General features: G+C 53.9%; 4 protein-coding genes and 1 long non-coding RNA gene across 13 annotated transcripts in view; 1 reads left to right on the top strand and 4 right to left on the bottom strand.

The window, feature by feature from the left end:
• The window catches only part of RPS6KA1 (ribosomal protein S6 kinase A1), a 35,475-nt gene extending 13,343 nt beyond the window's left edge, over positions 1-22,132 (bottom strand). For 3 of the 9 annotated variants that reach the window (XM_032132244.1, XM_032132245.1, XM_032132242.1), the window contains exons 1-3: positions 21,996-22,132; positions 16,014-16,058; positions 3,547-3,600 (exon numbers count right to left, since the gene is read on the bottom strand). In XM_032132244.1, coding sequence (XP_031988135.1) covers positions 3,547-3,600; positions 16,014-16,058; positions 21,996-22,058 — 162 coding nt within the window. In that variant the 5' untranslated portion in view covers positions 22,059-22,132. Of the gene's footprint in view, positions 1-1,728; positions 3,485-3,546; positions 3,601-5,764; positions 5,856-16,013; positions 16,059-21,995 lie in introns of those variants that run through there. The other 6 variants (XM_032132243.1, XM_032132241.1, XM_032132248.1 and 3 more) reach the window with 5 other exon arrangements.
• Positions 22,133-36,101: 13,969 nt separating this feature from the next.
• Positions 36,102-39,687, bottom strand: HMGN2 (high mobility group nucleosomal binding domain 2). Its single transcript, XM_032132332.1, has 6 exons — positions 39,567-39,687; positions 38,883-38,927; positions 38,458-38,487; positions 37,800-37,850; positions 37,350-37,445; positions 36,102-36,987 (listed from the first exon to the last, which is right to left on the bottom strand). The coding sequence occupies exons 1-6, from the start codon at positions 39,579-39,581 to the stop codon at positions 36,952-36,954; spliced, it is 273 nt and encodes a 90-aa protein (XP_031988223.1). The 5' UTR covers positions 39,582-39,687; the 3' UTR covers positions 36,102-36,951.
• A 1,479-nt stretch (positions 39,688-41,166) lies between these two features.
• On the bottom strand, positions 41,167-51,341 carry DHDDS (dehydrodolichyl diphosphate synthase subunit). Its single transcript, XM_032132331.1, has 9 exons — positions 51,261-51,341; positions 50,155-50,238; positions 49,182-49,298; positions 48,508-48,650; positions 47,775-47,891; positions 47,498-47,599; positions 46,749-46,863; positions 45,518-45,625; positions 41,167-42,957 (listed from the first exon to the last, which is right to left on the bottom strand). The coding sequence occupies exons 2-9, from the start codon at positions 50,215-50,217 to the stop codon at positions 42,721-42,723; spliced, it is 1,002 nt and encodes a 333-aa protein (XP_031988222.1). The 5' UTR covers positions 50,218-50,238; positions 51,261-51,341; the 3' UTR covers positions 41,167-42,720.
• LOC116455009 lies at positions 50,465-53,064 on the top strand. Its single transcript, XR_004244282.1, has 3 exons — positions 50,465-50,870; positions 51,095-51,217; positions 52,595-53,064. It is a non-coding gene; the product is annotated as an uncharacterized LOC116455009 (long non-coding RNA).
• Positions 53,065-56,916: 3,852 nt separating this feature from the next.
• Positions 56,917-68,371, bottom strand: LIN28A (lin-28 homolog A). The gene is made up of 4 exons (XM_032132719.1): positions 68,215-68,371; positions 66,504-66,811; positions 58,200-58,384; positions 56,917-57,192 (listed from the first exon to the last, which is right to left on the bottom strand). The coding sequence occupies exons 1-4, from the start codon at positions 68,369-68,371 to the stop codon at positions 56,979-56,981; spliced, it is 864 nt and encodes a 287-aa protein (XP_031988610.1). The 3' UTR covers positions 56,917-56,978.
• Between the last annotated feature and the right edge of the window lie 238 nt (positions 68,372-68,609).

Raw genomic sequence — 68,609 nt, 5'->3', positions numbered from 1 at the left:
TTAAAAAAAAATAAAGAAGAAAAAATAGATTTAATCAGCATAAATAGAATAAACTCACCAAGGGAGCTGGGCCAGCACAGCCACAGACCCTGAGGTGATGCTGAAACACCTCCTATTCCCAGCAAAACTTGTCTGTACCTCTAGTGAGCAAAGCCCAGATTTCAGTCCAACAGAAACACCTTGTGATGCTTTCTATTGCATCCCAAAGATACAGAGACCTTTTGCACTGTTAGTCTCCATCTGTGCCTTTCCCTCTATCTCTGGTCAGACACAGCCAATGTATCTGTATTTGGGTTCCTTATGAGCTTGACCTGCTCCAGCCCCGCTCCCACAGGGCCAGCTGGGCTCAACTTCCCACTCCTTACTCCTGACTCTTACTCAGGCCATAAATCCCTTGTAGCTGGACATCTTGTAAGGGGAGGTCCAGCCTCCTCAGCACTTCACTCCCATGTTATCCAGTGCAGACATGGTCTGGTTGCTTTTTGGACCCAAAGGACAGCAATTATATTAAAAAATGGATTACACTCTGCTGTCCCTGGCCCTGTGGCCAGCAGAGGTTGCAGAAAGCTGGAACTACTGTTTATTTTTTTCCCTTGCAGAGTTGGGGGAAAAAACCTACACTTTGTTTTCTAGACCTATTCAGACACTTGGTCTGGAACCACCTCATCAAAGCAGCTTTTAAAGCCAGCCAGAGCCAGGTGCCAGCCGTGCCTGTCCTCCGCCCCAGCCCACTCCCACCCTCCAGTGCCCACGGATGTGGTTGCCCACCTGTACCGAGCCCCCTTCTCTCCCCTCCCCGCTCTCAGGCTGGGTTTTTCTCAGCTTAGGAAGTGGCTTTGTTTCCATGGTGGTAGCTCTGCTCTCTCCTGTGTTACTCAGGCACTCAGGGCAGGGGCACAGGAGCTCCCTGGCATTATCCTGCCTTTCCCTGGGCTCAGTGATCACAGGCAAGAAATATCCCATAATCCCTTAAACAACGCATTTCTGTGTTTCAGATCATCTCCCAGCTTAAACAAGCCACTTTGCACTTCTGGTTCCATCTGGAGGCTTAGTCCCTGCAGACAGCTGCTGTGAGGAACAGCTTCCCACCTCCAGCCAAGGTCAGCTCCTCCTGCCAGTTCAGGTCTCGAGGGAGAGAGCCCACAGCAGGGAGAGACCCAAAAATGGACCCATTAGGAAGAAATCCTTCCCTGTGAGGGTGGGGAGGCCCTGGCACAGGGTGCCCAGAGCAGCTGGGGCTGCCCCTGGATCCCTGGCAGTGTCCAAGGCCAGGTTGGACATTGGGGCTTGGAGCAGCCTGGGACAGTGGGAGGTGGCCGGGGCAGGGGGTGGAACTGGATGGGCTTTAAGGTCCCTTCCAGCCCAAACCATCCTGTGATCCTCCTACCACAGAAACACTGTGCGAAGCCATTTGGCATCCTGCTGACACAAGGGAGGATTTTCCCCCATGGACTCATCCACTAACTCGGAATTCAACTCTCAGGACTCCGGTGACCGGCTCCTACAGCCTGGCTGGCAGCACACACAAGTCTCCAGCACAAAAGCACCTGTGTGCCACTGAGATCAGCTTCTTCCAATGGCTCCACAACAAACTATCCCAGAAGGCAGAGAAAGAAAAGCAAACCAGAGTGCCCTGAACATCCATGGGAAGCATCAGCCAGTGGCAGGAAGGGAAGCAGAGGGAGGTGGCAGCAGGAGGTGGCAGTGGGAGGTGGCAGCGGTACTGACCGGGCTGGCGAGCGGGCTGGGGGCCGGCAGCTGCAGGCTCCAGGGCTTGGCTCGGTGCTTCCTCTGCAGCCAGAGCGTCAGGAACGCCCACACACGAGGAAGTTTAGGGTCCCTCTCCATTCTCCCATCCCGATCAACATTGTCAGGCCCCAGGAACCGCGGCCCCCCCGGTCCCGGGGCTCGGAGGGCTCCGGGCGCTGCCAGAGCAGGAGCTGCAGGTGACTGAGCTGGTGGCAGATGCGCAGTGGGGACAAGGCTCGGTCACACAGAGGGAGGTTCACGCTCCCCCTCCCCAGCAGCAGCACTTGTGGTTGGGGCTTTTTTTTTTTTTCAGGTTTGCTTTTAAAAAAAGAATAACAACCTCGCAGCTCCTCGCTGGCGTTTGGGTTCCCTGGCTCAGGCAAGACACCGACAGAAAACACACACCGTCTCCTTAAAGTGATTTCCATCTAATGCTACCTGAAGTTCACGTCAGGCTGGGAGCTTTGGGGTATTTCCACAACAGGGGAAATTGTGAGAAGCCACTTTCCTCTCTAAATCAGAAGAGAAAAACTCACGAGAACCCACCCAGAAGTGTGATGACACCTTGGAGAGCCGCATGTCTCTGCTCTCCCACTGGCAGAGGGATGAGGGGTCACCCACGATGGGATTCCTCTGGGAAAGTTAGGATTTGCATTCAGTCCTTCACTTGCCTTATGCGGCACAGGAGTCCTTGCTGTGGACTCTGGAGTTATTTATCTGAGAGCCACCCTGGAAGGTCTAGGCAAGGTGCTTTCAAGAGCATTTCTGGGTTCTGAACCCGCCATGGCTCAGATTATTGGCAGGACACAGCAGAGGTATTTAGAGGGCTTGTTTTGCCTCCTTCCCCCTCCAAGCCTGTTCCTCTTTGACGTTTCCCTCAGGACAGACATGTTTCCGGGGGTCCTGCAAGACCCCAGAGGGTGCAGGTAAGAAAGAACCCCCTTGAAATGAGTGAAGACACCCACACAAAAGGAAATTGCCCTATGTCAGCACCAATCTCTGAATTTCTCCCAAGAGTGCAGAGGAGGGAACCAGAGAGACAAATTATGACTGTCTTGTCCCCTCTGCCCCCACCACGTGCTCTTTGAGAACTGATAACGAAAGAAACAAATGACTGAACACCAGAGAGGCAGCTGGGCCCAGCTCCACCTCGGTGCCCGTGAGCTCCAGGGGCTGGGGGCAGGTGCCTGGGCCTGGAAAAGCACCTGCAGCAGAGCCTGGTTCACACTGACACCTCCTGCGCTCTGACACAGCCTAGGGAAGGAGAAACCCCGTCCACCATGTGCTGCCCAAGATAAGCACCCATCCCACAGCAGCTCCACGTTCTCAGTGTGGGGGAGCAGCGAACTCCCTGCGCGTGGGCCCGGCAGGAGCTGATAAATCTCGTCCCGACCCAGAGAATTTTTCATGTTGTGTTACCAGCGTGGGAGAGGAGCCTCAGAAAGGCAATAAAATCTCCCCTGTACGTCCACGCAACCAGAAGTGCCCGCCCTGGCTTGCTGACAAGATCAGAAAGCCACAGGAGACACAAATGACAGCACGGAAAGGGGGCTGGTGTGGGGAGGAAGGAGGAGGAGGATGAAATCAAGTCCAGGATGTCATGTGAGCAAGTGAGCAATAGCTGCTCTCAGCAGCAGCAGTTCCACAGAGCTGAGAGGGGCTGGCAGGGGTGGGAGGCGGGGAAAGGGTTTGGTTTTCAGAGAGGTCCCTGCGAGCCCTGCTCACGCCCTCGTGTGTGGGACAAAATGCAAATGAAATGGATGAGTCTCCTCGAGGTGCCCACTGCAGCTCTCCTACCTTGTCTGCCGAGTCCACGAGGTCTTTCTCTACCCAACTGATGTCGGATTTTGCCTGTGGGACAATAAACAAGCGTCAGCACAGAGGGGCTGTGATTCTCTGCTGAAGTTTTCCCAAAGAACTTGTTCAGCAAGACCAGGTGAGCTGTTCACAACCACTGGGGGTGTCCCACCAGCCATCGCTCCTCAGGATGTGATTCGCAGCCAGGCGGTGGCTCCAGGACAGCAGTTGGAGCCAGGTCCCAGCAAACAAATTTATACTGATTGGATGTGATAAACTCTGACCAGTGGTGGGGAAGGACACGGTGCCAGCACATGGTTACACGTGTTCCCCAAGAATCAGAGCACCAAGGAGAGAGAATTAATTTCTGGCAGGTCTACACCAGATTTTACTCTCAGTTACACCTGGACAAACTCCAAAAGCCTCTGTCCTGGGTCTGCAGGGAAGTTTGGCACCCCCGTGGCAAAGACTGGGCTTCTCCCACCCAGGCACTGAGCCTTTCTAAAGCAACCAGGAGGAACAAACTCAAAGAGCAAAGCTCCCCACAGACCTCGAGGGTGGGGCAGGGCCAGCCCAGCTGCTCTGACACGTCCCCAGCAGCAGCAGCAATGTCAAGTTTATGCTGCCTCTGGGGCAAGATGTGAGTCTGAACCCCAGATGCAGAAGCATTTAAGGGGAGCTCAGAAAAGAACAGTTTCCCCGCTAAGAAATGGCTCCTTCTCCCTCTGAAACTCACACATAAGTGTGAGTAAGTTTTTGCAAGGTCAGTCCCCAAGCCTGGTGTATTTTATGAACACACACAAATTTGCCACCACATCTAGGTACTCCTTCCCCTGGTTTTTGGATAACAAGACAAGTTTGAATAGAAAAATCATCCTCCAAAACACTCCAATCAGATTTGAAACATTTCCTCTGAGAGGGAGAAGTCTTTGCCTGTGGATGAGACAAAATGGGACTGAAGGGAGGGAAGGGAGACTGAGCTGTGGCTTCTCTGTGTCTGTTCAGGCAGTGTCCCAGCAGGATGGAGCCCACGGCGCTGGGTGGGCACAGGGTGACCTGGAGGTGGGACAGGAGCTACTAAGAGGGAGAAGAGAAGGAAAAGCAAGCCCTGAGGGAAGGGAGGAGCTGTGTGAGAACAGTGAGATTAGAGCTAGGAATTAACTGATTTTCAGCTCCAGAAGGACTGAATCAGATCGGAGGGGCCCCTGCAGTCACCTCTGCCCCTTCCTCCTCTGCACTGCTGTGTCCTTGCAGGGGGAGCAGCCGGGATCCCTGTGGGCTTGGGAGACGGTGACTGTCCCGCTGCCCCAGGAGCAGCAGGGTGACAGATCTGCCAAAGCCACAGCTGAACCCCTTCCCGAGCGAAAAGTGATCACTGCACCCTCAGCAGACCCCGCCCCGGGGATCCCTCCCACCCACAGGGAAAGCAGCTCCATCCTGGCTCCTCCAGACCAGGCACCAGCCCCTGCCTGGGATGGGGTGGAAGGATTGGATTCCCACAAGCACGGATCTCTGCAGGTCCAGCACTCCCTGCTCCTGGGGGTCCCAGCACCTGCCGTCACCCACAGCCTCTGAAGAGGCATATCCCACAGATTCCTGCACTGCTGGGAAATGATATTGGCTTCTCCTGGAAAATAAAAGCCCAGGAGGGCACTCCAGTCAGAGGAAGAGACGAGTCCTGAACCTCCCCGCGCCGCCTTCGCAGGGCACAGGCGGCTGAGTCACCCAGAGCAGGGGCTGGGGACACACGAGCGGGGGTTTTCCCAAATTCAAAATACAAGTCCTGTTTTCTACTTTCCCCTTTTTTTGAGGGAGGATTTTACAAGCCAGAAGCCAAGAGACAGGTTTGTTTTTGCTCGCGTTTTGTCACTTTGCCGGTTGAGACCGTCACATCTAAATGCAAGAAAAAAAAAACCACCCTGCAAAATCTCAAAACAGATTCTGCTCTTGGCATTTTGCTTCCTATTCATCAACAACTAACCAGAAGCTGTTTTAATTTCTGTTGCTTCAACACATGCTCTGGTCCCAAAACACTCCCAAAATCTGGCAGCACCTAGGAAAGACACTTCTTAGAAAGCAGTCATACCCTCCAAAATGCCTTTTCCAAAAGAGTGCTTAATTAAACCTGGGTAAGGTCTGCTCTCTAGGATCAGGAATTCCCTGATTTCTTGTGTCCTGCAGGAGAGCAGGCAGAGCAGGTATTTTATCAGACACTTGCCTCCTGGATCCTTGGCTTGCTGCGGAAGATGAGCCTCAGCATCTCCAAAGCTTTGGGCCGTTATCCTCCCATCCCTTCCCAGCTGGTTCCTGAGCTCAGAGCCCGGAGCAGCGCCCGGAGCGGCGCGAGAGCCCCGGTGCCGTGGTTGTGTCACTGGGATGTATTTTGGGAGTTTTGCTGAAAGGAAACGGCGGTTTCGTATGGGGAAATGGCTTTGTGTGGCCATGGCCGCACAATGCTGCAGCCAAACGAGAACCCTGGGCGGCTTTACGGGTGCTTAAGCACGGAAAGAGCCATCAGCAAATCTCAGCTGGCTTTTCAGGAGGATCAGTTCAGTCCCCGTGTCACACACAAGAAAACAGGCACAGAAAGAACAATTTTAGGCACTGCACGAGGCAGCAACGAGCAACTGAGAGTCTCGGTCGTTTTCTTCCTCAAAATTTCTCTGCCCCTGCTCTGAGCGGCACAAACGCTGATCCAGCAGGGATGCTCTCCCTGTAGGATCAGTGGAATTGCAGCTCTCCAGGGAAAGGGCCAGGAGGCAGCAGCAGCTTCTGGATCAGCCCAGGAGCAACACAGACCTGCTGGAGGAGGCCATGAAGATGTTCCAGGGACTGGAGCCCCTCTGTTCTGGAGCCAAGCTGGGAGAGCTGGGGGGGTTCATCCAGAGAAGAGAAGGCTCCAGGGAGACCTCAGAGCCCTTTCCAGGGCCTAAAGGGGCTGCAGGAGAGCTCGGGACAGAGTTTTTAGCAGGGCCTGCTGTGACAGGACAAGGAGTGATGGGTGTTTTATGCTAAAAGAGGGGAGATTTAGATTAGATATAGGGAAGAAGTCTTTTACAATGAGGGTGGTAAAACCCCTGGCTGAAAGCAGCTGGTCTCCTGAGGGAACTGGGAGTGCACATGTGGCTCCCCATTTTCCTTGCACCTCAGACCCCTCCTTCCCTGAGTGCCAGCCTTGGGAAGGAATGTGGGAGCTTCACACTCCTGAACTTCTGCACGAAGTTCTTTTACATGACCTACTCTGGAGCACCAACCTCCCCGTGGAGCAGCAGCTCCCGCTCTGGAGGGAGCCTGGGATCAGTGGGAAGCAGGAGGTGCTGCAGCTCTGCAGAGGAAGCGAAGCTGAAGTTTGGGAGAGCAAAGGCTGCTCTGTCTGAAACTTTTTTTTCAAGTGGTGGTTCTCAAAAAGGGGAACAAACAAAGCAAAGAAACCTCCCCAGTCAGTGCCTGCCCTCCTGCAAAGGCCTTTTTTGGGCAGGGCTGGCCCTTGGCCTCATTTGCAACGAAAGAATTGGCCGGAACCTTGCACTTTTGACTGCACTTCTGTGGTAGATCCTCTTCAGTCTCCTGGGAGCCCCCAGCCTGAGAAATCCTGTGGGACACTGAGGAGAGACACTGCCCAGGCTGGGGAAGGGAAGGGTTCAGCTTGGGGTGCCTGTACCTGAACAGAGCACGGGCTGGATCTGTTCAGGTGATGGCACAGGGAGAAGGAAGCAGGGCCTTGGGGTGAGGCATTCTGACCCGGGAGGAAGTGCAGCCCCCAGCAGGGACAGGGGGACATGGTCGGAGCAGGTTAAAACTCACTTTGTTGCCACCCCCCAACTTCCAGGAAAGTGATGCCTGATGCCAGCTGCCCCCACAGGAAAACTGCCCTTGGAGTGACACCTCTGGAGGGCTGAAGCTGCTGTGGGACCTCCTGGGAGCTGAGAGTGTCACCAGGTACCTGAGCTGCTCACACAGAGCTGTCACCACGTCAGCACTGCCACGGGGCGGGGACAGCCACAGCCAGGTCAGCTGAAAACAAGTCCAGCCAAGCAGAACATTTTGTGAGATCACACCAGTTTCATTCAATTGCCAAAAATAATTATAGAAAAAAAAAATTTGAAACCTCAAGCAGAGTAAAAATCCTCCCTGCCCAAGAGGAGGCTCCGTCCTGCTCTCCTGCACAAGTTCCAACGGGTTTGCTCCCAATCCACACACCCTGGGCCATCCAGCTGCCCTCCCTCCCAGGCATGAAACCTTGTGGGCCCTGCTTGGCCTGCTCCAGCATCATCCCAAACATCACGATCCAGGATGCCTGCAGGGCTGCCTGCTCAGAGCAGGGTCTGGCCACCAGTTTATTGCATTTTATAATTTTTGCTTGATGCACGCATGGCCACAGCTGGAAAAGGCCTGGGAGAAAAAGCATGAGACCTCTCACTTGAGCTCCTCAGCCACTTCCAGCCACACTCAGAGCAGGAAAAGCTGCAGAATTCAGTCCTGGGGGTTTTATACAAGCAGGCAGCAGACAGAGGGAAGAGGTGAGCCCTTGCCCCTGTGAGACATCAGAGAATCAGCAACAGCTTTTGCAGAAGGCAGAAACAGGACAATATAAATCCTTGGGGCCACTGACTCTCTTGAAAGAAGAGGGAGATTCTTGGAGCAATCCAAGAGGATCTGCAGGGAGAGAGAGGCTTCTTTGGCCCTTTAACTCACACTGAACAAAGGCTTTTGCTGACAGACAAAAGCCTCGGGGACACTGGGGCCCGAGGAGGAAGGGACACCGCGGGGTGGCTTTGAAGGTGGAAGTCCTGGACAAAGTCACAGCTACAAACACAGCCCGGAAACACCGGGGACCTCGGGAACTGGAACTTCCCAAGGAGTGGATAAGGACGGGGGCGGATTCCTGGCAGGAGGTTTGCAGGAAGGGATTACTGAGAGGGAACAGGGCTGCACATTTCACCCCACACCATCTCCAAGGACTGTTAGTGGTCTCCTGAAAAGCAAAACCAACCAAAAATGGGGGAGGGAGGAGAAACCCAGGGGACACAGTCAGGCCTCTGCCCAGAGAGGGGTAACGTGGTGTCCAGAAATCCTCAAATCATCAAAGCCTTGTGCCCAAACCCTTACACAGCCAAGGCAGCTGGACAAGGGAATGACCAGCTCCATCCTAGCATGGAAAACATCAGGAGCCTCCCCACACATGGCTTAAACAAAAACCTGACTCCTGGAAGCACTCTGCCATCCTCCTGGGGGCAATTCCTCCCCACTCACAGAGGCAGCCAAACTGTATAAAATTAACCTGGTGGCTCCTGGGGAGGAGTTTGCTGCTCCTCCAGTGATCCTGGCGCCCTGTAACGGGGGTTACAGGCAAATCCCTAAAAAGGGAGCACTGCCACGGGACAGGCAGCATCACCCTGGCACCCCTCGAGCACATTCCAGCAGGTGGCACTCGGAGCATCTTCAACGTCCAAAATGTGTTTCTCATCTGAAACGGGACGGGGGGAGCCCCAAGCCCATTTCATAAACACCCACGTCATAAACACCCCTCTGGGAAGATCCAGCACCCCTGAAATGGAGGGATCTTGGAAATTATTAAGGGATGAGGGGTTTTCTCAAGCAAAGCCTGAGGCTGAGGGAGGGAGAAGGCAGTTGGTGGCTCACACAGCTGAGCCCCTGTCCTTGTGCTTCACAACATCCTTTTCGATCTGCTCAGTTTTTAACCAACTCGTTTCACAGAGAAACCAAAATATCTGCTTTATATCAGAGAGCTCAGGTTGCTTTTGAGATGGAGAGAGCAGAGAGACTCCAGAACAGGCACCCCCTCTCACTCCCCAGGCTCCACCCCACTCCTGGCTCTATCCAGGGCTATGTTGGCAGCAGATCCCAAAAGTTTCTTAAAAAAATAAATTAATTAATACAATTTCTCCACCCTTTCCAGGCACCACAAGCTGCAACTGGCCAGGATCAGCTGACAGTGAGCTGTTTGGGCTAAAGATACAAGCTCAGGCAAAAGATGTTCCCAAACCCCAAACGGAGATTTCCCGATGGCTCCAGTGCTGCTGCAGTTCCAGAGCTGTGAGAGCAGCACGGGGAGCCAGCAGGACTTTGCACCCAATGAAGGGAGGCACTGGAGACGAAAACGCCTTTAACAGCCAGGAGATAAGGAATTACTCAGTTCTGCAGCTTCTGCAGAGCAAATCAGCCTCCAGTGCAACAGAGCAAAGGATGCAGCCTCCCCTTCCTGCAGCCCTACACACACCTCCCAGCAAGGAGGAAAGGTGTGCTCCCAGCAAATTCCAATCAGCTCGAGCTTTGATGGTGTAAAACCAGAAGACCCCGTCCCAGGCTGTTCCAAATGCAGAATCTCACTCTGAGGAACCAGCAGTAAAGCACCACCTTCCACCAGGGCACGGGGCACTTCTGCCACTTTCAGTAGGAAAGGTAAAAACTCTTCCTAGCCAAATTATAAAATACAACACTGATTTCACAACAAGAACCAAGACTTGTTTGCTGCCCTTGGAGTTATCGTGGGATGTAGAAACTATTCTGTATCGCAGGAATGCTGGAATTCCACACTCCTCCCACAGCACACAGGCTGCCAGTGGCTCTCCCCTTGCAAGGCACACAGAAAGCGGTCTCAGGACCTGGAAAAGCCTTTGCTTGGTACCTGCTGGGGTTGGTCCATGCAGGCTGGGAGAATCCAGCTCCCTCCCACCCTTTGGGAAGGTCACATGCGCAGGACACGCTGCAAGAAAAGGGATTGTCACATTTTGGGGGTGGCTGTGAACTGCAAAAAAAACCCCTGTCCAAAACACACCCCCCGAGCTGTGCGTTACCAACACCCTGGTGAGAGCACACAGGATGAGTGTCTGCTGGAGCAAAGCTCTATTTTATCATTTAATGTTTATAAAAACCACGGGTGCAGCCAGCAGACACCCCCTCCATGGCTCAGCTGCTCCGTGTGCCAGGACAGGACCATAACACGGAGATCACATCCATCCCCTTCCCAAACATCACACCACGGGGATTACAGCCACTCTCAGCACTGGGAATACCATGTTTTGTCCTGTTCCCCTCAGATGCTATTTTAAGGAGTTTTTTTCTCCTCACTCTGCCTCTGTGGAGACCCCAGAGGTCCCCTCCTGGACCCCCAAAGATGACCACTGATCCCACTGCTGATGTTCTCTGCCCAGTGCTGGTGCAGAGCCATCATGTCCCCCTCTGACACCAGTCACAGCACATTCCCAATCCACATCCAGGCCAGCCCGGGCTGTCCAGTAAAATCCACCTCTCTGACAGCGAGGGGATCAATTCAGCCACATCTCAGGAGCACAGAGTGTCCTCAGCCTGCTCGGTATTCCCAGAGCAGCTCTGCCCAGACCGAGGCTTCAAGTACAAATAGGGATAAATGCCCTCCTTCTCCGTGTCCAAAGGGATGACGTTTCCCAGCTGTGCTCTCCAGGACTGGCAAGGGAGAGACCTGGATTTCACGCTGCAGTTGGGAAACCCTTCCTGCCTCAGAGCCGCAATGAGAGCAGCAGGAGTTGTTGCAATGCCTCGGCTCCCACTGCTCGCAGGCTGCCCCAGGCACACAGTGAGGGGTTTTCCTAAGGGAGAAGGAAAAGGGCTCCAGGCAAGGCAGGAATTCTTAGATAGCTGTGAGTACCCTCCCTGGATGGCCCCAGCCCCATGGCAGCCCTGGCAGGCAGCACAGTGCAACCAGAGGGAAAACAGCTTTTGCAGCTTCACCTGGAGCTATGGAAGGAATTTACTGCTCATGTCCAGTCCAGGCTTCACTTCCAAATAAAGCTGAGATGGGTGAAGCTGCAGGAGCCTGTGTGTGCAGGGAGAATCCCAATCAGCATCTTGGCCAGCCAGGGGGCCAGTGACGCCCAGCAAACCCAGCCAAGGGCACTCCAAACTCCCAGTTTCTGGGGCAGATGACCCAATGACCCAAACCCACTCTGACCCCTTCAAAAATCAAATGTGAATGAGTTCTTTGGGGTCCTCTCCAGTGCCAGCCCTCACCGCTGTCTGTGGTGAGGTCCCCTGCAAGTACAACACACAGTAACAGCTTTGCAGGGCTTTTTTTTCCTTCAATAAAAGAGGGTTTCTGGAGACAGAACATGAGGCAGCTTCTACGAACTCACCAGGGGGATGGAAATGGCAGAGGAGAAACCGGAGTGGTTTGGATGGGTCAGGGACCATGTGGGAGGGCTGCTGGAGCAAACACTGCCGCATTCCTCATGTGCAAGTCCTGTAAACTGACCCCTCTTCAATTATTCATTAGAGTCTGCAGCTCATGAGAGACTCTGCTCCTCAAAGAGGCATTTATTTGTGTTTAAGAGCTCAGAAGCTGCTGTTTGCCATAGCCCAGCCCTGCCAAGGACAGAGAGCAAAGGCTCTGCCAGGAACAGACTAGGCAGCTGTCAGGCACTGCTGGAGCAACAAACCCACTCGATTCCTTCAGCTGACAAGACAGAGCAGCCAGTTTGAACTCAGAGCTTTACCAGTGACAGGCTGGAAAAGCCAAATGTTAAAAGAGTGGCCACAGCTGCTGCCCAGTCCCTGCAGCGTCAGGGACATTTCCCGGCAGCACCACACCACACTGGAGATGTTCTGCCCCCATCACATCCTGCTCAGCCACAGGGGCCTGTCTGGCCAGAGCACTCCTGGCTGGGAGCCACAGGAGTGGGGCAGTGGGCTGAGAAGGGATTTGCTGAGGTACCTGCCTCTTCCCACAGCTCCACAGCTTTCCAGTTCCTGGAGGAACCAGCAGCAGCTGTGCAAACACACACCGAGCAGAGCACTCACTTGTTTGTTTTGAAACCCTTCACGTTAAGAGGCTGTGATTAGTGGTGTCCAGCATTGACCGGGACAACTCTTGAACCACAGAGGGGACTGGCACAGGTAGATGGCCACAAACCTGCTTCCTCCAACTCATCCCAAAGAATTCCAGCTCAGAGCTATGACCGCAGCTGTAGCTGGTTGTCTGTAGAGTGTTATGGTGGGTCTTTCACCCAGAGCAACCCTCGCTGGTGTTAATGCTGGTGGTGCAGGTATTTCACTGGCCAGAGGTGTCTGTGCCCAGGATTCCTTCCTGCCCTTGCAACATACTGCAGGGAAGGACCTTTCTGCAAGCTTTACCTGGTCGGGATAAACCAAGAGGAGCCACACAGATCTGGGGAGCAGCCGCATCCCTCCCTCTCCTGCACAGCCACAGCCAGGCTCAGCCTGGGGCACCTCCTGCCTGGTGTCTGTGGCAGAGCACAGCCCTCGCTCCAGTCTCAAAGGTCCCTTTTATGGTGCAGAGCTGGAAGAGTTCAGTTCTTCCCTTCCCCAGTTCTCACTGTGCTCAGTGATTACCGCCCCAGAACAAGCTGATCAGCACCCCCAGCCCGCACCAGCGTTCCCCAGAGAGAGTGTGGGCACACTCAGCCCTGCAATTGCACTCCTCTGCTTTTCATGATGAAGTGATTTCACTAATTGGGTGTTGTACTTCCATGTATAATTCCTCATGCTTGGCACCTTCAGGGAGCACAGGCTCACCCCTCAGCCAAGCTGGCTGCAGAACAGGCTGAAAAACACCAGTTATGAGAGGTTCCATTTTTCCACTGAATTCAGTTGCTGTTCCCCAGCTGAACAAGGACCAATTTCACCCGACCTGGCAATTAAAATTTGGAGAACGCAGGAGAGAATGAGGTTCTCTGCCCAGAGCAGCTTTCAACCACCACCACCAAAGAGTATGAGAAAAAAATCCATCCTTGTACCCATCCTGCATGGGACCAGCAGCCTGGCGTCAGGGATGTTGCCATGATTAACCCCGCTTTAAGTTCAAATTCAAAACACAGCCTCATACCATCCACTGTGAAAATTAACTCTTCCCCAGCCCTAACCAGCACGAGGATCTTGCAGACATTCCCAACGTAAACACACTGGGGAACGGGGCCTGCAGGAACTTGTGTACTGCAACTGCTCTTGAAAGTGGAAAATACAAGAGGTTGTGAAATGCACCAGCTGTCCTTGGTAGGAAGCTGAGATGGAGCTACAAAAGCAGCAAGGAAGTACCAGAACAGGGCCAGGCTGGCCCAAAATACCCCCTTGCTACCTCTGCAGTGACCATTTCCTCGTGTTTCAGGTGAGATGATGACAGAGGCATCACACTCCATCAATCTCACATCACCAGCTGTGAACTTCCCAACTCTTTGAGCAACTCTTGGATTTCCTCCTTTGCAGAGAGTCTTTGGTTGTGGCCCAGGCACATGGGACTGTACTTTGGCAGCATCCTGCTGACAGGGCCGGGGAGGGACAGGGCTGCTGCGTGGGCGTTGAGCAATCGCTGCTGTCGCTGCTTCAAGTTATTTTTAGCAGAGATCACAGAATGAGCTGCAAAAGGATAACACAAACCTGGAATAAAGGTGCCTCTTCCCCTTGCAGCTCTCCACACACAGCACAGAAGGGTGTGGGAGGGAGCCTGAGCAACCTTCAACGTGAGAATAGTCACCTCAGATGGTGATGGCCACTCGCTTCTCCTGCTGGAGGTAGAGCCAGAGCCAGGAGCTGCTGCTGACGTCTAACCACAAAAAGAACTGAAACACACAGATATTCTGGGTGCTGCCTGCTCCCCCATCTGCAGCATCTCAGGGCAGAGTTTGCCCTCAAGTTGAAGGTATGTGTTTACAGGAGGGATTTCATTTGTGCTGGTAGCAAACATACCTTGTACAAACTTGGAAAACGCGACCGAGGTTATTTCAGGAGCGTGCAGCAGAGCTTTGGGTGCTCAAAAGTTACCCAACATGGGATTGTCAGACACTGCTCACAGGCATTTTGGCCACGGGGCCTCAGAACAGTGGAAAGCAGGACACCTGCAGCAGCACAGGGCTCTTGTGGCTTCCCTGCTGTGGGATGTTGGAGAACTTGCCCACTGCTCTGCTCCAGCTTGGACTGCACGTCCACGTCCCACAGAGCAGCAAAGGGAACCTCAAGAGCTTTTTGGCCTCTATTTCATGATCTTTCTGTGGGATGGCACCTACAGATGGAATCAGCCAGGGTTTGTCTCAGTGATGTCCTTCAAAGAGAAAAAAATCCTAAATGATTTTTAAAGCAACATCCATCAGCAGCATTTAGGGAAGGGCAGTTTAGCCAAGTGTTTGAAGATGAAAGAGGCAAAGTCTCAAGCCTTAGAAACCCAGCTGGAATCCAACCAGAAGACACAGATTCCTTTTTTCCCCATGCCAGAGATGCAGGCACAGTGAAGAGCTGTAAACCCACTGTTCTCAGGGGAGGGAAGCGCAAGTTTCATTGACCTGAATTCATCTGACCCACGCCAGATTTCTTTGCAGGCTGCTGGGGAAGTGCCAGGCCAGCCCCAGAGTGGGACAGGGAGGCAGAACAGGTAGGAGAGATGCACTGGCACTGCTAGAAATCCTCAAATGTTCCAGGGGAAAAAACTGGCTGAAATGTAGACAACTGGGTTTTATGTTTAAATGTCTTTTACTAAAAATACAACGTAATCAGCTGGAAAAACAACGCAACGAGCCCCCAGAACCTTTAGCACGGCCGATGATTCAGAGAGAGAAACTGCCACAGGGCCCTTGCTGAGGGTACAGAGCCCGATGAGCTCTTGACAACCCGCTCAGGAAGGTCGCCCAGGGCAAATCCAACGTGTTGTGTCATTCTCCACGGTCAGAGCGTGGATGGATCAGAAAAGGAAATCCTGAAGGGATTATGATTTCACGGTACTGACATGGCTCTCCTGCTCTGCAGTGAGTGCAGGACAGAGGAATGGGCACAATCAGGAAATAGCCACGGTGACAGCATCGTGCTGTCCTGTACCTGCGGAGGGCTCACAGCAGACAAACCAAGTCCTTCAACACCACACTGCTCCTGTGTGGAGCAGGATGAGCTTCAGGTGTCTCAAGAAGGATGAGCAGGTTCTGATCCCTGCCCAGAACATGGGAGACAGCAGCTCAGTTCTTTCTGTCATTCCCAGCTGATGCTAATGGGGATGCAGAGGGCAACTTGGCAGAAGTGGAGCTTCTCCCAGCCCCACCAAGGCAAGAGAATAAACAGATACCAGATGCTCAGCAAGGGCAGCTGTGCCAAAACCATCAAATACTCTTGTACTTCTCATCCCATCTGGCAAGATCACACCACAGAGAAAGGCGTAAACACAGCACCGAAACACCCCAGGGGTTCTCACCCTCGGCTACAGCCTCCAGTCCAGCTCCTGTGTGCTGGACCGAGGTGGCCCTCTGGAAAACCTTCCAGGCATGTTTGGATGACCAAAGGGACAGGAAGACAGGAGTTTATCTTTCCTCTTCCCCATCTCCAGTCCCTTGCACTCCCACGTGCACTCTCGCAGATTTACAGAGCAGCAGCTTTACAGGGTTTAAAAATAACCGTCCCCATCCCGTTCCCGAGTCAGCTCACACCCCCCACGCTCGCAGGGACGACTTGCAGACGTAACCCCGGGGCATTTTTACCTTGGATGGAGGATTCCCACCTTCTTCTGGAGCTGCCTGCCCGTTCTGCAAAGGAAGAGAACCTGCTGTTAGCACACGCCAGGCATGGGATTGTTCCTCATGTCCCTCACAAAGGCCGGTGGCTTTGGGAGCCCCTCACATGGGACAAACGGGGCAGGGTGGCACTTTGGACACGGTACAAGATGGTTGAACATTCCCCCACGCACCGGACTCTTGTCTTTTAAAGCGTTTAAAAGAAAGTCTCTTGCCCAGAGGCTCTTTCCACACTTCCCCCAATGCAACTGGGGCTCCTTATCCACCAAATATTGGTTGTGGGGCAAACGGCGCCAGGGAGGATCCCTGGGGCGGTGGGTGCAGATTCCCCCCCGGGCACCACGTGCTGCAGACGCTGCTCCATCCCACCCCTCCTGCTCCCACTCTGCGCCGGCTGCTCTGGGATTGCTGGCAGCAGCGCCAGAGCGCAGTTAACAACCATTGTGCCGTGACATCGGCTTTAATTGGAGCGTTTATCGGTTATTTATTACCCCATCGCAGCTGATACGCTGCAGGAAATCTGCCCCGCCCGCCTGGCTCCAGGTCCAGCTCCGCACAAAGTCACAGCGGGTGACCCGAAGCACCTGGAGCGGCACCAGCCGCTCACCCCGGGCGCTGAACCGAGGAGGGATCAGGTTCAGCACGGCACCGGCACCGCCTGGGGAAGCCGGGGGAGCAGAACTGGGTGGGATTTCACTGAGACACAGATACTCAGAGCAGGATAAGCACGTACAGGAGGTTTTCTGCAGACTGTGGAGAAAAACAAGGGCAAGAAGACTTTGCTTTGACATCTGTTTGCACTGCAGTCTCAGGCTCCAAAAAATCATGGCATTCCTCCTCCTCCTCTCCTCTGACAGGACAAGGGCAGTTTAGTCCCTTCTTTTCAGATGTTATGGGCCAGGTGAAGAGTTGCAAAGCCAATGGATTCGAGCCTCAGATCCTCAGTGGAATGACCGGGTTCTAGAGCCTTCAGGAACTGACAGAAGAAACAAAGCCAACTCCTTCCCTGGTGTAGCAAGGATCCATTGATATGAACAACCTGCCTTCTTCCTCAGGACTCCACCACACTGCAATATTTACATCTCTGTGGACCCACTCCGAGCTCCACAACTCACCTTGGTCCCAACTTATCTTTAAGTTCCAAAGCAGTTTCAGCCAACGACTGAAAAAAAGCCACAGCAGCACCACGCAGGCCAAGTTCTCCCAGAGGAATGTTGCCCTGGTGTTTACACGGAGCTCTCGGTGCCATTAGCACAGAGAATAGCTGAGCAGTGAAGTAAGAATTTGTGTTTATGAACAGCCCCCACTACGCAGGGGGAGACACGGCGCTCGAGATAACCAGACTTGGAAACAGGCTGATGTTTACTGGCTCAGCTGTCACCCATCCACAACTCATAACTGGCTGCTAATCCAAACCACAGCTCAGGGAGGGCTGGTTTTGTCTCAAACGGCTTAAGAAGCAGAATTGCTGTGTTGGACAGAGGAAAGCAGTGCGTAGCTCATGGTCTGGAGAACAGACCCACAAGGCACATGTCAGGAGAGGGGTGAGTTGATGCAGGGGGTGTCCAAGCCCTCAACTTCAAGGGTGAGCTGGGAGACACCAGGTGATACCTCCAGAGTCACCAGACTTTCAAGGGCTGAGTTTCATCAGCTCCCTACTCCAAGGCAAACCCATCCTACCTGGGATGGAAGGGAGGGGAAAGAAAGAGAGCGGTGTCCCTGCCAGGGAGGTTTCTTGGGCATGCAGGTCCCTGGTCTTAGAGGGATGAAGCTCCTGATGAAACAGTCACTTCCTCAGGCTCACATAAATCAGATGTCTGCGCAGAGAATTGCAGTGTTTAGAGCCAAGTGCTCTCCTTCTACCCCAGAGCAAAACCAGTCCTTATTCCCTCATATGGAATTGGAGGGCCATTTGTAAATGTTCCAGATGGAAACACAGCTCCAGACTCATCACCTCCCGAGATAAAATATGGCCATTCAGCACGTCACGAGTAGAGCTGGAACAGTTTGTGTGTTTCTTGGTTTGACATTTGCCTCTTCAAAATGCTTTATTTCTGCCCTGCCCCTGCACCCCACACACAGCGGGGGAGCAGGTGCCCTCTCACAGCACACTGGGGCTGCAAAGGAGCCTCCCAAATGTCCTGCTCCGAGAGAACTCCCAAGATCTCCCGTGGGCAGCAACCAGGCAGCATCTGCTGCTGGAGGGAGGCACAGCTCCTCCCTGGGGTGCCCGGGGCAGTGAGGAGCTCATCCAGGCCGTGTCAGAGCAGGGCTCGGGCTACTGAGAACGCAGCCACACAAGCCTCCCCGGGGGCCCGCAGCCTGTCCTTGCAGCTTTGCAGCTGCCCTGCTCCGGAGTGAGCGGAAACAGGATTAGGGAGCTAATCTGATGGGCACGTGGAGCAGCAGCCAGGGCACCTCTGGGCGAGTGACCGCTCCACCTGCCCCAGAGGTGACACAAAAGCCCTCCTGAGCACACGCTGGATGAGTTTCCTTAACAGCACACAGAAAAGTACCCTGGAAAACAAGCGTGTTCAGTTACGCAACTGCCAGCCTGGCTGAACTTGGGAGATATTTATCTTAGGACATCTTGCGCTTTAAATCCTTTTAATTCCACATAATCTGCAGCACAGCGAGCAATTTACAGAGCAGGCCAGTGTGCTCTGATGTGAAACCAGGACGAGGCACATCCCGGCAGGACCGTGGGGACGGTGCCCAGTCCTGCTCTGTGGTTACACCACCGGCTCCAGTCATCCCGGGTTATCGACAGCTCTGCCTGAAAAAGCAGCCTGCTGCTATTCCTGGATCCTTACGTTTTGAGCAGTCACTTTTGAGATGCCCCAAAACACCTCACAGGTACCAGGTACCTAGAGATGCTCTTTCACCCAACTCTGATGAGCCACGGAACACTCAAGCAGGAGGGAGCAGGGCAAGAAACCCTTCACCCCAGAGCTCCTGCTACTTTGACACAAGAAAAAGGCATTTAAAAATTATTACCATTAAGTGGAATTTATGGATCTTGGCTATTGCAGTTCAGAGAAAGGAAATAATTCTGCAAAAATAGAGATCTCTGAAGGAACTCTCGCAGCCCAAACAGGAGTCTCTGCACAAGGCACATCAGAGATGACAGCCACTCAGCTGTCTTGTCTTTTGGTCATAGTTTTTGCATAGCTCAGCTACCATGCTTGAGAAAAGAGTTTATTCATGAGTAGCTCCTGCTCAATGAAGGGTGATACTTATAGACAGGCAAAAATAATTAGCTTGAAGTGGTGGAATTTGGCGTAATCCCACGTCAGTTGCATTGTTGTAGGTTTGTGTAATGAAACAAGAACTTGAAGCAAAGCAGAGCCCTGATGACAGATCCATCGCTATGGGGATGAAGTCATGGAATCAGAGAATCACAGGATGGTTTGGGATGGAAAGGACCTTAAAGCCCATCTCATTCCATCCCTGCCATGGGCAGGGACACCTTCCACTGTCCCAGGCTGCTCCAAGCCCCATCCAACCTGGCCTTGGACACTGCCAGGGATCCAGGGGCAGCCACAGCTGCTCTGGGCACCCTGTGCCAGGGCCTGCCCACCCTCCCAGGGAAGGATTTCTGTGTCACTCAAGTCCATTCTCCAGTGTTTGTACTCTGCCCCAGCCACGTTTTTCTACTACATAAGCAATATTTGCAATAATGTAAGCAGAAGAGAGAATGGCAAGGGAAAAAAAAAAAGCAGGAGAAACGATTACAAAGCTCAGCCTCCAGGACAGAGGGAATTGGCTCCTGCCAGGGATCAGTTCAAGCTCCCACTGCCACCCACTCCTGGCACGACTGGGCTCTGGTGGGCCAGGACAAGGGGCACCAGACAGCCAATTCTCCCAGAACACAGTGGAAAAACCCCAAATCCCTCAACAATAGGACTGATGCCTCCACCAGTGCAGTGACAGCACCTCTGCTCCATGACTCAGAAAGCAAAGGTCGGAGGAAGCCGGTTTCTAACCTGGATGGCAGCGATCCCAGGGCAATTTACGTAACTGGTGTTCCAGAAAAGTCTCCTTGCTTTCTCAGTGGTGCCACCTCTCCCAGGAGTGGTGAAAACTTCCCCCTAGGGCCCCTGCCCTTGGCCATTTTAGCCTCAAAGTGCAAAACTCCTCCCAAGCCCCATTCCTGCTCCGCTGCTGGACCTCAGGGAACTCTCTAACATCAGACCCAGGTGTAGAGGTGAAGAACACCTGTATTCTTTTCCTCGCTGTAATCAAGAGTGTGTACTTATCCTCTTAAACCAAAGGGAGGTAAATTGCTAAGTCCCACTTGAGATCCTGAGACACAAAAAATCCGATCTGCTGAAATCCCACCTGCACGTGGTGCCTGACCCTGACCCGGAGCTGCGGCCAAGGTGAGACTGGGGAAGGGGCGAGCCAGAGGCTCCCTCCAGTTTCAGCTTACGATTAAACACAGCCGGTACTAATGCAATGAGGAGAGCAGTCCCTGCCGCTGCCCCGAGCCCGCAGCTGACTCGGGCTGACAAACAGCCCGGACCCCCCGGCCATTTCCGCTCGGAAGCGATCCCGTGGTGCTGACACAGCGCCCGCCCGGCACCTGGGACACCGGGGATTAGGCACTAAATGAAGTCTCGCCCACGGCATCCACCGCCCTGGGCACTGGCATTAGTTTCCTCCCATTATGAGTCGAGTGGTGTTTTCTGGCTTTCCAGGCATCATCTCCCTTGTTAGGAAGGGAGAAACCACAGATGAAAAGCCCTGTCTCCCAGCAGTAACCTACGGCCTGGATCTGGGTGCAAGACTTGATTTGGGAATTGCCGCAGGACTTCCCTCCTCTCCCAGCTTGGAGCACAAAGGAGCACAAACTCATCCTTATGGCTCCAGCGCTGTTTCAGAGCAGAGGCTCTTCACCCACCGCACCTTCATGCCAGGTGTTTGGCCCAGGAAGACCCTCCCCACCTGCACAGGGGGCTCCAGGAGAAGCTGTGTCATACCTGGCTGATGAAAATTAGGAAACCTCACCCAGAATGGTCAGCATGCCTCCCTGCTGTCCCTGCAGAGGGGGTGAAGTGCTGCCTCTGCTCAAAGCACAGACCCCTGAAGAGGCAATTTTAAATAGGAATGAGCAAATCTGACCAATTAATCACCAAGACATGCCCAGGTAGGATAAAGGAATGTGAAGGCATCGAATCCAGACAGAACGACAGGAAGGCACCAAGGTCTGTGAAACACCTGGGACACAATCCCCACCTTCCCTCTGGTTTCTCCAGGAGAGCTGCTAGCTCCAGTTTGGGCGAGATGTTTAACTGAAGAGTGCCAGAGCACAGTGCCTCAGCCGGCTGCTCTGCCGTGGGTGACAACCGCTGCAAGCTGTCCCTTCCTTCGGAAATGGCTGTGGTGCCAGCCCGCAGATGTGGACAGGAGATGAGCTCCATCCTGCACATCTGGCTTGGGGGTCTTAATGAGGAGGAAAAGAGCCAAGTGGGAGGGCAGAGCAGACATCCAGCAAAGTGACACAGGAGCGTGATCGGAGTTGGCAGCGCAGGCCTGTGTGAGAAGCCGGCGCTGGGACGGTGAGGGAGAAAACCCCCAAAACGGAGATATTTATTCCCTGGGCCTTCAGCCGGGTCCGCTTTCCTCTGCGCCTGGGAGATTTGGGAGCGCTGCCTGCGCTCCCGGAACGATCGCAGCCCGCACGGGCAGCAGCGAGCCCGGCAGCCCCCGGTGCCCCGACCACGGCCCCGGGCGCACACCCTGAGCCCCGGGAGCAGCCCCGGAGCGGTGCCGGAGCGGTGCCGGAGCGGCCCCGGCGGCGCTGGGCTCCGGCGGCCGCGCTCCCCCGCCGCGGGGAGCGGCTCGGGGCGGGCGGCACCGCAGCCGCCGCTCCGCGGGGTCCCGCCGGGCGCTCCTTTGTTCGGCGGAGCCCCCCGCCCCAGAGCCCCCCCGGCCGTGCCCGCTCACCTCCGTGTCCAGATGCACCAGCTCCATGTCGGGCCAGGGCTCGGCCAGCTGGGCGAGCGGCATCGCTGCCGGCGGGTGCCCGCGCCGGGCTGGCTCCGAGCGCCGCCGGGCTGGGCACCCACCGGCTCCGGGCCGGGGCGGGGCGGGGCGGGGGGCGGGCGGGAGGCACCGGGGAGGGGCTGCGGGGATCCTCCGCCCGGAGCATCCGGCAAACCCAGCCCGGCGTGCGGCGGCTGCGGGAAGGGATGGGAGCGTGGAATCGCGGAATCGTTCGGGCTGGAAAAGCTCCCCCCGTGAGCAGCGAGTCCAGCTGTTCCCCCAGCCCTGCCAAGGCCACCACTAACCCATGTCGCCAAGTGCCACATCCACACGGCTTTTAAATCCCTCGAGGGATGGTGACTCAAGCTGGGGCAGCGTGTTTCAATGCCTGACCACCCTTTTGGTGAAGAACTATTTCCCAATATCCAACCTAAACCTCCCCTGAGGCAGCTTGAAGCGTTTCCTCTCCTCCTGTCCCTGTTCCCTGGAAGCAGAGCCCGACCCCCCCGGCTGCCCCCTCCTGTCAGGGACTTGTGCAGAGCCACAGGGTCCCCCCTGAGCCTCCTTTGCTCCAGGCTGAGCCCCTTTCCCAGCTCCCTCAGCCGCTCCTGGTTCTCCAGCCCCTTCCCAGCTCTGTTCCCTTCCCTGGACACGTTCCAGCCCCTCAAAGTCTCTTTTGTCATGAGGGGCCCAGAACTGACCCCACGATTTCGGGGGCCTCAGTAGGGCCAGCAAAGGGAACAGGCACTGCCCTGGGCCTGTAGCCACACGATGGCTGGTACAGCCCGGATGATTTTCACTGGAAGGCTGAAATGTCGGGAAGTGATGCCTGGATACATCAGGAAATACCTGTTCTGAGGGACTTGGGAGCCTCTGCCAGGGAGATCTGTGACTGAGCCAGTGAAAGATGCCCCTGCCCATGGCAGGACAAGATGGTCTTTAAAAATGTCTTCCAACCCAAGCTGTTCTGTGGCTCTGCACGATCCTCACAGAACCACAAACACCTGAAAACCGAACACTTCCTCACAAATACATGACACTGAGTCCTGCTCTTCTGTGCCTTGGAAAGATTTTTCCTCTGGGAGTGTCCAGCTATTTCCCTGTGTGCACAATCTGCACGGCTGCAGCGAGAGAGGTGGTGAGGACAAACCTGGTGACACGGCTCAGATCACTGCTGAACTCAGGAAACTGCTCCAGGAAATCCGGATTCCAGGTTTGAGATATGCCATGAATCACTGCTCATCACCTCCTGCAGTGCCCCTGGAATTCCCTAAAAAACAGGGTTAAAGAACACATCCACCTTAAAAGCAGGTGTTCAGAATTCCTGGCTATTCTTACCTGTCAGGTTCTTAAATAGGAAAAAGTTTTCTTCTACTCACATTTTCCCAAACCCCAATGCACCACGTTTTCATGTTTCATTATAAAACTACTTCTTAAAAAAAAAAAAGAAACGAAATCTTTTTAAAAGATGCATCGCTAAGGGTTGACTTCATCAAGGTGTGGCTGGAAATATTTCACGAGCCTGAGTGGCAGCCTACAGAGCTGGGACTGAGCATTCTGAGGGCAGGTGTCCCAGGTTACAGCCCTGGGCTCTTTACCTGTTCTGAGTGGGCAGCAAACCCTGAAAAAGCCAAACTGGGACAGAGCTCAGTACTTTGAAAAATTCCAATTAATCTCCACAGCACGTGAAACTGCTCTGTGAGTCATCACCAGGACCTGCTTGTGATTTAGGATAGAGCTGTCATCTTTTCTGCACATGGGGGAATCGAGTGTAGAAAATTCCCAGGGTGGCTGTTTGAGCTGGGAATCGCTGTCACAGCCCCGTGGCCAGAGCCCCATCTGTGCTGTGAGAGCTGGAGCCCCGGGTGAAGGCATTAAATAACACAAATCCACCGGCTGGTACTGACTGTGGTCCTGTTAGAGCCAATTAAACTCATGGCACTTGCTGTTGGAGCAAGTTGAAGCAGATCTTGTGGAGAGTCATTCATTCATCTCCAAAGCCATCCCTACCATCCCCTCCTTGCCTGGAACACGGCGTGCCCGGCTCCAGCCTCCAGCTGCTGCAACCTGCTCTACCTGGCATCCGTAACGCGGTGATCTCAGTACCGCCATCCCGTTTCCTCCTCCGTTGGTTTTCCAGCCCCATCTCCCCCTCCTTCTGCTCTGCGGGAATGCAGAGGGTGGTGAGGGCAGGACAGTGCTCCCTGTTTCCTTCTTAGAAGGAGAATGAGGCACTACTTGGTGGTACTTCCAGAGGGTGATCCACGGAAGTGAGACAGGACCAGGTGCTGAGCAGGAACCTGGAGAGCATGGAGACAGAAATGCTCCTGTTTGCACCCCTGGCAGGTCTGTGGGGCTGCAGGAAATCCATCATATTCTGTACCAGAAAGACAGACAGGCTGCCCCAGGGCTTGACAAAGACAAAAATCATGAAGCTTTACCTAAATACAAATGCCAAATTATCCTGTCCACTCCTTTTAGCAAAACAGCAAATTAAAGACATTGGGGAGACCACAAAAGACTTGTGTGTGGTTATTCACTGAATCTCTGCAGCTGTTTTTGTTAAAGGAGAGGATTTTGCTGAGGTAGCCCTACAGTATCTCAAAATTATAACAACACCCGAAAAAAGGCTGTGGTGACACCACAGAAACCCAGCAGCGATGCTGGGAGGAAATGCTGTGGCCTCGCCATCACCAGCTCCAGGACTCCAAGAGAAGCCATCTCTCTGTTGATGGAAGGTATTCTCAGAGTGACCTTCCCCCAATTCCTGCAGCAGATAATGCTGAATCCTAGTTGGATTAACAGAAGGTGAAATGTGCCACAGGAGATTGCTGCTAAGTTCAGGGCAGGATGTCAGGGTAAGAGAAATGAGGTAGTGGTGTATCCCAGGGTTTATTTCCAGTCAAAGAACAGCTATAAAAAGCATCCTTGATCCTGGAAGCAGGGTACGAAAAGCAAAATCTGCTGTTTGGGTGACTGTCATGGCTAAATACAGTGATTAAAACATATAGCCTGGCATTTTTCTGAGACAGTTGCAGGCTGGGAAGAGCTGCTGCCGTGGTAAACGGAGACTTGGGATCAGCTGGATCCTTTGTCAGTGCTGCATTCACTGAAAATTCAAAATACTGCAGTTTTAATTTGGTTTTAAAACCATCAAATCCTCCTCAAATACAATTGTAGATATTTTTGCCTCTGCAGCTGGCTGGCTGTGTAACATTTTTCCTTGCAGAGAGGCTGACAACATTTGTTAAGCCAGTTAAGAAGAAAATTAACTCTATCCCAGCCAAAACCAGGACATCCCCAAAGCATTTCCAAAGCAGATGGAGGCTGATCTGTATCACTACCAGATCCAATTTCGACTCACTGTTCCAAAAGCTGGCCAAGGGATTCTCCCTGTGACCACACAGTAACCCAGTGCTCTCGTGGCTCACTGCATCCTTTCTTTTTTCAGAGTCCATGGGCATCTCATTCCCTGCCTGCTTTGCATGATGCTGCTTTTACACATCCAAGGAAATGCAAAAAAGCTCACAGGCACAAGACCTCACAAGGCTGAGTCCCAAATATCTGCTACAATTTACAGACTCATCTAATTTGCTAAGACAGTCAATTAATTGGAGCTCACAGCAACCCTCTTTGTACTTTTAATTTTGACCAATCAGGTCCAGAGCTCATTGTTGTCCTCACAGGGAAACTGAGTCAGGTTTTCAATGCAGGGCAGAATGTGAACTCATGTCCTCTCTTCTAATCCCTGGCTCTCCATTCACCATCTCATTTCTTTGCCTCTTCTGCTTTGTTTTGCCACTATGGAGGGAAGAGATGATGGATCACCTTGTTTCGATCTCAGGAACATTTTTCCTTAGTGTGGTACAAACCACGTTGAAGATATAAAGCAGGGGCCCTGGAAATGAGAAAAACTGGCTGCCTTTAAGAGCTTTTTGCTTTTCTGATAGATTTCTTTCTGTTCCTCCACACTGGGTGCGATTGCAGCTGCCTCAAATGCCAGCGCTTTCCAAGGCAGGCCCAGGCAGTGGTCGGAATGCAGGAACTGCACCACAGCAGGCAGTGGGATGCAGAGCTCTTGGGGAAGCACAGCCCAGGCAGCTCCTGTTCCCTGGACAGGCATTGTGCAGACTGAGGCTTATCCACAGAGCAAACACCTCCAGCCTCTGCCGACATTCCCGCACAGGTGAGCACCACATTCCCTCGCTCAGCTCAGCTGCATTTATGGAGGTGTCCAGCATATCTAAACCCTTTTTTTGGCAGAATAAACTGCCAAATTTGCCTGCTGGCTCCGCAGCCTCTCAGTCTGCTAAGCCCACCCGTATTTCTGTAAAACCAGGCCGTCCCTGCACCCAGATCTCCCGAAGCCCCTCCCAGGGAGCCCCTCGGTGAAGCACACGCAGCTCAAGCCAGGGAATTCTGCTGCAGAATTGATCGAGCTGTTGGCTCCGGGAAATGTGCTTCATTTGTGGATTTTGCACCTTTCTCTCAGGAATACTGAACTGCAGCCGAGCGGTGCCTTGAGGAGAGGGACCCGTCTGAGCCGGGATGTGCCCTGGGAAGGCGCTGGGGAAGGAGCTGCGAGGCAGCGAGGCCATATCTGCCGGTTGTCATGGATACAATCGCTGCCCGTCTCATGTATCTGTTACCTTCCCTTTCCTGGATGCAAATAAACGAGTGCTGGTCTGGCTCCTGTGCAGGACACAGCCCTTGACACCCGAATAAAAGGAGAAAAATATCTGTTTCCAACCCACACATCTCACAGCATCTGCGAGGAGAGTGGGAGGTGACTTGGGATTTTGGTATTTGAACTATGCGGGGCCGATAATGCTTTGCCCAATTCCATGTGGTTCTGTCCTAACCTTTGGCTGTATCCTGGGACCTCAGAGGAGCTGTTTCATGGCCCATCCGTCCTTCCGGATTCACGAGGAGCTGCTGAGGACGTGGGATCTGCACGTGCTCACTGTGCTCAGCACACGCACCCCAGCAGAGCTCTGCAGGCTCCACTGATCAGCTCTGCCTTCAATCATCGAGAGGTCGAGAGTGGCTCCAGCTAGACCAGGAATCATGGAATGGTTTGGGTTGGAAGGGACCTTAAAGCACATCCAGTGCCACCCCTGCCATGGCAGGGACACCTCCCACTGTCCCAGGCTGCTCCAAGCCCCAATGTCCAACCTGGCCTTGGACACTGCCAGGGATCCAGGGGCAGCCACAGCTGCTCTGGGCACCCTGTGCCAGGGCCTCCCCACCCTCCCAGGCAAGAATTTCTTTCATAAAATATTCCTTTTTCTACCTGAAATAGGCTTTTTCAAAACCCCATGTAAAATACAAGGTATTCCTCACCTTTTCTTTTTTAATTTAATTTTTAGATCAGGTTTGCAGCCCAAGTGGGAAGTTATTGAGAGCAAGTTATCCATCAAATTTTGTTTTTAATGAGCACACAGCTATGTTTGTAGCTTATTTCAGTGTAGGGCTATGTGAGGGAGTGAAAACATGAAAGAGAAAACTATCAGAAACTGTAAACAGAAATGAAGCTGCCAGGGCTGTTTGCACTGTCCCCCAGGAGGGAGAAACCTGAGTAAACACAGCACTAAGTACAGTCAGGGTTTATGGTTCTTTTAGGTTTAAGAACTTGTAAACAAATGAGGGGGCTTTTAAGTGGATACAAAAAGATACACTTGGTTTTGTGCTGCTTCCAGAGCACACAGGTCCCACTTTCTCCAGAGAGGGGAGGGGAAAACAAAAGCACATTTCAAGAGAATTCCAGCTCCGGGGAGAGGAAAATGTCATGTCTGTGCTGATATCCTGCAACTGAACAAGTCTGGTCCTGCTTCACAGAAGGCACACACAGATACCTGTTCCTAATTACCCCATTCCAGGGTTTGGGATGCCATCATGCCATGGAAAAAATAAAGAAACCATTTTAGAATGGGAAGCAAATTTCAGAAATCCTGATGAGAAGCCCAAACACCACAGAAATCTATTTTCCTTAGGGGGAGCCCAAACTTTATTTCTGATTTCAAACCAATATATGACGGGCAGCATTTAATTTCTCAGTCCCCTTACTAAACAGAGACCACTGTACACATCCAGCCTTGAAAAGCCACATCCCCAAAATAACCAGAAAAATAAACTTCTAAAATATGAGAAAATATCCTGGCCAGGAATATTTTGGCATAATGATTGATTGTATCAGATAGGAAGGCATAGCACAAGCACAGGTTTTTGGAGAGGTGGGGAAAGAGGTGCCTTTATCTTTTAGGGAGAGAGAAACAGGTCTCTTCTAACAACAATTGTTTTCTGTATTTTATAAGTGCTTCAGGCAGTGCAGAGCACAGGTATGACTCAGTTGGCTCCATGGCCAGGTAGGAGATATATCCAAACAGTGCTCAATGGTTTCCTTGTTGGGAACTGAACAAAAGGCACAACAGGTTCAGTGATGTCAGAAACTCAATTCTCTGGCAAAAGAAAATCTATCTGTCCCTCACCAGCATCACAAAAAAGCCCCAAACAAACAGACTCTGGACTTAAGGAGGCTCTTGGATTTTTGCAGCATTGCATGTCTCATAGCACACACAGAATGGGGCAGAAATGCAGGGCTGGTGCTTTGCTGCTTGATTGTTAAATTGCTCTTTCCTTCAGGAGTGAGTACCAGGACTGTCCAGCAGGGCCTTTTCTGGCTCTCTGAGGAGAGGCTTGGTGCACTTCTGGGAGACTTTACCAGGAGTCCTCAAATCTCTGCTGAAGAGAGAGGACAACCCGATCCTCTATTGGAAAAACCCTCTTGCAGAATTATTTTTTAGTGCCCATCCAGGAGCTCCAAGTCCAGCCCAAAGGGGTTTCCATTAGCAGGCTACAAATCCACCTGCCTAATTCTTGTGTGCTGCTCTCATTTCACTGTACTACTGCAGAACTGCTCAGAAAAGATAATTTCTAACAACAAAAGCAAGAACTGACTTTTATCTTTCTTCCTTTAAGCTTTGTGGGCACCCACGTGATCGAAGCCACCTCTTTGTTATGCTGTGGCTGTGCCTTTCCTCTGTCATTGTGCAGAGGGCAGGGTAGTGTTGGTGACCTTTTACCCCTGAGGACTAAATATCTTTTATAAAGAAATGTGTCCCCAAGTTCATGTCCAAGAATTCAAGAATGTCCCCTCTCACTTGCCTCTTCTTTGCTGTCCTGTGCGTCCCCAGCCTCCGAGTAACAGTAATTTACAAAGTAAAAACTTGATTAATCACGTATTTTGTCACCCAATGGGTAGATAAAAGCTTCAGTGGATGTTACTTTATGCCAAGAAAGATTTGGCCAGAGGCAGTGGGCAGCTTAAACAGCTCCAGCCTTGGAAGGTGGTTTGGATTTGTCACTGACTTCAGTGACAGCAAAACTGAGACTTGCATGGCAGGCAACAACTCCTTTCACCCTCTTCTCCCAACCTGGTGTCAGAAATTCCTGGCTAGACCTGCCATCTCATTTTTCTATTTACAGTCTGCACAGAATCATTTTCCCCCTCAACCTAAGCAGCCACTGACATAATGTTGGAGATAAATGTCCTGTGGCGGTGGCCCAGCACAAGATAGGGTGGGAAAAGGGTGTCGGAAATGGATAATAAATAACATCTGATGTAACATTATTTAACTCAAAAGTCTTCTATCAGATATAAGGGCTCTGAGATATGCTACAGCCCTTAAAATAGGATAAGAATCCTAGTGCTATTAGCTGTTAACACTCTGCAACACCAGATACTTGTTGAAAGGGACTATTGATCAACAGACATGGAAAACAGTTTTTGGCAGCTGTTTGCCAGTTGGAAGTTAATATGGGAGTCAATTACGACCAGATAAATGTCCCTTCTACAGGATCACCAGCAGAAGCTTTTGGAAGATACAGGCATGGCTTTAAATATCATCACTATTCAGACAAAACCAGATGGGTTTAAATATCAGCACTATGGTCTTAGAAACTAATTTTTCAGTGAAGTGAAAGGGTTAGGATGGAAAGCAAAACAGCTCAAGAACAGGGCAAACCAGCCCACACACCACCAGTGTGTGTTACCCCTCATGCTCCTGCACCAGACAGGGGGAAAATGAAGGGATTTTTCCTCCCAGTGTAAGATGGGGGGGACTGTGACTAAATGCCAAAAGCCTGCAGAACCCACGAGTGGGAGAGGTGGTGCTGCGGGAAGATTCCCTCTGGTGAGGAGAGCCCCGCACTGCACAGGGAATTACGCAAGGCAGCGGAGCATGGGAACTGCTGGGGAGCTGCTCAGCAGCACAAGGAAGGCACAGTTCTGTCCTCACCTCTGTCTGCTTGTGCAACACCACCTGCTCAGACACCGTTTCTTCGCACCGGGCAGGAGCCCAACAAATCTGAGTTTAAAAACGAAACCGTTGCACTCCTCAGCGCTCCAGTGCACAGGGCTGGGAATGCTCAGACCCAGTTCCGGGCACGCAGCATGTGACAAGGACCTTGGGGTGACATTGGGGAGGTTTATCGTGAACAATCTGCTCCTGTGTGCAGGGCAGGCTCACAGGATAGGATATCACGTCTCTGGGGCCAGCACACGTCAGTCCCAGCAGTGAGAGCTGCCAGTGTGACCTCCTCCAGGGGCAGGAGGAAAGGGTTTATCGGCATTCCCAGTCTGGGCTAAACCAGCCTATGGTTTTCATAGAATCCCAGAATTGCATAGAATCCCAGGTCTGGGTTGGGAGGGACCTTAAAGCTCATCTCACTCCACCCCCTGCCATGGGCAGGGTCACCTTCCACTATCCCAGGGCTCCGAGCCCCGTCCAACCTGGCCTTTCCTCCCTAAACATAACCCATAAGCTGAAGGCTGGCTCATCCCTGCTTTGTTGACGGAAATTGTTCACTCACTAAGTTAATCACTAAGCCAAACTCCCAGCAATTCCCTGCAAATGGGTGGGAGCCCTGGTCTGCTCATTTCCCTGATCACAGAACAATCACTGTAGGTTTGTTATCTAGAACTACCAGGGCTTGGTGACAGGGCCTGTTCAATGGAGACACGTGAATAAAACTTACGTGTTTTTCAGCACACTCAGATGTCCCTGAAACATTCGGTTTCAATGTTTGCTACACCTCCATGCCACAGCATTTACACCTGTGACTGGAAATCTCTGCCTTCTGCTTTTCCCCAGTAATTCTGGGTGGTGTTTTGCCCACTTTATCCAATAAATCCCCACCCCAATAAATTCATAAATCCCTCCCCCAAGCAGGCACTGAGCACTAAACAAGAGGAATGAGTTTGGCTTACCAGGAGCTCATCTTTCCGTTCTGCATCCATTTCAAGGAAGTGTCATGAGGGTGTCAAGTGCTTTCCCTGCAATCTCGCCAGCTCTGGGAAGCAGCCGCTTCCTTTCCAGCTTTCAACACCGCTCCTTGGAAAAGATAAACATGGAAAGCATGTGCTAGAAGGAGATAACCCAACGACTAAGGCTTTTGGGAATGAAGGAAAACCAGCAACTGGTGGCATCGCTTCAGCACAATACAGGCTACAGGATATCATTCTGGGAGCCTTTAAAGCAATGCAGGTAAAAGCTGCTGGCTGGCAAAGTGAGCCCAGGGTTTTACAGCACCAGAAAAATCACTCTGGTTAGACTTTTAAGGAGATTGGCACAGAATTTACAAATCAGTTTCCTAGATTTGGCTTGCAGAGAAAAAGCACACACACTCAAATACTGGAATACAAAAGCGAAATGAAATAATGCAAAAAGCACAGGAAACTTTTCAGTAACTAAAGTATTATTTCTTTGAACATCACCATTTGTTCTGTGATCTCAGGCTGAAGATTCAGCAAGTCTGACACAAGTAGTTTGTGCCAACAAGCCTAAAAGAGACCAGGCTTATAAGCTACCTACTTAAATCTGGGTTTAGGATAAAGTATCCCTTCCCAGGCTGAAGACAGATGAGATGGAGAGTGGCAGCTCTAGTTTTAGGCTCAAACGTTCAGGACATGTGCCACAGCAGCTGCAATAATGGCCTGAGGAGGAAAAGGAATGGTCCAGTGATTCTTAAAATAGAATACGGGAAGCCTAAGTTCAAAGGCTTGATATAACATGGATAAATTCCTTTGCAATGTCAGCTATGCCTGTAAACTGATGAGGAATTGAGCACTCGGTCTGGATTTCGAGTAAAAACATAACAACTGGAAAGAGAGGCTCAGAGAGGGCTCACACTGCTTGGGTGAGTGGAGTTTGTCTAACACTGATCTCCGAAGCCAGCAGAGGATGGAGGTTGCTGCTGCTTTCTGGAAGCAGGTAACACTCATTGGACTGTGATAACCCGGGCTCCAGTCTCCCCAGGTTCGCTGAGCTGCTTTTGGACGTTACCTGCCACTTGTTGGCCTCCCAGCCCCATTCCGTGTTTCCTGGTACCACCGTGTGGCGAACGGAGGGAACAGGCTGTTAATCACAGCGCGTTAATTGAGCTTAACAGCCCCGCACAAATCCCTGCGTCCACCGGGCTGTGGCAAGGAGACACCGGGAGGTTGCCAAATCCAGCCTTCCCCGTCCAACGGGCCTCAGATCCAGCTTGCTTCTGAAATAATGGATATTTTTTGCAAGAGCAATTAATTCAGTATCAATGGAATTCTCCTCTGTGGGGCTTGGCAGCATGGAAGTTAATTGGATCATGGTAAGGCAGGGAAACCTGGGCACCCCCAACCAGGCTGCAGGCCAACAAAACCCATCCACCAAACACCCACAGCACAGGAACAACCTCTGCTATTATCTCCAGTAAGAAGGAAATTATGAGAAAAGCTAGTTTAATTGCCCAAGTTTACAATCTGTCCTCGGGCTAAACTCAGAACCCCTAATACAGGAACAGTCAGCTCTTGTGCTGAGGTAAGACTGGATTCCATCAAGAAGCACCAAGATACCACCTCATTAGAATAAAAGCAAACAAAATCTGTCTGGGCAATGCTAAAATAGCAGTCTAGAGGAACCAGACTAATAGTAATCTAATAGTAACTCCTCTCCAGGAGGAGACTGCCACATACACCCACCTCGGCACAGCAACCAACAAACTCAAGAGCAGGGGAGAGCTGCTGCCTGCAGGGAAATTTGTTCAAAACCCAAAAGTAACCTCAGTGGGATAACCGAGTGAGAATAAATTAACTATCAAATCTGTTTAGAAGGGGAAAAGTAGAAATTTCATTTGGGGATTATGTGCCCACCAAAATGCGGAGTTGTGGTACCAACTCCACACCTGGGTGACCTGCAGCCACCGTGGGGCTGTTCCTTCTATGTTCTCCAAGCACTTTCTCCAGGCTGGTTTGTTGTACCTAAGGCAACTGAATGTTTTTGATTGGAGGCTTTAATGCATTTTAAAAGGTCTCCCATTTAGGAAGTTTCCCCTGAAATGTTCTACCCCTGTTTCTTCTGCCACACCATAGATTTTCTGGCTCCCTTGTAAGGAGATGGCTATAACGCCAAAAAAATTGACAGTTTTCAATAAAGGGTCTTTTAAAAGCCCAGTCTTTCACATCAGAAAGCTTCTAAAGCCAACGTACTAAAGCTCTTTATTAGCCTCAATCAACTTTACTCAACCACAGCTCCCCCTGTGCCATCTCCTTCCCATCCCTTGCGAATGATGGGCTCACTCTGTAAATTGTGAGTTTAACTCGAGCTCCATTTCATCTCCACCAACTGCAGGATAAGGTGCCATTTCTCAGGAATTATAGTCAGCAATATTAGTCCCTGGGTATGGTATTACCATATCTGGGATGATTTAGGGACAATGAAATCCCTGTGCCATCAAGCTGTGTGATTCTTCTGACACGAATGATCCTGCAATTCAATATCCACTGGATGCAACTCACTGAAATCAGTCCATTTTCCTTCCTTGCTCCTGTTCATCCCACCCGTGGCAGGGCTCAGGGATGGGAGAAGGATACTGTCGCTTTTTCCAAATAGAATTGAGCTCTGTGAAGGCAAAAGGAAAACTGCTGCAGGGGGAAATTATTCCGAAACTCAAAACTTTTAATCCTGGGGCACTGTACAGGGAGGAGCAGGGACCTGGGGAGTCCTCCTGCCATGATTCAGTTCACCTGTTCTCACGGGTTTTTTAGTCCAATCCAATTTCAATTTAACATAAAATCACAGCTGGGGGAAAGGTGGTTCTGTAGGATATTGGGAAGTGACCACTGGCTGGCAACTTGCTCACATTAACTTCTGTTCAGTTTAAGTGTCGCTTCCTTGGGGGGAGTCCAGAGACTTTGCTCTACAATTTGACACTGAACTCATTTGCCTTTCTGTTGCCAGTGATGACTCTCTGGATCCTGGATGCCATGTTTCCCAAAGCTCCAGCAGGACAAAACCCCTGCTGCTGCAGAGCCCACCCAACAGACCAGTCTGTTAACTGCACGTGGCAGCACCAACCCCATTCCCGACAGACACACAAGAGACAATTTTCCGTGTAAAATGATTACAATTTAGCTGAAAAATATCTGTTCAGCTTCAGGCATTCTGGCAGGCAGTGATGCAGATTTGTGGTGCCTCTAACCACGAACCAGGCACGGGCTGCAGCTCAGCGCCTGCTCCCCAGCTTTAATTTACACAACTAATTAGTTGGATTTACTGGCTTCAGCATCCCTCACCCTCGATTTGCTTAAGGAGAAATAGATGAGCCCGGCGTGTCGAGTCAAGCCCAACAGGCCAATAACTCCAGCAGTGCAAGGCACATCCAGCGGGAAGCACCTCAGATGGAGCAAGTCAGGGAATCTCAGCACTGAAAATATCCATTGCTTTCAGAGGAATTCAGGTGGCAGACACCACTTAAAATCCCTCTTTTCCTGCTTGGCTGGAGAAAACGTCCTGCAAGGAAGCACACAGCTCAGCACAGGCTGCTGGGGGGTGCAAAGACAGAAATTAAGGAGTAACTTCAACAAAGAGCAACCCTGAGATTCCCCTTCATTAGCAGCACTTTGTCTAATGACTGGAGGTGAAGAGGTCGCCAAGCCACAGTGATGGACACAGGGAACACCAGAACATTCCAGCTGGCAACCCCTTCAAACCCAATTCCTTTGGAAGGACTTGTTCATTTGCAGACACCCAGCAAGGTAAGACTCTACAAAAGCAAGGTAGGCTATTTCAAACTTTCTGATTTTAAAAGACTCATTATTTTCCCTTCTGCAGCCACATCCCACTGCTCGGCCACTGCAGTGACCGCTCAGGAGGTTTGGTGGCTGTTTCTGGGTGGGGTTTGTTGAAGATTATTAAACAGCATTATTCATCATTATTTCTTTTCTGTTAGACATACCAGCTATGGGAACACATGGTGGAGCAGTTCCTAGGGGTACATCCCAAACTGCCTTCTGTGCGTGCAGCCGCTCCAGAACACCTCCAGCTCTCCCGACCTCGGAAACTTCTGCATGGGAAACTCTGCCCTGTTCGTTTTCACTGGATTCCCTCTGAAATCAGCACAGGTTGAAACAGGTCACTGAACTTAATCACAAACAGACACTGAAATCCCAGGGAAGGCCAAGCAGAGATGGAAAAAATATTCCATCTGACAGTCACTGAAGGAGACGTTTACACAGGGGGGGTTTGGGTTTGGCTCTGCTCTGGAGTCTAAGTAGCAACTATAAAAATGGTGCATTTTTACTCAAAAAAATCTCATCTCCTGCTTAGTCACTACCACAGCCAGGTCTGGATTTGATTAGCAGGAGCAACAATATTCAAGTTTAAGTGCAGATATGTAACACATCATCAGTTTTATGGAGCCAGTTCTGGTTTCACTCCCAAGAAAAGCTCACCAGAATTTACTTTTCTCGGCAGCAAGATCTCTGTATTCCTCCCCGTTTTGTACAGTGCTACATTTTAGAAAATAATTTATCTCAGTAGATTCACGTACATGCTCCATTTTCAGCCTCCAAGTAAGCCAAGGCTTTAAAAACACCCTGCAGTGATCTAGCTTTTAGGCAAGGAAATCTTGCCTTTCAGGTGTGAATTATGACAATTAATTATCTGAATGAAAACACAAACACAGACATGCACACAGCAAATGTTCTCAAACGAGATGAACTAAGGGCAAGAGAAATTAGAGAGCATTAAGAACAGTCCAAGCCAAACCGTATCCAGCTTTATTAAAGGTACTTTTCATGAACAATCATGGTAATTTAGGCAGGACATGGGCTACAATCTGCAACATTTTACAACAATTGTCAAACTCCCCTCCCTTTGTGGACTACTGAAATGGAGAAGTTGATAAAAACCGTAAGAATCTGCAGCTCGCACTTGTAGAGGGCAAAGTTTAGAGTGAGGGTGGACACGTTCACATCCGCGCGTTGTCTGACAACTCTGCACGAACCAACCCTGACTTTGAGAGGGAAATAAAATTTAAAGGCAGGTTTCTGTATCTGAGGATCCACAATAGAAAAGAGGAAGTGCAGCTCATTTTTGAGCCAGTACATCCCAGACTGGACACCAGAAATCGGGACCATCTGACAGTGGACTGAGCGTGGTCTGTCCCAAAATGCCAGTTTTGCCGTGGTTTGGAGTGACGGGCTCTGGGTAAACAGGGAGACACCAAAGGAGAACTGATGGCATTGGGATTTGGAGTAGGCAACAGCACCTTGGGAGCTTTGATGTTCACTTGCACATAACTGACACGCAGCATGGGGGAATCCCTTCCTCCTCCCTTCAGGAAGAGCCCTTCTTCCAAAAACTGGGGGACTGGCAAAAGCTTTTCTTATTAAAATTTAGGTTTTGAGAAATAGACTAAATGACATTTGTCCCCATTGCCCCCCACCCCCCAGAACACAACAACGAAGCGGTCTGTGTGCTAACAACATAGCTTAAAAAAAAGTAAACCAAAATTCTGCATTGTTATAAAACTTGATAAAAAATAGTATTTCAAACTGTACAGTCACCAGAAGTACACAGTTATCAAAAATTCACACGTTTTACTTGGCTTCACCAGCACCTTCAGCTTTCTGTGCCTGAAAAGAGAAAGGGGAACAAGTCAACACATTAAAAAATGGACATTTGTTTTTCTAAATAGCAAAACCCTGAACAGAACAGATCCTCTCTGGGCTGCACAGCCCCGATTTTTAATAAAATTAAATCTAGCATTTGTGGCACCATAAAATACAACTTACACGTTGCTTTGGGAACTTTTCAGAAGAACAGTAACTGCATGTGGCAACATCCCCTGGCAACAGACAACTTAAACTCTTTACCAACACCCCCCACACCTGTGTTAAGTGTCATAAGCAACACTCGTCGTTGCCACAAGCCAAGACGTGTCCCAATCCGAGAGGGAAAGGAATCAATCCTGGTGCAAGACAGGCTGCTGGGATACCTGGTCTGTTTTGGCATCTCCGTTTTCTGCGGGGTTGTTTCCCTCCTTGCCAGCATCAGCTTTTCCCTTCTTCCCCTTGGGCACCTTCTCGCTCTTCTGTAAATGCAAGACAACATTTGCCGTCAGCTCCCAGCAGCCAGACATGAACCACAACCCCAGAGCGAGGGTGGGGAGCACCACAGCTGCCTGCTGGCCCCAAAAGAACACAGCACACCAATGTTTGTTTGTTTAAGGGATTGACAGCAAGCGTGAAGAGTCTTCACTTCGGTATTTTTTATGCAAATTCTGTAAAATCTGCAAGTTTTCAGTTCAGCTTTATGCAGCAACGATGCAGCTCCATTTCCTCACTACACAGCTGTTAATCAAAGGTTTATCAGTTGTTTTTATTGCCAGGCAATGCCAAACCTCATCCCCCATTTACCTCTCTAAACAGCCCCTGACCCAACTCACCTTTGGAGCTGCTTTTTTAGGTTTGGGCTCTGGCTTTGGAGGAGCAGGCTTCTGCAAGGGAGAGAAAACTGTGTTAGAGACTCATGGAATGGTTTGGGTTGGAAGGACATTAAAACCCATCCAGTGCCACCCCTGCCCCGGGCAGGGACACCTTCCACTGTCCCAGGCTGCTCCCAGCCCCAGTGTCCAGCCTGGCCTTGGGCACTTCCAGGGATCCAGGGGCAGCCACAGCTGCTCTGGGCACCCTGTACCAGGGCCTGCCCACCCTCACAGGGAACAATTCCTGCCCAATATCCCATCTATCCCTGCCCTCTGTCAGTGGGAAGCCATTCCCGCTTGTCCTGGCACTATAGGCCCTTGTGACAAGTCCTGCTTCAGAGAAACAAACTATTTTTTTTTAAACATTCAGGCCAAATAGCTTAGTTTCAAGAAAGCAAACAAAACCATTTGAAACTGCAGCAGTTATTTGGCTTGTCAATTATTTTACCACTCCCATAGCACCACATATTGGGGCAGGTGCTTAAGACAGGAACTTATTTTCAACTGACAACTGGTGTCTCCAAAGCACCTCCAGCTCTGACACGTACTTACACACCCAGTGATCATGTGTAAAACCACCAAGTGTTGTGACATCTCTGCTCAGCGAGAGGATACTCACTGCAGATAACCTTGCTGATCTCCGCTGTGGCTGTTGGAAAAGGAAAATGGTTCTATTGAAATGACATGGAATACAAACTCTCAAAATCTCACAAAACAGCTCTCTTCCCAAAGTAGTAAACCCCCAGAAATTATGTTTATAGTTCTTTAGTTTTTAGAAATTTAGGCGGCAGTTCCCTTTTTCTGTGTTCTCAAGAAACAAGAGGCTACACCATTTAAATTACTAATAGCTAATGATAGTTAAGTAGATTTTATACAGTTAGAAGTAGATTTCTCATGGTTAAAACACAGTTATGACTTTGAAAAGCCAGAATCAATTGAGACCAACCCTCCCCCCTACTCCCCAGTTATTCTGATGACGTTAAACCTCAGCTTCCAACGGAAACACTTGATGATCCAACTTTCTCAAAACACTGAACTTCTTACCTCATCCTTAACTTTGGCCTTATCGCCCTTGGTCTCTCCTTCAGCCTGGGGACATGGACACACGTTGTAGGGACGAGTGATGGGGACGACCCTCAGTCACCAGCCGCTATTTTAACCCCCCCCTCGCCCCCCCCCCCCCCAAATCCGAAGGGGAACATCCCCATCCCACCCCCGGCGGGTACCGGCCCCTCCCCGCGGGGCCGGGGCGGGGGATGCCGGGGCACAACCCCACACCGACGCAGCCCAGGCGGGGCGGGCGCCGCCGCCTCCCCGGGGTGTGTGCGGGGTTTGTGCGGGGGCGCCGCTGCCCCCTCAGGGCGGCCCCCCCCCTCCCGCCCCCGCCGTTTTGGCGGCAAAGCTCTGCCGCCGCTTCCCGCCCTTTCCCGCCCCACACCGGCGCTCCCCTCCCCCCTCCCCTCACACCGACCTCCCGCCAAAACCAACCGGTTCGGACCGGCGGGGACCGCCGGCCCCTCCCGCACCCCCGGCCCTCGCCGGTAACGGGCCCCGCGCCGCCGCCACCCCCGGTGAGGCCTCGCTCCTCCGTTACCGCCCCGAAAGCGGGGGGGGAACGCGTAGTCCCGCCCCCCCTTCCCCCAGGCGGCTCGGTGCGGGCGGGGGGGGGGAAAGGACACCGTAAGGGGGGAGAGGACACCGGGAGTGGGGGGCGGCAGCTCCACGTACCTTTCTCTTCGGCATGGCTCCGTGTGTGCGTGTGTGTGAGTGTGTGTATATGTGTGAAGGAGAGCGGAGCGCGCTGGGCGGCGTGAGGGGGCGGAGGGAGCGGGCGGAGGGAGGCGGGGGTGGGGGAGCCGGGCGCGCTGGGCGCGGGGGGCTGCGGGCGCGGTGCGGGGAAGCGGTGCGCGGGGCTGCACCCGGCGGGCTGCGCTGGTCCCGACCCCACTAATTGGAATCGGGTGTTTATAAAGTTTTATATAGAGCCGGACGCGGCCCAACCGGTTCCAGCCGGATCCCCGCCGCCCCGCGCGCCCATTGGCCCGCGGGGGTCACGTGGGGTGGGGCCAAGGCGGGGAGGGAGGGGAGGGGATGGGTTTGGGAGGGGGCGCGCGGAGGGGGCGGCGCGCGCGCAATTCACCCCCCCCTCCCCCCCTCCGTGCGCGCGCGCGGGAAACCCACGGGGGTGGGGGGGGGGGGGGGGGCGAAAAATAAAAATGGGGGGGAAAAGGTGAAAATTTGGGATGTAAAGGGCGGCTCGGGGGAAAGGGGGACACCCCCCCCCACCCCGCGCCCCGCCGCGATCCCGCGCGCAGGTGAGCGGAGCTGTTCGTTCAGCACCTCCGGCCCCGCGGGGCCCCCGCGCCGGGAGGGGCTCCCGGGGGAACCACCGAGAGCCCTTTTTTCTGTAAAAACATGGGAGACGCGGAGAGTTGTATCCGAAGAAGGAGGCGACGGCGCTGGAAGGAGAGAGAAAAATGTTAAAAAGCAATAAAATGACGTTAATCAATTCACACAGGTGCCTGCTGCTCGTGCCAAGTGACTCGGGAAGTTGGGCTCCTTCCAAGAGGGGACATTCCTCACACCTGGCACAGCCACAGCCCATGTGCTACAAATCCAACTAAACATCTTCATCCCCACTTTTTAGCTGAACCTCATTCAGAAAAACACCCCAAGGAACAACCTTTCCTCCTTTCCCTGCCCAGGTGAACTCTCAGGCTTTTTCAGACCTCAGCTGCACATTTTTCCAGCCGTGCTGATTTTTCCTATCTTCACTGCATAAACATGAATGATGGAGGTTCAGTTCTCAATGACAGAAGCCTGTGGCTCTATTCCCACAGATGCACCAGAAAGATGCACTCCTGAAACTCTTGAGTTTGCCCTGAGAACTGGAAATAACTGGAATTGTATTTACTGGAATAACTGAGGCAGGTGAAATGTACAGAGTCAGGTAACAGGAACCTTTTGCCATTGCTTGAAGGATTCTTCCTCCTCCCCTACTCCAGTGATGCCTTTTTATAAAATGGATTAGAACTTTCCATACAAGCCTTTTATAAACCAGAGCCTCACTTACCTCACCTGCAACAGGACCAGCACTTTGTGGAAAGCCACCACTGTGGCTTTGGTCACCTGTAAAGTCATCACACAATGGAAAACCTTTTCTTTTTTAAGGTAAAAAATACATTTTTTGAGTAAAAGAGTCTCCCCATCAACCTGGCAAAGCAGACTGGAGAGTTTCCATCCCATGGAGAGTACACTGTTTCCAGAGTTTCCAGAAATGTGGAGAAAATAAAATACAGCAAAAGAAGTTTTAAATCAACAGCTCCCATCATCTCAGCACATTTTTATCCAAATTCTCTTTGCTACTTACACAAGAGGTGGTAGCTGCACGCAGCTTCACTCAGCCAGGCTTTAGGGTATCAGCAAACTGCTCACACTACACTGTAAAAATAACCTTCAAATCATTCCCAGGCTAACAGGAATCACATGAGGAGTCTGTCACAGGTTAAATATTATTATATTAAACCTGGATTCCAACTTCATCACACCTTGAAATAAACAGCTCTACATACTTTTAAACATTCAGGTTATTTTAAAAATAACTTTGGTATGAATATACTTTATTCCCAGTTTTACTACACACTTCACAATCACAGGCCAAGTGCTCAGTGTGCAGCACTTACAAGTCTTTTAAATCTGCATTTTGTGGTTTTCACCTGGAGGTAAGAAGAAACACTTCAAACCCAGCAACAGCTGGTACTGCCACACCTGTGTGTGCATCAGGAGCAAAAATCAACACATTTTCAGGTTTTTTGATCATGGGGACGGAAGCCAGGAGAAATAAAGAGATGGAAACAATCTTGGAAATCAGCTTGTCCCTCTCCCTGCCAATGGAAAACTGACAATAAATAATACTCCACAGCTGCTCTGGCCACTCCCATTAAAATCAGCCAAACAGCCCTTCTGAACCATTTTGGCTGGGGTCAGAGGTTGGTTTTGGCTACAGTATTCCTGAATTAAGCCCACCTTCATTCCCTGGAACTCCCTCAGAGGGTTTGACACATGGTAGCCATCACCTGGGTTTAGCCAATTTCCTTCCCTTTCTAAGACAGAAGGTTCATTCCCAACCCATCCTTTTTCACTGCCTGCTCAGAGCCTTTCCCAAGGTCAGTCTGGTCCAACACCAGCACCTTCTGCATCTGGATTTTCCCCACACACACTGCTCAGGAGAGATCTCAGAACCTGCTGAAGCTTTTGGAGCATCTTTTTTTCTTTACAGCAGGGCTGGAAACCCTTCCTTTAGCTCTCTGGAAACCAAGAGTGGATACATCCAACCCAGCAGAGTCAGGTGGGGAAAAGACAAGATGCTCTTACCGAGTAGGCAGTGGGGAATGTCCCTGACACCAGGAATAATCCTCTCCCTGCAGAAAGCAAGGCTCCCTTGATGGGACAGCAGAGGAAATCTCAACAGAAGATTCCCCACTGCAAAGCCACGGAAACAATCCGAGCCCAGACTGATTTAACAGGACTGAACTGGTTTGGCTGGGCCAGTTCAGGAGGAATCAGAGAACGGGAAGAGGCTCATCGCAGTTAACTTCTTGTCACTGGAACACCTGGCCTGTCAAGGACTGAGCAGCAGAGACCAGCAGGAGGCAGGTATCTGTCACCGGGGCAGGGAGGCGACACAGGACGGCACCACCTTCCTCAGCAGCACCACAGACAGGGAGAGCTCACAGTACCCATCCCTGCCCCGGGCAGGGCCAGCAGGACGCGAGGTCCTGGAGCAGCCCTGGATGCCCACGGCGGGACCCCACCGAGCCAATCCCTCCGGGCAGCAGCTGCTCCCTCTGAACACTGTCTTTCCCAGAGCCCAGCACCTGTGTCATGCAGACACCGTACACAATCTCTCAAAGAAGTCTGCTCTCTTGTGCTCCAGCGCCTGCAGGAAGCCCTGGATCCTCTCCTCCCGCAGGGCCGTGCATTTTTGCAGCAGAGTCCGCCGGCGCCGCGAGTCTCCGTGGGACGCGCACCCTTCCTGCTGCAGCTTCTTGGTCACGTAAGCCTGATCCCTCTCCATCTGCTGTCGCCTCCTCTCCTCCATGTAGGAGTCTCTGGCCTTCTGGAGTGAAAAGCAGCGAGTGTTAGCACCTCACCAGGCCTCCCAGCTCACCTGTGGTACAGGGGGTAGCACCAACAGCCTCTGCCAGCCATCGATCTGCAGGTTCACTGAAGGCTGACACTGGGTCTGCCTCTTCCACTTTGAGGCAGCCTGCTTGATTGGTTATAAAAAATACAGGGATATCCTTCTGGGCCTTCCCTCCAAGACATGACTCTGCTCAGAGCATTAATTCCTAGTTAAAACAGATAAAAGTCAGGACAGATTGGGGGAAAGCCCTCAGAGAGGAACAGCTACAAGGGAACTTCTGAACCCCAGACTCTATGCACACTGTTATCCTCACCAGTGTTATCACAGCATTTTTGATCCTATTCCCCTGGCTGCTGAAAGGTTTTAGGGGATTCCAAGCCATGACTTACAGGGCAATTCTTTGAGATGATCCAGTATTGAGCTAATCAGCTTCAAAACAAAAGCAGGAATAAGCTCAGCATTCCCAAATTTCTGTGATCTAACAGTGTACTGGCTTGAAACACAGCAGGAGAAAGGCAAAGGCAGGAGCCATCCTTACCTGCCCTTCAAGTATTTGAAATATTTTGTTGTAGAACATCACTTTAATATTTCTCCTTATTGCATGTGTCTTGGGCTGCAGCTTCCAACAGCAAAAACACATCAGCAGGCAGGAATATTAAGCTTCTATTTTTAAAAACTATAAAACTGGCCACTGTGACATAGACTCACACACACACACTGGTCTTTCAAACAAGCAAGAAGAAATAATTAGTCTAATGAGAGCCTGACTCACACTCATCCCCACAGTTTCCCTGAGCCCAAGGCAGCTCTGGCTCTGGAAATTAGCTTTTGTTGTGCTGGGAATGAGAGCAGAAATATCCCCAGCCACAGCAAACCCACTGAATGGATGCACTCCAGGGCTGACTTGAACTGCAAGGATCATCAGCCCGTTGAGCAGAAGACTTCCACCCTCAAAGTGCAATTCTGTTTATTGCCCAGAAAAGACTCAATCTGACCACTGCAGGCTGGCCAGCCAACATCTGCATCCCTTCCCAAGGTCTACCAAAAGCAGGGTCTAACTGATCCTGGGACTACCTATTTTAAATTAAAAAAGGCCCAGCTCCTAAATCTCAGTTCCTCTGAGGGGAAAGTCCTTCCTTTGCACAACTGTGAGGGTTCCCTGCAAAAAAGGGCAGCCTTAGACACTGCAAAGTGGCTCTTACAGGGAGAAAACTGACCAGAGAACAAATCTGGACAATGAGAAACCTTGATAATAGCGTGGAGTGAACACATCCAGCCACAAACCAGAACTCAGAAAAGATGAGAATAGCTGGGAACAGAAGCTGCATTTGTTGCCTGTCAGAAACCAGCACCAGGACCAAAGTCAGAACAGTGACCTTACTGTTGCAGACAGAGGCCAAGCTCATGGCAATGACAAACACTACTGCCTTTTTTGCTTCCCTCTTCATGCAGAAGGTGAACTGCCATTAGTTGTACTAATACAATGAATTTCTGGTAGGAAAAGGGCAAACTTGGGCCAGAAATAGGAACAAAAGACGTTAAGGACGTGGAGAGTTTGGATGCTGCCAGACTGGCTGCACCTGATTAAATTCAGCCAGAACCACAACTGGCTATAATCTCTTTGACAACTCTCAGGGGTGAGCAAGGTCCCTGAAGGTAGAAAAGGGCAATGTAATACCGGTCTTTAAAAAGAGGACCCAAATAATTAAGGAACAGACACATTCAGCAGCCAGATGTGGCAGAGGGTAAGAGCTGCCACACTGAGGTCCTTCTGCCAGTCACTGCTGTCTCTGTGTCACAAGCTGCTGTCCCCCACATTTCTCCATCAAGAGCTCCAGCTCCCACACTTGTTTTGCTTAAAAATAGCCAAATTACTAACTCACTCCTGAATTGGCCAGCTTTATCAGAACCAGGTCAGGGAGAACTCACAACAACAGATCGAAAAGGAGAGGAACAATGTCAATGAGCAATAGGAACAATGCCTTCAGCGAGTACACCTGGACCCACCAGAAAGAGGACACTTGTCCACACACTCACAGCTCAGGCAGCCTCATTTCAGCTCCCAGAAAGGAAACTCCAAACCTACTTGTTACAACTCTAAAAACAGTAGTGGAGTTAGAGGAAGAGCATGTGAGTACTCCCTGCTTGTTCCAGTGTGAACTCAGCATCTGCTTACAGCACTGACAAAGTGTTTGAGTTAAACTGGCAGATTTCACCCTGTGGCAAACCAGGAGCGTTCACTTGGTGTGTGAGTTCTGGGACAGATGCTCCAGCGGGTGGAATGAGCAATGAGTAACAGAGACAGTGCTGACTTTGGATATTTTGGGTCTTGCTGAAAGTAGTGGAGTCTGGCCACACACCAAGATGTTGTAACAAGCCACAGGGGTACAGAAGAAGCAACACATGAGCTGCTACTGAAACAAGATCTTAACTAACAATTCCTGCTCCCACTTTGCAGCCTCTCACCTGATCTCCAGCTGCTGTGCAGGTAACACATGGGGTTGGGCTTTCCATCTCCCCAAGGCTCCCTTACCTGTAAAGCACTGTAGTTCATCTGGAACTGAAGGACAGCCTCACACAAGTTCCAAAAGGAATATTCTGGCCACAAGACTGATTGAAAAACCAGGCATGAATGGGATGTCTGCAGAAAGCAAGATCACCAACAATTTAATCATTGAGCAAGGGAGAAAGTCATTAAGATGCAGCTCTGTTGGGCAAACCATGCCAGTTTCCCCACAGAGATTTTACCTAGGCTGTGTTATCAGATTCTACTTAAAGTGACGTAAATACCAGCCAGGAGAGTCTGAAATTGCACAATGTACAGTCCTTCTAATTAGTTTTTAATGTTGGGACACCAGTCATCCACTACTCCAAAGGCATCAGCAGAATTCTTTCTAATGCTGTGTTGGTCTTCAGAGAAGTATTTTTAATAGCTTAAGCATCATAGACTTATAAAAAACCTAAAATAGCAACACTAGAGTACCAAAGGCTAAGGGAATATCAGTTGAACTGAGGATCAGGACATGACATTTAAGCCATTCTTCAAATGACATCTCATGATATTCCTTCCTGCCCACTCATGGCATTTAAACTGCTTAATGAAGCCAAGAGCTGTGGTGCACTGAAGATATCCTTGAGCTGGATGATGAAAGCTTTCAAGTTAAAAGCTATTTTTGCCACCAAGTTCCCCAAAAGCTTCAGGTAAATGTTTTTCTATGATGACTGCTAAAACAATGTAACACTTAACAGGACTCTACCACCGAGAGGAGCAATCAAAGTGTCATTTCACAGCATCGACACCCAACCAGGGTATAGGTGTGCCCAAAAACAGGGGGAAGAAAGGGCATGCCTTGGTAGGTAACCACAGCTCAGGCCAGACAACTTCTGAGAACTTGCCAATTAAATAATTTGTAATGAGAGCATTTGATGTGGTTGCCTAAAGGCAATTGGGTTTTGGCTTCAAACTGTACCTGTAAAACATGTGAACTTCAAGTGAAGCAGCTCCACTCAAATGTTCTCTACAAACAAGTAATTATCTAAAGGTGAGGAGCAAAAGGATGAGAATTCATGATTTTAGGCAATCACAGAACTGCAAGAAACATATTCCTCAGAGGTGCCCAGCACTCAGTCCATCCAGGAAGTTACCTAACTCCTGGCAGAAGGAGTTTCAGAGCCTCCACATCCGCTTGCACCTGGAGTCGGTGGAACCCTCAGCACCCTCAGAGGTAAAGATGGAATACCCCAAGGGAAAACAGAGATTTTACCTGCCAGAGCAAGAAATCACTGAGGCGAACCTCTCCAGAGGTTCTTATCAGCAGGTCTGGGTCGGGGGAGTTGTTGGTGTACAGACACTTATCCAGCAGCGACTCAGACACGTCACTGAAAGACAGACACAGTTTATTAGCCCCTTTTCCTGACCTGATGGATGTGGCACAAATCAGAAGTAAGGGGTTTTATGTAAACCCAGGGCTGCAGACTAAAACTGGGTGGTGGAGCTGAACCACAGCCAGTCATCAGCTTGCTTCTGACAGGCACTGCTGTCTGCTCCACAGGCTACTCCAAATGCTATTTCAGCCCCCAGAGCATCCCACTCCATGCTCTTTGAAACATAACACAGTGGTGGAAGCAGACTGTGAGGGCTTCCATCTGGAGCAGGGAGCAGAGTGTAACTATTCCTTCTCCTTCAGGGTGGAGGAACAGTGCAGCATTCATGATTCATCTGTTGTTTGACCTCATAGCTAAGACTGTCAGCCAAGCAGCCAATTGTTGTGGCATAAAATCTGCCTTCACATTTAAACTAACTTAAGACACAGACCTAATTTCTCTTCTGTCTTGGTTGTGTATCTATCACCATGGTAACTGAAATAATAAAAGCCAAACATTGCATAGTAACTTTAAGTCATTTGTTCCAGTCACACTGGTTTAATGAGATCTATTTAAAAGCCACTTGGCTTCTGAGTGGTAAGACAGGCAGGATTCACCCAAAAGCCTCACACAGAAAGCCAAGAGCTACCTGGGTTCCAGCAGTCCTTGTTCCACCCCCCAGGCCATCTCCCTGACAGCATTGCTGATTTCATGTCTCGATGTGTATGCAAAGCAGACATTCAGAAAGCACCTGCAAAGAGGAAAAGATGTGAAAGGCTCATCCTGGGAAGGGCCAGCAGATGACAGTGATGTGTGCTTGTAGGACCAAGAAGAAAAAAAGAGGTGTAGCATGTCTGCCAAGTCCCAGCCCTCAGGAAGAGGAGGAAGATGTGAGGTATCAGCTATTTAAACTGAGTGTCACTTACTTGTTGTAGTTCCTGGTTGCCAGCACAGCTTGGGCAATCAGCTCCTGGATATCCACAGGCAGGAGAGGCAGGTCCCCGAGGACACGGATGCACACCCCATGCTTCTTCAGGTTCTCCCTGCACCCAACCAGAGTGGGGACCACAGAAAACACATCAGTCTCTACTGCACAAGTGCCAACATCCACCCACGGCTTCAGCAAAACTGAGAACTGGAGAAAGGCAAAACCACCAAATGTTTCTCAGGTGTGCAAAACGGGCTGAGATTTGATCATCCCAAACCATTCCATAAAGGGAAACTGATCATTCCCCACACAAGACGTAACCAAAGGACTAGGAAATGATCACGGATTAGGCCTCCCTACCTATGGAAGCTTAGAACACAACCACAGGCTCTGGGCACCTCTAACTAATCAAAAATTAAGACAAAGCTTTGATATTTCACAAAAACAACATCTGGCACTCTTGGTTTCTGATTGTGCTGTGTTTATCTGAAAGCTGTCCGTCCCCATGGTCTGGATGGGACAGCTGACACAAATCTGGTGTGCAGGGGGACTGTGCATGCACAGAGCTCTACATCCCACCCAGGCAGGCACAGCCCCTCCAGACAAATCTCTCACTGGAGGTGGGGAAGGCTCTCCTCCCTTAATCCATTTTCACAACTTGTAACATCCCTGCAATCCATCGTGTCCTGCTCCAGTTCCACCCTGTGGGTCACAGACATGGGGTCTCTTACTGTTCCTCCAGGAGGCGGCTGAACTTCTGTCTGGCCAGGTCCATGAGCCCATCCACCTCCTCCTTGGAGCGTTTGAAGTTCTCAATGCTGAAGGCATAAACTGTCACCTCCCGAATGCCCAGATTCAAGCACCACCGCAGTGTCTGCAAGAAGACAAAACGTAACAATCAGGCCAGCAAGACACAACTTCTCCACTGTAAAACCTTCCTGTGGTTTCCCACGATGCCAAGGACGACCATCAAAAATATGAAACCCCTAGATGTGAATTCCAGATTCATTTTAAAAAACAGGAGGAAAATATCACTACCTGAGGATGAGAATCCATCACAGGGGACTAATCCAGCCAGGAAAAGCACCTCTTGTAGATGACATTGTAAATTATATAATACTGTACCTTTGAAAACCTTTTTTAAGAAAAGTCAACCTGTTTCACAGAAGTAAGAGCTTTGAGATCTGTGAGGTAGATATTTAGAGTGTTAAACAGAGGGAAGAACAGCTGAACAGAATGACTCTGCAAGGTAACACAGAGAGGGAGGAGCTGAATTTGTGAATCCTGATGATGAACACCAGCTCCAAGCACAGGCCTGGCTCCAGTGAAGGAACACAAGACACCAGTCCAGCAGCAAACACAGCTCAATCTCCCACCACACCAAGGCAGAAAACATCCTCCCCACCTGTGCCAGCTTATCAAAGCCCTGGGAATGTCCTTGCTGTCTCTCCACGTGACACTTCTGGGCGTACCGGCGATTGCCATCCATGATGAAGGCAACGTGCTTGGGCATTGGACCTGCCTGGAAAACAGGGAGAAGCACAGGAGACCAGCAAGTGAACAGGCATCTCCAGCACAGAGAGCTCAGCCCCACTGTCCCCAGCAGCACTGCGTGTTCCCAGGAGCGCAGTGCTATCTCCCAGCAGGAAACCTGCAGCTGGAACGAGCACAGCGCTCATTTCCTCTTTGTCTACCCCAGTTTAGGGTCTCCAAAGAAACAGGTCAGTGTTGACAACTGCCTGAACTGAAAAGCAGCTTTGCCCTCCCCATTTCTTTGACGACAGAGAGCTGCAGTTCTCAGGAGCTCAGTGCTGACACAGCTGCAGCCGTGGAGGAGGGCACACGCACGTTTATGCTGCATTTTTTATTTCGCAGCTCAAGGGCCTTTTCACAGACACAATTAACTTCAGTGGAAACAAAAAAAAAGGTGATAAGACTTCCCTCCACAAAGAGGAGTGTTCCTTTCCACTGACCTCACTAGGCCTGACAGGGAGAAGGGCAGCACTGCCAGTCTCAAGCCTGAGCAAGGAGAGAATTTTCCTGGAACTGGTGAGTTTTTGTTCCAATACTCAGTTTCATTTCTTAAACTCCCAGTGTGAGGATCTCTCTTCTCTCCCTCCTTCCCATGCCCTGCCTCCATCAGCAAGGGCACAAATCCTTATTGGCAAGCACTGCCTGCAGCCTTGCTCATTTGCAAGGCTAAGCCTAAGTAATCTTCCAGCCTGGGATGCTGTTCAGGGATGTACATCCAGTGCCAGCACTAAATGTACCCTTGCCAACAGTGCTCCCTTCTCAGAGCACTGCAGCCACAGAGACAGTTCCACCCTGAAGAACCTGCCAGCTCTTTACCGCAAAATCCACCCAAATCCATCCCTTACCTTAATGATGTTGGCACAGAACCTCTCTATGATGGTCAGCTCGCCCTCTCTGATCCACGACATGTTTTACTGAGAGCTCCTTTCCTTTTTCAAAGAGAAGATGAAAATAAAGGGGTTAAACAGGATTGATTGAGCGCAAAGCAAACGAACCACCTTGGAAACATCAGCTCTGACTTGCTGCTCTGAAGCCCTTTACATTGTCTGCGTGAGTCCTTTGATAAGCAGGCAGTGGGGAAACTGAGAAACGGGCTCTGGAATGTTCCAGCTGTGTCATCAGAGTGGATTCTGCACCAGCTGGTGCAAGGAAAACCACCCCTGAGTCCTTCAGCCTGGAGGACTGGTGGGTTGGTACACACCCGCGATTTGGGTGCCGCTCGCGGGTGGCAGCAGCACAAACGATCCAGATCCAACCACCTGGAATTCGCCCCACACCCAGGGGCAGCAGCAGACTGAGTTACAGCGATGAGTTCAATTTCCGTGCGGGCTTTCTCCGCCTCTTCCCCTCAGGAAGGGATCCCTGCCCGCAGCTGCAGCCACAAAACATTAAGGCAAGGAACTGCTGAACCTCGGGCTTCTCCTGAAGCTCTTAAAGCTGCCCTTGCACGGCTCGGGCTGAGACCACCCAACGCCACCGCCGGCTGCTAACGCTCAGCTAGTGGCAATCAACCTTTCACGGTGATTTTACACAGTCATCCTACAGAACGACCTTCACGGAGGTTTGTAAGGCCGGGGCAGAGCACGGGAGGGCCGCGCCTCGCTCACCGGCCCGGGCGGCGCAGCCGGGAGCTCCAAGCCCCGGGACGCCGCTCTCGCCCCCGGCAGCGAGCAGAGCCGGCGGACAGCAGGACGCACACCCAGACCCTGCGGGCGACTCAGCTCCCGGCAGCCCCCCGGGCGCTCCCCGGCGGGACGCTCACGGTGGGGACGGGGCGTCCCTTAGGCCTCCACCGGCTCCGTGAAGCAGGGACGCGGCCGCCGGCGGGAGAGAGCCGGCGGAAGGAGACACTCCCCGCCCGCAACGCCCCCGCCGCGAGGCGTGGCCCGGCGCTCCCCGCGGTGCCCGGTAAGCCCCGGTTCTCCCCCCGGTCCCTCCCGGTGCCCGGTACCTGCCCCGGCGGCGCCGCCTCAGCCTCCACCGGAGGGTGACGTGCCCTTCCGCTTACGTCACACGGCGGCGCCGACGGCGGCGGGCGCGCGGGGGGGCGGGGCTGGGGCGGGGCCGGGGCGGAGCTGCGCCTGCGCAGGGGGAGGCGGGAGGGGGCGCCGTGAGGGGAGGGGGGGATGATGGCGGGGTTGTGGCTGTGAGGGATGGGGAGATGATGGCGGGGTTGTGGCTGTGAGGGGATGGGGAGATGATGGCGGGGTTGTGGCTGTGAGGGGATGGGGAGATGATGGCGGGGTTGTGGCTGTGAGGGGATGGGGAGATGATGGCGGGGTTGTGGCTGTGAGGGATGGGGAGATGATGGCGGGGTTGTGGCTGTGAGGGATGGGGAGATGATGGCGGGGTTGTGGCTGTGAGGGGATGGGGAGATGATGGCGGGGTTGTGGCTGTGAGGGGATGGGGAGATGATGGCGGGGTTGTGGCTGTGAGGGGAGGAGGAGATGATGGCGGGGTTGTGGCTGTGAGGGGATGGGGAGATGATGGCGGGGTTGTGGCTGTGAGGGGATGGGGAGATGATGGCGGGGTTGTGGCTGTGAGGGGAGGAGGAGATGATGGCGGGGTTGTGGCTGTGAGGGATGGGCGCTGTCACAGTGAGGGATGGTCGCTGAGGGGCGGGTCCTTGTGAGGCGGGCAGGGGGCGCTTGAGGGGAGGGGGCGCTTTTGGGGGGCGTTGTGAGGTGGGCAGGGGGTGCTGTGAGGGCTGGAGCCAGGCCGGGAGAGCTGGGGCTGCTCTCCTGAGGAGAAGGCTCCAGGGAGACCTCAGAGCCCTTTCCAGTGCTTAAAGGGGCTCCAGGAGAGCTGGAGAGGGACTTGGGGCAGGGGATGGAGGGCCAGGACACAGGGAATGGCTTCCCAGTGCCAGAGGGCAGGGCTGGATGGGATCTTGGGAAGAAATTCTCCCTTTGTGAGGGTGGTGATACCCAGAGCAGCTGTGGCTGCCCCTGGATCCCTGGCAGTGCCCGAGGCCAGGTTGGACATTGGGGTTTGGAGCAGCCTGGGACAGTGGGAGGTGTCCCTGCCCATGGCAGGGGTGGGATGGGACGGGCTGTAATGTCCCTTCCACCCAAACCGGGCTGTGGTTCTGTGACAGGGCTGGGGCTCTTTTGGGGGGCTGCAGGGAGAGGTGGGATGTGGTTCCCAGCACAACCCCCCTGCCCTGGTACCCCCATTTGGGGTCTGGGCTCCTCAACCCCAGGGGAGAAAAACAAAAGTAACCACGCAGAGAACATCACCAGCAGCCATTGCCCATGGTCTTTATTGATTTTTTTTTTTTTCCAGAAAAGAAAAAACCCCCACATTTTACATAGTTGGTACAAAAACAAAAATAAAATGAACAGAGCGGGGAAAACCTGCAGCAACAGGAACTGAGGATCTCGCTGCAGGGACTCCAGCAGGAAATGTCTTTGGGAAGTGTGAGCAACTCGCTCAGGGGTTGCCCTGAGCCCCCCCCCACACACACAGCCACCCCACTTACCCCCTCCCTCCCACCCACTCCATAAAACTTCACGGGTTTGACACGAACGCTTTGGTTGCTAGCAGTAAACATGGATTACATTCTTCCGTCTCCTCGTAGACATTTTTGGGACTCAAGGCTTTCGCCCCAGGGCAGACACCCCCTCGTGAGGGACATCTTTGTTTTATTTCTCATACATTCAAACACTCCCGTGTCACAGCAGGACCCTGAGCGTGCCCCATCCTCCCGCGACTGTCCCCTCATGCATAGTGCCCGTGGGCAGGGTGGGCGATGATGCAGCAATTTAGTTAATTATTGTCAAGATAAGGGAAGAACCACAATGGCGAACGCAAGGAGACGCGAATTGATCCCATCTCCTCCAGTGTGGCTTCCCACCACAGATAAAAATCCCTGTTTTCTTAGATCCCAGCACCCCGGGGGAAACCTGAGTGATTCCCTATTTGCTTTAGCCCAGGATGGGGATGGTTACAGAGCTCCCACCTGGCAGCTCTGTGTGGGAGAGCAGGTCCATCTCCCTGGTCCGTAACCTATTAGATGCTTTGGGTATTTTATTTTTTTTTCCTTTTTTTCTTTTTTTTTTCCTCTTACTTTTGTAAACAATAATCAAGGAGAATACTGAGAGAAAGTGGAAAGATTTACAGAGGTATTTACACACACTAGACATCTAGCAGAGAAATCACCAAACCATTAAAGTGGGAGTGGGGAGGAAAGGTCCTACACGATCCTTGAGGGCAGAGGCAGGGATGAGAGGGCAGAGGCAGGGATGAGGGGGCAGAGGCAGGGATGAGAGGGCAGAGGCAGGGATGAGGGGGCAGAGGCAGGGATGAGGGGGCAGAGGCAGGGATGAGGGGGCAGACAGGGATGAGGGGGCAGAGGCAGGGATGAGGGGGCAGAGGCAGGGATGAGAGGGCAGAGGCAGGGATGAGGGGGCAGAGAGAAGGAGGAGGGGGCAGAGGCAGGGATGAGGGGGCAGAGGCAGGGATGAGGGGGCAGAGGCAGGGATGAGGGGGCAGAGGCAGGGATGAAGGGGCAGAGGCAGGGATGAAGGGGCAGAGGCAGGGATGAGAGGGCAGAGGCAGGGATGAGGGGGCAGAGGCAGGGATGAGAGGGCAGAGGCAGGGATGAGAGGGCAGAGGCAGGGATGAGGGGGCAGAGGCAGGGATGAGGGGGCAGAGGCAGGGATGAGGGGGCAGACAGGGATGAGGGGGCAGAGGCAGGGATGAGGGGGCAGAGGCAGGGATGAGGGGGCAGAGGCAGGGATGAAGGGGCAGAGGCAGGGATGAGAGGGCAGAGGCAGGGATGAGGGGGCAGAGGCAGGGATGAGGGGGCAGACAGGGATGAGGGGGCAGAGGCAGGGATGAGGGGGCAGAGGCAGGGATGAGGGGGCAGACAGGGATGAGGGGGCAGAGGCAGGGATGAGAGGGCAGAGGCAGGGATGAGGGGGCAGAGGCAGGGATGAGAGGGCAGAGGCAGGGATGAGGGGGCAGACAGGGATGAGGGGGCAGAGGCAGGGATGAGGGGGCAGACAGGGATGAGGGGGCAGAGGCAGGGATGAAGGGGCAGAGGCAGGGATGAGGGGGCAGAGGCAGGGATGAGGGGGCAGAGGCAGGGATGAGGGGGCAGACAGGGATGAGGGGGCAGAGGCAGGGATGAGGGGGCAGACAGGGATGAGGGGGCAGAGGCAGGGATGAGGGGGCAGAGGCAGGGATGAAGGGGCAGAGGCAGGGATGAGGGGGCAGCAGTTTCCCTGGCACAGCCGAGGTGCTGGGGGGAGGCCAAGAGCCCCCCCGAAGGCTCTATTGCATTTACCCCGTCAGACTAAAGCTGTTTTCCTGAAGCAGTTTTGTACAGACCCCGTTGCTAGTCAAGAACTGAAAGTCCTTCCCCTCTCTCCCAAGAAGAGACCACCACCTCACCGTAAACTACTGGAGCAGGGCGGGGAGCAGCTGGGGGCTGCTCTCCATCCCCCTCAATGCCCGCGTGCCGGGGGTTGCCAGGCTCCAGCAGCCTCAGCGAGGCCTCCAGAGCCCCCCATCCCTGGGGATGGAGTCGGTGCTCCCGTCTGATCCGGCCCTGCCCCACATCTAAACCTATTGCTACTAAAAGCCAGCAGAAACTGTGCCCGGACGGCAGCACGGCCAGACGCCCTCCCTGGGAAGGCTCCAGCCACCCCCTGGGCTGCAAAGAGGAGTGTTCATACCCCAAAACCTGGGATCCAGACTTTCCCCCAGCCTTGGTGAGTCAGCATTTGAGGGAAGCCAGGAAGAAGAAAAAGATGGAGCAGTTGCACCTCCCTTGGACTTGGAACCAGGTCCCTAATCCCGGGAGGTTATGGACAGCCAGCCCTGAGCTCAAGGGTGAGGAAGGGCAGGGACTGAGGGTAACCCTGTCTCCCAACACCCCCTGGTCACTGTCTGCTCTTCCTATGTCCCCCTTAATGGGCCTGGGACCCCCATCCTGACCCCCAGCCACACGGCACCAGCCTGCTGGGAGCCTGTGTGACATCCCAGCCCGTGGGCAGCAGGACTCAGGCACGGGGTGGACTGGAGTGTTCCCATCAGGGTGGCGGGGAGGGGACGTGTGAGAGTAAACAGGAGAGAGAAACAGAGGACAGTCCTCAAAAGCCACCAGGCTGGGAGAAAATCAGGAGTTAGGGAGCCAACATGGGCTCTAGCAGCTGTTCCCTGCCCATGGCACTGCCTGGCTTCTCCATCCCCACACATGGATCCACAGACCCAAATGCCTCCATCAGTGCATGGGGAAGGGAAAGAGACCATTAAAATACAGTTAAAAAGAAAACAAATCCCAAACATACCAAAGACACATTTGAAAAGCTCGACAACACGTCAGCCCACCTAGCAAACATCCAGTGAGGTAGATCTACACTTCCAATACAAACTTCATCATTTCTTTGTGCTGTTAGAAAAAACCCTCCTCTCTGTCCAGCACTGGGCTACAGAGGCATTTTATCCCTGAGATTGCTCGAATACCTGAGAATAAGTTGCAGGAATTACGTCCTTTCTCTCCTTTTTTTTTTTCTTTTCTTTTCTTAAAGATTAAAATATACAAAAATACAAAACCAGAATATTTATATTAAAAAAAAAAAAAAAGAACAACAAACCCAAAACAAAGACGACAAACAAACCCAAAGATACGTCATTCACGCACATCCTAGTGCAGCTTTCACTTGGCCTTGGCTTCGGCACGGCCGGGGGGCTCCCCGGGAGAAGAGGGGTCCACCGGGGCCAATAAATAAAGGCAAGACTTGGGAAGGGCTGTGGGGAGGGGAGACAGCAGCCACTGACCCGGGACAGCCTTGTCCCCTGTCCCTGGAGAGGCTCAGCCCCAGCGCCAGCGGGTTCTGCAGCGCGGCATGGGCAGGAGGATCAGAGGTGTTTCCCCAGCTCCACGTTCTGGATGCCAGGAGAAGCCTGAGAGGGGAAGAGCTGGCTACATGAAACACCTTGTGCTCTCTGGGCTGGCACTTGGGAAGGATTAAGGGGAAAAAAAGTGTTTTTCTTGTGACTTGCTCTCCCCCAGGCTGCAGCTCACATCCTACAAATGGGCGGTGTTAGTTCAGCCCCGAGAGAGGACCCATTTCCTCCCAGACTGAGTCCAAATCCGGGCTCTGCTGCTGTCAGCAACCGTGGAAAAACTAAATCCTCACACCTTCCTGAAAGTGAGAAGCCACAAGGAGCAGAGGTACCCACGGGACTGGCCCACGGGCATCTCCCTGGTGCTCCCCAGGCAGCCTTTCCCTCAGCCCCCCTCCCGGGGCAGGCACAGGAGCGGGTCCCCTGCAGCTCATCCAAGCTGTGCCGGAGCCTGGAGTTCCTCCCTGGGATGTTGCCCCTCTGTTCCTCCTCCCCAAGCCATGGCCGCCTGGCTTAACTTAGGAAAAGAATAAAGATTAATCAAATATGTTCAGGTTTTTTAGCGGGAAGAGGTGTGTTGGGTGCTGCCTTCTCCTGTTTTTGGAACAAGCCATCCTGATAATAACAGGGCTTTTCCCAGCCTGGGACTGGGGGGAAAGGTCTGTGCAGGGACACCGGGTCCCCGCTGCCAGCACTGCCACCTGCCCTCCCCAGTCCTTCCCCTGCCCTCCCTCCTCCGAGCCCCACGGCTGCCCCTTGCCTTGCCAAAGCCTTCTCACCCCGGTGGAAGCCCCCCTCTCCCTGCCACCCACCATCATTCCCGGGTTTCGGGGAGGAGGGCCGAGCTGTGCATGTCCTCCTCCTCTCGGAAGTAGGCGGGCTTTCCCTGAGAGCTGGGGGACTGCTGTGCTTTCGCTGGGCAGTTGGCGACCATGTGGCTGATGCTCTGGCAGAAGTGGCACTTCTTGGGCTGCGGCGGGAGCTTGCACTCCTTGGCGTGGTGGTCCAGCCCACCGCAGTTGTAGCACCTGTGTGAGGGGAGGAGAAATGAAATGAGGTGGGAGGATGCTGTGGCCATGCCTGGGAGCTATCTGGCTTCATGGACAGAGCTGGGCTCAGCTTTTGGGGTGGGTGGTGGCCACGGCCAGCTGGGGCTCAGTGGTGCTGCTGGTACCCAGGAGATGGCAGCAAACCCCTGCACTGAAGCCACACACTGGGGACAAAGTCGGGATGTTGGGGGTTCCTGCCCCTCTGGCTCCGTCAGTGCCCTGGCTCCTGTGTCTCCAGACCCCGCTCCCGGGGTTACACTGCCACAGGAACGGGCAAAGGAACAACTCACATCCCCAGCTGTCATCGTGTGGGGACAGCCCCCAGCGTGGCTTCTCACAGGGCTGTGCCTTCCAGCACCCGTCCCATGGGTGCCACCTTCACACGGCAGCAGTGCGGGCAGAGGGAGCTGCCTCCTGTCCGTTTTAAATCCTGCACCCATGTAGGATGGCCACAACCCTTTTCTCTTTCCTTTTCCTTAACAATTCCTTTCTGATTAATCTAAAAACCTGTTTATGAGAACAACTGAGTGGGGTGGACAGCATCCACTGGGAAAACTGGGATGAAGCATCCCCAGGCAGACGGGATGGAGAGGATGGGAGAGGAGAGGGGGGATGAAGGGCTGGCCAGAAACTTGCCCCGGGGCTCCCATCTCACCGTGGGAGACGCTGTCAGGACGTCCGGCTATTTCCTTCCCACAAGGAAGGGTTTCTCTTGGAGAAAATTACCCCAGCCCAGCACGGCTCCCCGAGCGAGGGGAGCGGCCGCCCGGGGTGTCCCTGACCTCTGCCCCTTCCCTGCTGCTTCCCTGCCCTTTCCCCACCGAGCTGCATCTGCCACTCATTAACTGCCGCAGGAAGCTGCTTTCCCAGAGGAAGGGTCACTGCCCATCCCACCGGACCCGTGCCCATCCCCGGGGTGCCCGGGCAGCTCCTGGTGCCCACAGGGCTCAGCCCCTGCCCCGGAGCAGCCCTGGCTCGGCCCTTACCGGTCTCCTTTCGATCTGCGCTTCTGGAGGCTCTTCCCTTTGGGCCTCCTCTCGCTGCCGATGCAGAAGACGCCCCCGGGGCCGGTCACCCGGATGGACTCCAAACCTTTGGATGATTTCTTGAAGGTGAACTCAACAGCTTCGCCCTCCTTCAGGCTGCGGAAACCCTCCATGTGGAGTTTGCTCTGGGGGGGGTACAGGGAGAGGATGGGGGTTAGCACAGAGCTGGGATGTTCTCCAGGCACACCACAAACCCCTCCCGTGGCACAAGAGCTGCCCATGTCCCCTCTGCCTGTCCCTTGTTTTTGCTTTTTTTTTAAATACAAAAGGATCTCGAGGCTTTGCACAATCACATGAACCCAGCTCGTGGCAGGACCTGCAGAAGGCCAGGAGGTTGGAAGCCGGCCCCCCCACTGCAGCTCACCTCAGTTCAAGCCCTTTAACTGCCTGCAATAATTAATTAAGCAGCCATTTGGCACAGGATTATCACTGCTGGGAGCTTCTCCCATTCCTTCCAGGAACACCACATCAGTTATCACCACTCGATCAAACTAGGGGAGCCAAGAACAATCCAGGCTGGGGAGTGGGGTTGTGAGATGACAGGAAAACCCACTCCACTTTCAGGGGCTCTGTCTGTTTTAGCAGAACAAATCCCTGGGGAGCAGAGCTGGGTGATGCAGTGGGCAGTTCTTAACCCCCTGTGCCGTGAGCATCCCTGCCTGCTCTGCCCGAGGGCGGCTGCATCCCGGGCAGCAGTTCCAGCTCGGCTTTGCCGCAGCTCTGCTAGCGGAGCCAAAACGAGCATGAGCAACGAGTTCAGGGGAATTTGCTGGCAGAGGGAGGAGCAGCTCCAGCCGGCTGGGGATTCCCAACGCCTGCGCGGCTGCAGCAGGACCCTGCATTTATGAATGGAGCATCTCCCCCATTCATGGCCCGGAGAGTTCCCGTCACGTGGGCCGTGTTCTCCCATTCTTCCCGCACCGAGCCTCCGTGTGAACGCTGTACAGGACAGGCAGGCACGGTCTGCTCCCATCTTCACCCCAAACCTCACCAGGACCTGCGAGGAAACACCCCGTGTAAAAGCAGAGAGGGAAGAAATGGAGTTGTTGGGTTATAGGAGTGAATTTTTCTTGGCAGGGTCTTGCAGGGCATCCATGTATCCGTGGGCACGTGAGAGAAGTGGCAACACAGCAGAGCTCAAGGAACAACTCTTGAGACCCTTTTTCTGCTGCTTTTCCCCTCCCTTTCTGTGTCTGAGGGTCCAGCTCAGGGTGGGACAGACCCCATGTGCTGGGCCAAGTCACCCCCATGCACTGGATCCCCTTCCCTGCTGGATGGGATCCAGAGTGGGCCACATGGGAACCTCCTTGCTCTCTGACCTGCTCCTGCTGCCTAAAGGGAGAGCCAGACCCTTAGCTCTGAGGTCCCAAATGACAACACGGACGTGACAGAGTCTCACAGCCACCTCTGCCCACCCAGGGCAGTCCCAGCACCACCTTCCCCTGGCAAACCCCCACCATGACCAAACACTGCTCCCCAACACCGACCCAGCTCGCCCTGTGCTGAGCATCCCCCACGCAGGAGCTCTGTGCCCAAAGCACCAGCACATCCCAGAGGTGCCTCAACACCTCGGCTCAGCCACCCACCCTGCCCCATCCCCAGTCTGTGAGGTGATTTGGGCAATGGAAGCTACCACGGATGGGGAATTTACCCCACTCCCACAGCAGCCACAGGGTTTAGGGGGTAAGGAGGGGCTGAGCATCACTCCGTGGCACAGGGGATGAAGCCAACCACCTCCCGTGGCTCCTCTCAGGACGTTTACAGCCCCAGCTGGCCCAGCTGTGTTTACACTGAGGGGATGAAAACTCCCAGGCGCTCAGCCCGGAGCTTCGGGATGAAGCTGAGCCGTGCCAGGGGGGACCCCAACGCATGGGCTGGGCCCCCCCAGCCCAGCCACACCTTGGGCACCGCCACCCGACTGCCAGAGTCCAGCTCTGACCACCCGTCACCCCCACCTCGAGGAAGAGGAGGGATGGGGCAGAAGCTGCCACAACATGACGGGGAAGCGATTTATTTTCCAGGAGCGGGTGAGGATGACAAGCACCCCCCCAGCCCCCTCCGCCAAAAGGCCAAAGGAAACGCCCTCTCCCCAGGGAAGGGGGGGGGACAGAGGCTGGGGCGCCCCAGCTCTCCCCCCCCCCCCACCGCAGCCTTTTGATGTGAGCTGCAGAGTGGCTGGTGGTCCCTGCGCATCCCCCTGCCCCCTTCCCAAAACACACACATTGCTGGCATTCCTCTGTTATCAGATAGGTAATCAAACTGCAGCCCATTGAATTAGCTGCATACCTCCTGCATCTGAAAGGAAGGGGCCCAGAGCCCCTGTCCCACACCACACACAAAGCCGGAGCCTTCCCAGGCCTCCACACACCCACACCCCCCCCCCCCCCCCCCAAAATAAAGAGAGGAAGGGGGGGATTGGAGCGAGCCGGGGATGCTGGGGATGAGGGGGAGCGCAGGGGAGGGCCAGGGCCGGGAGCCACCGGCCAGCGAGAACAAAGGGCCGGCGGCGGCCTCGCTCCCGCTGCCCAAATTCCAGGAGTTCCAGGCCCCGGCGGGGGGAGGAAGGGTGGCCGGCATGGCCGCGGGCCCTCTGACCCCCTCCAGCCCCTCCACACATCAGCCCTGTGCCCAGCTCGCCCGCTGTGGGAGAACTGGGGCTCGCCCGCTGGGTGCTGGGGTTTGGGCTCTGGGTCCCTTGGGGGAGCCGAGGGGTCAGTCTTGGGGGAGATGGTTTTGGGATGGGGGGTGTGGGGTGGCCCTGGGCTCGGGGTCACAAAGCATCGCCATCCCAAAAGAAGCGTAGCCTAACGCGGGGATTTCCTTGTGCCCAGAGCGAACCGGGCGGGACAGGGGACAGAGCAGCGCTTCACCCAGCGGCCCCCCCGGGCAGCACGGCGGGCACCTCTCCGCTCCTCCGCCCTCCCTTCCCCTCCCATCCCGCGTCCCCGGTTATTTACGGCAGACAAAGACGCAGCACGTGAGCGCTGCCCACCCCCCCGGCACTGGGTGTCCCCCCGGCACACGGGTGCCTTCATCTCTCCTCTTCCTCACACCCAGCAAATCCCTCATCACACATCCCACATTTGGACCCGTGTCCCGTCCCGAAGGGATGGCACCGTGGGGCGCCCCAAACCCCACCGCTGCCCCCCAAACTGCCGGGCTCCGGCTCGCCCCCACCCCGCCGGGCTCCCGAGGGGCTCGGCCGGCCCCGGGGTCACCATTGTCCCCGCGGCCTCCCCAGCGCGACACAAGGGGACGTTTATTCCCAGCCAGCTCCGGCCACTCAATCAAACCATCTTTGTGTCCAGCGGGGCCTGGGGCGGAGCGGCCGCTGCACCTCGGCTCTCCAGCGCCCTTTAAACTGAAATCCTTGGAAAACAAGCCGGGCTGGGGTGCTGGGATAAGGGCGGCTGCAGGAGCACCGGTGGCAGTGCCAAGCTGTGCCAGGGGTACGTCTGAGCCCTGCCTCAGCCCCGGGGGGTTGGTGCAGAGATAAGGAGGGCGGTGCCTGTGGAGCCCTCGGGGAGAGCACAGGGGATTTAACAAAACATTACCAAGGCTTTCCACTGGCTCCCTCACCGTCATCTGCGGCAACATCCCTAAGGACCTCTCCCGATTTCAACTAAAATCAAAATAAAGATATTTTCCTGCCAAAGTGATGTTTGCTCTTAGTTTTCCACCACAAGTCAGTAAAATTAAACTCCAGATACCAATTCCGAGGGGGGGGAAAAAAAAAAGCCTCTACCCCAGTTTAATCCATCAGTTTCCTGTCCTAAATCCTTTTAGCTCCTTTGGTTGTATTTTTCCCCACCAAAACCCTCCTGCACTTCCCAGGGGCAGCTAATTGGGATCAGTGGCTGCGTATTAATTTTGTGCCCCCGTCTTAAAGCAGGAACAGGGCCGGGAGCAGCCGCGCGTCTTCCGACGGTGATTTCAGCTCCATTCCGCTTATTCCTACGAGTAAGGGAATAAGGGAAAAGGAGACGCCGGAGCTGGAGCTGGGGGCGGCAGGGGCAGGGGCTCGCCAAGGCAGTGGCTCCATCCCAGCCCTTCCCTGCTCCTTCCGCACTCCATCCCGGGAGCAATCCCATTCATTTGGGCCATATTATCTAGGAGACCATTCCAGGGTGTTTTCTCTCCCTGGGGCAGGGAGGGGGAGCTGGGGGAAGGGATGTGCCTGCGGCCATCAGTTAATCTTTAGACAGAGACAGGAGGCTTTTTTTGTGTGTGTGTGAGCGTCTTGAGGGAGTTTCAGGGGTGGAATAAAGCCACTTTCTTTCACTATTTCCCATCAGGACGCGGCGCACAAGCGGCGCAATACAATTTCATTCCAGCGGTTATTTAAAAAAACCCACAAAACAAACAAAAGCAAAGAAATTGCTGCTACCCCTCTCCCCCCTAAAAAATCAGAGATTCCAACGAGCATTTCTACCCCAGGGGATCCCTGTGGGAGTTCCCTGCTCGTTGCAGGGAGGTTGGACAAAATGACCTTTAGAGGTCCCTTCCAACCCGAACTGATCTGTGATTCCATGATCTCTTCCCCAGGGATGTGCAGCTCTGGTGCTCCCGGTCCCGCAGCCGCCCACGCCGGGGCCCCGGGGTGCCCACCCGGCGCTGGGGGTGGCCCTGGTCCTGCACAGCGAACACGGGAGCGCTGCACACGGGGAAGCAGGAAAAGTGCGATATTACCCGTGTCCCTTCAGGAGCACCACGGGTCCAACCCACTGACCCAAACAGCTGCTCCGAGCCGGATCCCCCGTCCCCTCGCTGCCCCCCAGCTCTGCACAACCCAAACCCCCCGCTCGGACCCTGCCCCACACCCCAGCACAGGGCGAAGGCAGCAGGGAAAGGCTGGATCCTGCTCCCTGACGGAGAAACTCCCTTGTGCCTCTCTCTCCTGCGCCGTCAGGGATGGAGCTGCCTCCAAACACGATTTTTTTAAAGCACCTCACGTCACGCTCACGTGGATGATTATTTTTATTATCCTGGCCGCATGCACGGGGTGGCACAGGCACAGGTGGGTGACAGCCCAGGTCGGCTCAGCCAAAGCCCGTGTCCAAACAGCCACTTCCATCCCGTTCATCCCACCCCCTGCCCGCCCGAGCCGGGATGGAGCTGCTCTGCCAGCCCCGACCCCCGCCAGGCTCCCGGGGACGGCCGCACCCAGGGCATCACAGGGGACAGAAGCCCCTCCCGTGCTGGGATGTGCCCAGCAAGTCCCACACTGTCCTGGGCACTCGGGAAGGCAGGAGTGCCACATCGCAGCCCCAGCAGGTCTAACCACGGGCACGGCTTTAAGTCCCCGCAAGGACACGCTGGACCAAGTCACCAAAGCACCAGTGACCAACCGCTGAGGCCGCAGCAACCACAGGGTACCCGCGGTGCCCAGCAGAATTTCTTGCTAAAATCATGCAAAGGAAGAAAAAAACAACTGCATTTATCGGGGATTTAGACCTGCTGGCTTGGAGAAACGCTTGGAAAGGCAGAGCCAAGCTGTGAAGAGCAAGGATTTCCAGGCACTGGACATCCTCTTCCCCTCTGTTCTCAGCCAGGCCCCAACCCCAAATCCCAGCCCCTGCTGGTCTACGCTGTTCCTCCAGCTCCAACCAGTGGCACCGAGCCTTGATTTTCTCCTTTTCTCCTTTCCCTCTTTCCATGTTGCCTTCCCAGGCAGCTCCACACTCCTGTAAGTGATGCTCAGAGCCCGGGAGCCACATCCCAAGGGACCACTGCAGCTTTGGGGTCTTCACCATCACCAGCCCAATTTCTGCCACCTCGGGATCCCTGGTTCCTCAGGGGTGCTGCTCAGCCCTTCGCCTCCCCGGGACGATCTGCTCTGCTCCTCTCTGCTTCATCCCTGTCTCCTCACAGCCCCCAAATGAATCCATCTCCAGTGTCCAGGGGAGGCATTTGAACCCAAATGCCTCATTTTTAGCTCACAATGCGAGGGAAAGGCAGCCCCAAGGAGCCCTGTTAGTCTCCTGTCCTGCCGAGATTTTAATCTCTTTGTGATCAGATAAAGGCAGAGGGAGATGGAGACGCGCTCCCTGCAGAGAGGGGCCATTCAGACCTGGTTCCTGTAATAAAGTGATTTAATAGATCTAAAGAGGCCAATTCCCTTCTTTCTCCCACAATTACTTCCTGTGGGTCATCATTCACATATGTAAATGAAGAGGGGAAGGAGCGGGTTTTGAGGGGCTCTGGAGTGTTAAGCCCCAAAGGCTGATTTGGGGCGCTGGGTGCTGGGCAGGGCACCCCGAGCCCTGAGCTTTGCCCCCCCGGCTTTGGTGGCTTTTGCCCTCGCAGCCCTGACTCCCTCCCCGGGGAGCGGAGCCGACACGGGCTTTTGGGAAGCACCCGGATGCCGGGAGGGGACAGCAGCGGGACAAGGACCCGATTCCCTGCAAGCCACCCAAAAGCAGCGAGGCCGCGGTGGGAGCTTGAGTTGGTCCCTCTCCAAGCAGAGGCCACTGCCGGGATGCTCCGCAGCGGGAGAGACACCGGGAGCACGTCCGGCTGTTTCTGCCGGAGAGCAGAGACTCTGTGCCACCAGCGAGCGGAGCAGGAAGCAAAAGCCGACCCGGAGGAGAAGGATTCTCCATCAGCCCAAAGATTCTGGTGGTGCAAAGCCCTTTGCTGCAGCAGGGGAACCCCCCACACCCCCGCGGCCCCTCTGCTACCCAAAATAAGCCGCTTTTCCCCAGAGTTCCCTGTATTTCCCAAACGCCACCATCCCTGGGATCCCACGGCTCCCCCGACCTTAGGAACTGGGGGGCACCGGGAGGCTGTGGGTCTCTCCGAGCAGTGGGATGCTCCGACAGAGTCCAGCTAATTCTCTTTTCCTGCAGGAATGTAAGAGCAATCAGGAAACCAGACCGTCTGGGGGCAATAAACCCCCAGGAGAAGGGCGGGAGGTTCTCCCCAGGAGCACTGGGTCCCGCTGTGCTACATTGAGATGCAAAGGCCCATTTGCTCTCTGGAGAGCACCAGGATCTGTTTTCCCTGGCTGATTTGGAGCCCTTAACTCCAAAACCGGCTGTGTCCTGGCCTGGGATAGCAGCTCCTACCAAGGCACTTTGCCCGCGCCACAGCCAAGGGAGAAGGGATGTGCATCTCCCCTGGCCATCATTCGCTTGCCGGGTTGCCAGACCTGCCTGGAGCATCCACTCGTGGGCAGGGAGTGAGCGACCCCCGGGAGCCGCCGCTCCAGGAGCTCCTCACACCCCAGGGGCTCAGTCCTGCACCCCCAGCCCACAGGATGGACCCAGTTTGGGGGGATTCGGGCCCACGAAGAGCAGCAGCCACTGAAGGCAGCTGGTCCAGGACTCCCCAGAGCCAGCACCACGATGCTGCTCTCAATCGTGCACGCAAAATCCCGCCGTGTTTGCTCCGAAAACACCCGTGCTCCTTTGGCTCTTGGTCCCTCTGCTTCCCACCCCCACGGCAGCCGCTGTCCCGAGGTGAGGGACACCACACAGCCCCCTGTCCACACGAGCCGGCGCTGAGCCCCACATCCCCTCCCAGCGCTGGCCCCGCTTCGGGCACCATCTCCAAACCCCTTCCCCCAGCCCCCCGGGGGGGTCTCCCGGCAGATCCTCCCCCGAGATCCGGGGCGTTCAAGCAACCTCAGCCCCTAATCCATGGCTTCCCTCGGTGCAGGGTCCCCGACACGCGTGGGGCTTCCCCGCTCAGCAAGGTCAAATCCGGACACGGGACTGTCACTATCACACAGGATCCGTAGGGACACAAATCCGACGCCTTTGTGCCACCCGCGACTGGGACAAGGGGCGCGGGCAGAGATGCCCAGTCCGGGATGAGCTCCAACGGGAGAACTCCCAGTCCCGCATCCCTGGCAGGCTCGGGGCTCCCGGGAGCGGCTCCCGGGGTAAAGCCGCCCCTTCCCCGCGTCCCTCGGCGCGGTCAGCGGCGTCCCCGCTGCGGCGCATCCCGCCCGGGCACCTGCTCCCCTGGACCGGCCCCGAGGGGCTCCTCAGGGAACAACGACGGGAAAATGAAATCGCTGGGGATCAGCTTACAGGGCCGGTCCCCGGAGAGGAGCCCCGGCTGCGGCGGTGCCCGCCCTTCCACCCGCCCCGGAACCCCGGCCGAGCGCCGGGCTGGGCCGGGGGAAGAAGCCACGGCCGCGCCTGGAGGCGGCGGAGGGGTCCCCATCCCACCCCGCATCCTCCGGAGGGTGCACCCCCGTCCCCTCCCCGGCACCCCACGCGGGGTCCGGCCCCGTACCTGGTGCACGAAGACATCGACGGGGGAGTCCAGGGTCGCGCCGCCCTTGGCGGTCATGGAGAGGAAGCCGAAGCCCATGCGGACATTGAACCACTTACAGATGCCGGAGCCGTGCAGGGGCTGGGACTCGTTCTCGGCCTTGGGCGAGTCTCCGGCCGGCTCCTCGCCCGGCTTCGCACCTGGCGAGAGACCCACGGAGCCGCTGAGCCGCGGGGCTGGGGGAGCCGCGGGTCCCCCCCGGCCCAGCCGCCCCGCACCCAGCCGGGCAGCCCGCAGCAGGAACCGCAAATCCTGCTGGGGTGCCCAGGCTGGAAAATGCCAAAAAAATCCCCAACCCCCCCAAAAAACCGACAGAGAGGTGAGCTCTGCCTCCACGTGTGCATGGGGATCACCCCAGGAAACGAAGGGGGCTCCTGCCAGCACGACCCAGGCAGTGCGTGGAGTGGGAGCCCTAAATCCGTTTCTCCATCAAAAACGTTAAAAACGAAAAAAAAATTTAAAAATCCCAGACACACACACAAAAACACCAAACAAGCAACAGCAACAAAAAAAGCCAAATTGTTTTTCTAAAATCAAAATATTAAAATAAAAATAACAATTTAAAAAAGGGGTGGGAAAACGCCCCCAAAATACCAACCCGAAACCCCCCTGCCCCCAGCAAGCCATGCTGGAGAAACTCTCCCCTGCCGTCAGCATCCCCCCTAGCACCGTCCCCCCCCGCTCCCAAACACCCCCAGCAGCCGCCACCGGCCCCAAACTTCTGGGGTCATCCTGGGGCTGGAGGGGGGGATGAAAAAAAATGATAAATCCCCCCCTGCGAGCCCCCCAGCGCTGCGCGGGGCAGAGGGGCCCGGCGGGCCCGGCCGCGCTGCCGGGACGCAGCGGGACTGGGTGGGCCGGGGTCGGGGGGGTCCCTGCGCCCCCCAGCCGGGCTCTGCCGTCGTTATTAATAATCGCGGAGCCGAGGCGGGCTGCGACAATAATATAACTTAACCTGCAAACTGCTGGTTGGAAACAGACCCCATCCCGACACTCGCTTGCAAATTCCGAGTTGTGGCTGTTACCGCCTCCTCCCTCCTCCTCCTCGGCCAGCTTTGAGGGTATCAGGCCAGCCAAAAAAAAAGGAAAAAAAAAAAAAAAAAAAAGGGGAAAAAAAAAAAAAAAAAAAAAACCCAGCTTAGACCCCGCCGGGAGAGAGCCGGGAGAGGTTTGACTCCATCTTCACTCCAACAATAGGGGTGGGAGGGAGCGGGAGGGTTTTTTCAAAGGCTCCCAAATTCTCGCAGACAATAGCAGCCCCCGCCCCCCCCCCAGGACCCACCCGCGGGGCCGGGGGGCGCCGGGCCCTGCTCCGCCATCCCGTCCCCACGTGATACTAATTAACCCCCCCGGTAATAGCGACACATTCCGGGAGGGATTTGCAGAGGGGGGGGGCTGTAGGGCACTTAGGGGCGAGGCCACCTGTCAAGGGAAGAGGTGACACCCGGGGAGGGGGGGCTGGAGGTGGGACCCCCGAACATCGGGGGGAGTTTCCACGTCGTTTCTCCGCGCCCCCTCCCCAGAAGTGGAGCCACCTGCGAGCCGCGACCCGGTGGGACGGGGGAACCGGCACCGGCCGGGCTGCGGCACCGAAGAGGGGGCGGCTTTCCGGGACACCGGGGTCTTCCTGCGCCCCCAGCCCCATCCCGTGTCCCGCGAGTGGGGCGCGCACCCCGGGACGGTGCGACCCCCGGGACGCGCAACTCCCGTGGCCGCGCTTCCCCCCGTCCCGGCGGCACCGGCGGCGGGGAGCGGTGCCGGGGCGGTGTCGGGGGCCCGTCGCCCCCCGGGCCGGGCGGGGACAAAGGGCGAGTGACCAGCGGCTCCATTTCCGGCGGCGGACAATGCCCCGGCCGCGGGGGCACAGCGCCGCCCGCCGCCCCTCCCGGGCTGTGCCCGGGGGTCCCCCCGCGCCGCCCCCGAACCGGGGCGAGCCGGCGGTGCCCCCGAACCGGGGCGAGCCGGGGCTGGGGGATGGAGCCTGCGCCCACCGCGGCCGCCCCACGCGGGGCGAGTCCCGCGTGGTGGCACCGAGCGGAGCCTCGGGAGGGCCCTGCGCGGTCACCG

This window comes from Corvus moneduloides, chromosome 23 (genome assembly GCF_009650955.1).
Source record: "Corvus moneduloides isolate bCorMon1 chromosome 23, bCorMon1.pri, whole genome shotgun sequence".
NCBI classification, from domain to species: Eukaryota; Metazoa; Chordata; class Aves; order Passeriformes; family Corvidae; genus Corvus; species Corvus moneduloides.
The sequence above is the reverse complement of the archived record's forward strand: the minus strand, read 5'-3'. Positions and strand labels throughout refer to the sequence as shown.

Coding starts and splice junctions, on each gene's coding strand:
- HMGN2 (XM_032132332.1), bottom strand. Junction 38,488..38,882: donor AGGCCAAAGTTAAGGATGAG/GTAAGAAGTTCA, acceptor CTTTTCCAACAG/CCACAGCGGAGATCAGCAAG. Junction 37,851..38,457: donor GATCAGCAAGGTTATCTGCA/GTGAGTATCCTC, acceptor TCTCCCTTGCAG/AAGCCTGCTCCTCCAAAGCC.
- DHDDS (XM_032132331.1), bottom strand. CDS start 50,217: ATGTCGTGGATCAGAGAGGGCGAGCTGACCATCATAGAGAGGTTCTGT. Junction 46,864..47,497: donor CAAGGACTGCTGGAACCCAG/GTAGCTCTTGGC, acceptor TCTGTCTTTCAG/TGACGTGTCTGAGTCGCTGC. Junction 45,626..46,748: donor GTGATTTCTTGCTCTGGCAG/GTAAAATCTCTG, acceptor TGCTTTCTGCAG/ACATCCCATTCATGCCTGGT.
- LIN28A (XM_032132719.1), bottom strand. CDS start 68,371: ATGGAGCCGCTGGTCACTCGCCCTTTGTCCCCGCCCGGCCCGGGGGGC. Junction 66,812..68,214: donor GGGGGTCGCACCGTCCCGGG/GTGCGCGCCCCA, acceptor GGCATTTTCCAG/CCTGGGCACCCCAGCAGGAT. Junction 58,385..66,503: donor TCGATGTCTTCGTGCACCAG/GTACGGGGCCGG, acceptor TACCCCCCCCAG/AGCAAACTCCACATGGAGGG.